General features: G+C 43.1%; 1 long non-coding RNA gene and 1 pseudogene across 1 annotated transcript; one reads left to right on the top strand and one right to left on the bottom strand.

Annotated features, from left to right (window-relative positions):
* The first annotated feature begins 14,995 nt into the window (after positions 1 to 14,995).
* Positions 14,996 to 20,418, top strand: LOC122215183. The gene is made up of 3 exons (XR_006200294.1): positions 14,996 to 15,297; positions 18,800 to 18,942; positions 20,371 to 20,418. It is a non-coding gene; the product is annotated as an uncharacterized LOC122215183 (long non-coding RNA).
* Positions 20,419 to 66,157: 45,739 nt separating this feature from the next.
* Positions 66,158 to 66,933, bottom strand: LOC122215279 (annotated as a pseudogene).
* Between the last annotated feature and the right edge of the window lie 5,156 nt (positions 66,934 to 72,089).

The following is a 72,089-nucleotide window of genomic DNA, read 5'->3' as shown; positions in this document are numbered from 1 at the left end:
TTCACCCTCAGAGAGAGAACGGTTTGCATACGTGTGTTATCATCTCTCTTTTTTTTTTTTGGCAACTCTCTTACTCCCGGCTGCAGACATTTGTCTGGGATTATCTTCTCTTGTCCTTAAAAGGAGGAAAATACCTCACTCTTTTCATACCCTTGGAGCAGTGCGTGGCACCTAATAAGTCTTCAGAAGTCTTGTTAGGTCAGTGAATAAGTTGTTATTAAAATATAATGCAGCATGGAAATCGGAAATGGCCTCAAATTCTAAAAGATGGAAAATAATGCAGTTTAACGGACATGTGAAGTCCTGAGGGGGAAATGCAATACATAACACATTCTAGGGTTTCTACAGCAGATGAGACACTGCTTAAGTCAGTGTGTGGGTTGGTCAAGTCCCTCCGGGCCAGAACTCAGGACCCACTTTTGTTACTTTGCATACGGTGCAGTCTCACAGTGAAAACTGGTGTCTCAGATACTTTTGATAAGACATTTGGTTCTTACCAGGAAGGGACGGTTTCCTTCACATTTAAGTTTGTTCTCATACAGTTACATGAAAACACGAGGTAGCAACTTACTTGTCTTGCTTGCCGATTACAAACCAACTGGGGGCTGGGATCTCACCAAGACAATCGCTCTTATGAAGGTGTTCGTTTTGATTGAGTTAAATATTGGCCTGGAGAGTGCATGACCCCCACTCAATTTTAGAGCAAGCGTTTCTGTTAGTTTTTCAGGTTCATGCGTAGCCCCCACTGATAACCGGGTAAGATTTTATTCACACTGTGTTCTCAAGAACCAGCCCTCGGGGAACACAGCTCTGTACCTCCATGCATAAGGAAGGCCATGTAGACGAGGAAAGGGCCATTCCACAGGTAAGTACACACTTGAAAAGGCAATATTTATATGGATATTCGGAAAAATGAGAGCAACATGCTCACTTAATGAAAACCAGCCAACAGTTAGGGAAAAATCCGTCTAACGCTGTTCTGCTACACTGTTGGTGCGTACGCACGAACGTGTGCTCCCTGCGGTGAATGGTTACACGGAGTCCCACAGTCCCTTTTTTTGTTGCATTGAGATTACGTTGAGTGAGAAATAGAAGGGAGGGACACAAATGGACCCCAGGTGTCACCCTGACCCCAGGCATTTGAATTATAATGTCTTCAACTCCTCATCCATTTGTCCTCACTATTTGCCTTCCATCAACAAGTAGTCTTTCTTTAGCGAGACCGCAAGAACAGAGAAAGGTCTGTCTCCGACCACATTCCTTCAACCTGAAGTGACACTGTCAATGTAAAGGACAATTATATGTATTTAAAGGTTTAAACGGGCTGAGATGTTTTTTGAAAGCTGAAACACTGAATGTTTTATGTCGGTGTACTTGATCTAACCTATAATTCTTTGTAAAGCAGCATTCCGTTGTGAAAGCATGTAGCAAGGTTGTCAATAAATCAAATGAAGATTATATGGATTTAACAGGCTTCATGGACACACAGAAAAACAACTGACTGTGTTAGAAGTTTAGACCAAATGATAGTGTGTGTTTTGCTTACACTCTCTACAAATGAATTAAATTTTGATTTGTATTTATTTTTCCAAATTAGTGGAATCTGCTAGAACTGTGAAGGATTATGAAGGTTTTGCCAGAGTTCGGGCTGAGAAGAACTTATCTGGATTCTGAGACTATGTTCCCGCAAGGACTTTTATTCCACACTTTGTTCTACGGAACTTAAACGGAAACAACAGCACAATTTGGCTACGTATCTTTATCCTAAGTTCCCTCTTGTCTCTCTTGGTACTATGTTTCAATCGCTTCTGCCCTTTGCATAAAATGTTCCAACTTTTATATGGTAAATTGTAGTTATCATTGAGTGAATACATTCGTGTGGGCACTAGAGACAAGGACTAACTTTTTGTACGGAAACTTACAGTTGACCCTTGAACAGGGGTTTGAACTGCATGGGTCCACTTCTATGCAGACATTTCCCCATAAATACAGTCTAGTCCTGCAAGTGTATTTTTCCTTCCTTATGACTTTTTCTAGTAACATCTTTTCTCTACCTTACTTTATTGTAAGAATACAGCCAATCCATACAACATTCAAGATATGTGTTGGCCACCTCTTTGTGTTATCATTAAGGTTCCCAGTCCACAGTAGGCTACGAGGAGTTAAGTTTTGGGGGAACCAAAGTTACATGTGGATTTGTGACTAACCCCGAGCCCCCACACTGTTCAAGGGTCAACGCACGTGGTACCGTTCTTACAAAAATACTCCTAAATTGGCGTTTCGCGTTAGGGAAGCCCTTTAATGGCTACGAAGGACATTCACGTCACTTCATCTGCTTCAGTAGGAGCTGGAAGGCATTCTCAAAACTTGAGTGACATTTTGACTAATACCACTGTTCTTTGCCCTGAGTCCTTGTGAGTAATTGGTGTCTCGTTACCCTCTCTACCCTTTCAAAACTACAGTTGTACCAGGAGTGACACAGCCGTGAGTTCCGTGGGTTTTCTATGTGCCTCATGTACCCCAGAAGAGGTGCTGAGAAAGCCAGCAACCCAGGAACACCAAGGGGCTGAGGCCACCCCCCCAAATAAAAAAAATTGAAAGAGCCCCACAAAAACCCTGCTCTCTATAGACAAAGGACGAGGAGAGGGGCAGACTAGCAAGGCAGAAAACTTTTAGACAATAACCACCCTATTCTAGACCAACACCCCAGGAAACACGCAGCCCTATCTGCACCCCCGTAGTAAAGGTTAAATGGGGATCCTAGACCTGCCACCCTCACCTGGCCATTATGACACAGCTCCTCTGTGCTGGGGTCCTACCAGAGAAGCCTGAGTCGGGGGCCGGACTCCCTTCCATCTGTAGCAGCTGGTAAGGTGCCACCTCCACAGGACTAGTGGAGACCACGAGGGGAGTGGTACTGAGGTGCCCCTCGCCCCCAGGTGGCCACCTTGGTGGGGAACGTGGACTCCCCCACCGTGGCGGTATTGAGGCACCACATCTCCTTCCCCTGCCACAGAGTGTCACGGGACACCTGCCGAGACAGAGATGTAAACACGATCCAGAATCTCCTTACTTAACACCCCAAACGTCCAGGATTTAAGTGAACCTCACTCATCATACTGCGAACCAGGGAAATGCCAACATGAGTGAGAAAAGACACCAACAGATGTCAATAATGGGACGACACAGGTGTCGGGATTACCTGAAAAGGATTTAAAACCAGCTCGGGACATCAGAAAGTGCCAGCAAAGAAACGGAAGGTACGAAGGAGAACCAAACGGAAATTTCAGAATTGAGAAGTGTGATACATAGAGTAAGAGACTTACGGGACACACATTCCCACGGCAAAGCCTGCTTCTACGCCCTCGTTTCTTCAGCTAAGGAGTACAACGCAACATTCTGAGTTTGAGAGGCGTTCGGTCATTTCAGTATCCAACTGTAATCTTTAGTAATTTATTGTCAGTTACTTTTTGTATGCCCAAGACCTGAACTGTCTGCCTGTGTCACCACCACGGAGCCCTATTACCGAGATTCCGTCTCGCTCCCACCTGCTCCCACCCTCTCCCGGTGCCCGCACCTTTGCTAATCAGGTTCGACGATTCACCAACCGGTGGAGGGGTGCGGAGGGGCCAGCCCCACCCTGGCTGTGGCACCCCCACCTTACCAGCATCCAAACGCCCCGAGCTCGGGAAAAACACACCTTTGCGATGTCCTTCTGAGTGTATTTTTCTGGGACTCCATAAAGTTTTTATGTAAACATGAGCAAAAGAACTATTACATCGTAATCAGTCCAGAAGGCCAAGGATAATACAAAAACAACCACCACCAGCAAGGATGGAAACAGGATGGAAACAACCATCGAGTGGGGGCGCAGGAAGCAACGAATGTACAGCAGGCAGCTATATTGACCTACTGGAAAAGAAATGCCTGGGACGTTTTCTCCCTGTAAACTTGGGTTTTGATGAAAAGTTTGGAGGGAGAGTAGGGTGTGTCCTCTACGGCAGGAGAAAAGACTGATACTCTGTGTCTTTACGAAACTGCCACAATGTGTGTTATTCTGATCCTACCAGATTTGAAGAGCTCCATGAGTTAGGCAGGAATATGTCATGAAAATGCACAGCTTTTTTTTTTTTTTAAGTTTATTTATTTATTTTGAAAGAAAGAGAGCGCTCCAGTGGGGGAGGGACAGCGAGAGAGGGAGCGAGAATCCCAAGCAGGCCCCTCACTGTCAGCACAACCGGCACCTGGCTGGCTCAGTCAGTTAGGCCTCCGACTTTTGACTTCGGCTCAGGGCACGATCTCTCAGTCGGTGAGTTTGAGCCCCGGGTCGGGCTCTGTGCTGACAGCTTGGAGCCTGGAGCTGCTTCAGATTCTGTGTCTCCCTCTCTCTCTCTCTGCCCTCCCCGGCTCATGCTCTCTCTCTCTCTCAAAAATAAATAAACATTAAAAAAAGTTAAGATTTTGTTAGCTTAGGTCTGTAAATAAGAATAATTTATTTCCCTGTTCCGTTACATTGAAGCTTTACTGGTACCATGGATATACAGTGAATATTAAGTTCAGCAAAATGATACGAGCCTTACCCTTCTTGGCGAAGTTCGATAGCAAAGTGTGGACTCTGGGAATATGACATCGAAGGGTATGCATTTACAATTTACGGAAAAGACAACTTCAGGAAGGATTATTCTTCAAGTGCCTGTTCTCTCATGCCATACGTTCCTTATATGCGGTTGGAGGAGGTCATGGAGAGGGCACGATCAGAGCTGGCCCCTGACCCCGGGAGGCTCCTACCCCCCAGCCCTGCCCCTGGAATGTGCACCCTGCCCACCCTTCCCAAAGCCGGGGGCCGCTTTCAAGGACACAGCCTTGAGAGAGCCACACGGTGGGAGACCATCCAGATGGTACGCATGCCTGGGACCGGTTAAGGCCTCCGTATACACCGTTATGATTCTGGCAGGTGCAGGCATCAGGACAGGTCCGCAGGGCAGTTCCCTTGCTTAGGACACCTGCCCCCATCTGGAGCACCTCCCTCTTTCTCTGGTGTCTCCCTGACCTCTGTGTCCAGGCTGGTTTCAGATGCTCCCCGGGGACCTGGAGGTTGGACACCAGCGTAGCTAAGCCCCTTATTTTAGGCACCTTCCTTTGCACGGAATTACAAAGATATGTGCTATTGTACATCCGGAATAACCACAGGAGAGTTATTTATGAGATGTCGGAGTTTCTGGATCATTTAAGACACATTTTTCTTTTTTTTTTCTTTTTTAGCGTTGTGTGGAAACCAAAGCTGCTTTTAAAGACAGCCTCTGAGGGAGGGGGTTTCTGGGGAACAGTGCTTCTTCTTTTTCATTGACAGGGTTTGGTTACTTTATGTCTTTCTGTTTGCTCACGTCGACCTTGTTATTTTTAGTTTCCAAGAAAACAAACAGCAGCAAATCCTTGTGCAGGTGAGTCAGTGCGTCCTGTGCTTTCAGACGCATTCAGGAGGAGAGGGCCAGTGGGGCAGGGGTGTGGGGTGTGGGGGCTGGTGCAGGAGTAGGGGGGGATGCTGGGGGCTGGGACCATGGGGCAGGGACGGTGGAGGAGGGCCGTGGGGGCAGGGGTAGGTGGGGGGCACGGGTAGGTGGAGGGTGGTGCCCGCGGGCGGGGACAGTGGGGCAGGGGCAGTGGGGGGTAGGGGGCAGGGTTTGGTGGGGCGGGACGGTGGGGAGCGCGGGGCCTGGTGCAGGGGTGGGTGGGGGTAGTGGGGGCCGGGGCCATGGGACAGGGGCAGTGGGCGGTGGGGGAGGGCCGTGGGGGCAGGGGTAGGTGGCCTGGCCGCTGAGGCAGCTCCCCGAGCCTAGGAGCCTGGCCTCCGAGGGCCCAGATTCAGCAGGTGGCAGCCCGAGGGCATGGTACTCTTAACCTGTCTTAGTCCTAGTGTGATGGGGACTGTAGGGCCGAGGCGAGCGGGGAGCTCGGCTCAGGAAAGCCACCCACAGGTCTGCCCCTTGTGTCCCAGACTGCCCAGCGTGCACCCTGCGGCTTCGGGGAGGGCGGGCGCCCCGCACGCACCCCTCCCGCGGGCGGCCCTTCCCGGGGCTCCGCTGGGACTCCCAGAGGGACGGGGCGGGGGGGGGGCGCTGCACCCTCCTTGCACGGGCGGCACACACCTGTCTCTCCCGGGCTTGCACTCGCACTCTGACAGGTGACTGCCCTTCCTCACGTTCAGAGAGGCCGCGGCAACTCCACAGCCCCCGCGGGTGCGGACCCCAGCCCGGCGCTGCCAGCGGCAGCCCGTGCGCACGGGGGCGCGCTCCAGGAGTACGGGCGTTTCTCCCCTCTGGCTCCACGCGGCCCTGCCCCTCGGCTTCAGTCCTGTTCTGCTCCCTCCGGTCCTCCTTTCCACCGCCCCCCCCCCCCCCCCGCCCCGGTTGTCTCTCCCCCCCCCTCCCCTCCCAGCGGCCCCCTGTGCCGGCCCGTGCCAGCCTCAGCCCTGGCGTGGCGGCCAGCGGGGACCCCCTCGCTGGCACCGCTGGGGGGTGGGGTGCAGGAGGCGTCCTCAGGCCTCCCCGCTCTGACGTTTGTCTTCCTCTCAGTGGTGGGCGGGGACAGCAGGTGCACCGTGGCGACCCCAGTCCGGGCTTCACGGGGAGGGCCCGCTCTCGGTCCTGGGACGCTTTCATGGGCACAGGGTCACAAAGATGGCAGACATTTGTTCCCCTTTCCTAGGGAATGACACATCACGCCCCGCGCACCGAGCTCGCAGCGCCCCTTAGGGTAGGTTCTGTGTCCGCGTCCCCGGGGCTGGGGCATCTGACCGCTGGCTTCGTGGCCCAGGAGCCCACCTGCCGCGTGGGTCTGAACGGAGCTCTGAGCCCCAGGTTGGCCTGGCCCCGCTCCCGCTCTTTCCTCTTTCCTGAGCCAGCGAAGCAGCCAGGCGCCCAGGGGCGCTGCTTCTGCAGGTGGACCCCGAGGCCAAGGCCCTGGGCCAACGCGGTCTGCAGCCAACCCGCCGCGACCCCCGGGGCCCCGCAGAACGAGAACGAAAGGAGCCATCGATAAGCCATGGAGGTTTGGGCTTGGCAAAACCCAACTTGGGTGAGGCTGCAAAGCCAGTTACAATGCCGTGTTCTTGATGAATTTGTACTGACTTGTGCCTTGGACTTGATTCGCGGGCGCGCGCGCACACACACAGGGAGAGAGAGAGAGACAGAAATTTTCTGGATATTAGGAAGTACATATTCAAAAATTTTCTAGAAACGACAAACTATTACCTAAAATAACTGCAGCTAATTCACGATCCCAGGAGCAGTGTGAGAATTCTGGATACTCTGCCTTCTTGTCCACATGTGTTGGTCTTTTAAATCTTATCCGTTGATGTGGGTACAAAGTGAGGAGTCAGAATTAGCAGATTGCATGTGCTTTTTGGTAATTTGGCATTTGGATATCCTGTATTGTAAAGTGTCATTTAAATCATATGTACATTTTTATAAGGGATTACCTTAAATTTTTTTTAATGTTTATTTATTTTTGAGAAAGAGCGAGATAGAGGGCTGGCGGGGGAGGGGCAGAGAGAGAGGGAGACACAGAATCGGAAGCAGGCTCCAGGCTCCGAGCTGACAGAGCCCAATGTGGGGCTCGAACCCACGAACTGCGAGATCATGACCTGAGCCAAAGTCAGATGCCACCCAGGATCCCCTGTCTTTTTTAAAAAATATTGACACATAACCTTATTTCTTTATCACAGATGCCATTTCTTCTGTTGGTTACGTGAGTGGCAAATAAAATTTACTACCTCTAATAAAATAATTTTTAAAATTTAAAGGAAGTAGAAACCCAGAATTCAAATGTCAGGAGTTATAAAAAAGAAGAGAGTATCTCTTCTATGCTACAGACACTGCAAAGACAATAAGACATTATTATGGACAGTTGATGCAGGTAATTTTTAAAAATTTAATGGGGCACCTGGGTGGCTCAGTCGGTTAAGCACCGACTCTTGGTTTTGGCTCAGGTCACGATCTCTTGGTTGTGAGATCGTGCCCCATGTCGGGATCTACGCTGGGTGTGGACCCTGCTTGGGATTCTCTCTCTCCCTCTCTGTCTGCCCCTCCCCTGCTCGCATGTGCTCTCTCACTCGCTCAAAACAAATAAAGAAACTTTAAAAAAATTTTAATGACATAGAGAAATTTCTAGGAAAATATAACATTCAAAACAGGTTCAAGAAAAGAATTGAAAATCTGAAAAACTATATAAAAATTAACAAAACTGAATCAGAAGTCAAAACCTGCATCCCCAAAACTTACTTCCGGATCTGGATAGTTAGTTCCATTTGTGACTTCTCCTGAATGGTCAGGGAAGAAATCATTCCAAGTTATACGAGATATTTGAGATAGTAAGAAAAATGAGGAAAAATCCTCAATTTTATGCAGCTGCAGTGACAATGATACCAAAATTACTTAAGGACAATACGAGAAGGTAAAATTAAAGAATAAATGAACAGATATATCTATGCAACAATGCTAAGGAAAATGCTGACTAAATCCAGAATATAGAAAAAAAAAGTAATATATCATGACCAAATTATGTTTATCCTAAAATTCAAAATTAATGTAACATTAAATAACCAATTGCTATAACCCACCCTATCAACAGAGGCATATATATATATATATATACACATTATATATATATAATGTGTATATACATATATACAGTATTACGTATATATATACATTATATATAATGTATATATACATATATACATTGTATATATACATTATATACATTATATATACATTATATACATTATATATACACATATATACATATATTATGTGCATATATATAAAGCCTTGTAAAATGTTGTGAATTCTGAATTTGTTTGATTGCTTCCTTCTGGTGAGATGTATCTTGTTGCTTCGACTTGTGTTTTCTGTATATGAGAGTCAGGTGTAATGGCTTTGTTAGATTCATTTTCACTGCCTTGACACAGACTTTGTCTGTGATGTCGGACACTTAACATTGCATTACACCAGGAGACTCCCAAATGCACATTAGCTTATGTTTGATCATTTGGTTAACGGTGTGGGGAGAAGACATTTGCCGCTCACAAGATCGTGACTCACTGCAAGATCGTGACCTGAAAACCGAGACCAAGGGTCGGACGCTTAACCGACTGAGCCACCCACGCACCCCAAATTTAAAGCTATTTTATCTCCTTTGTGAATATTCCTGTCATTCTCGAGTTACCCTTGCCAGTTAGTATTAATAGTTTTCTCTTTAAAGTCTGTTTTTTATGTTAAAATAGCCACATAAACTGTATTTGATAGTGTTTGCTTTATAAGTTTATTTGCCTATCTTTTAAGTTTCAATCTTTCCACATTCTTCTTTTTCGGTAATGTTTTTGTAAATGGAATATTGCTGGATAGGTGTATCAATTCTGGCAATCTTTTTTTTTTAATGTTTACTTATTTTGGGGGAGAGTGTGTGAGTGTGGGAGGGGCAGAGAGAGAGAGCGAGAGAGCGAGAGAGCGAGAATCCCAAGCAGACTCCATGCTGTCAGCCCAGAGCCCGAGGCGGGGCTCGAACTCACAAACTGAGATCATGACCTGAGCCAAAGTCGGATGCTCGACTCTGCGCTCTAGCTCATGAACCGTGAGATCATGACCCGAGACGAAACCAAGAGTCGGACGCTTAACCCCCGGAGCTGCTCAGGCGCCCCACTTGTTTTCTTTTTCATGTAGCATTTTATCTACTGACACCTAATCGTTTGTTCCGCTTTAACCTGTCACTCGAGTTGTGCTTCTGTTTGTCCTACTGGGTCTAGGATTTCTAAATTTCCCTTCTGTTTTGTCAACTCCTAGAGAATTCCTAATCTCATTTTTTCCCTTCCTTAGTTTAGATGCCTATGTTATGTTTCTCTTCTTCTGGTGAGTAATCCAGAAATTATAACACATTTACTTAACTGATGAAAATAGAAGGTTATTCAGTCTTTTCCACCCTCCCTTCCTTCCGAGAACTGGGGAACGTTCGGACGGCACAGGGTCATTGGTGTCAGTCACCCTTGCCCTGTCCCCTGTACTTCCTCCCCTCCCTCACCATCCACCCCTGCCCCCCAGGACCCACTCTGAGAACCTGGGTCCAAGAAGCCACTGCCAGCGAAGTGAAATGAAGTGAAATGGAAGATCCCATTTCACTGCCCGTGGCTTCTCCGATCGAAGTTGAGAAGCTGTCTGTCAACTGCTTTCTCACCCTTTTGAAGGTAATCGTTTTCTTTTGGCTATCTGAAGATTTTCTCTTTGTGTGTGCTCGTCTGTAATGTTACAAACATCGGTCTAGCAGGAGATATATTTTCATTGGCGTGATATTTGATGTACGTTTCCCTCTTGCGCACACGTGCGGCTCGTGTCTTTCGTCGCGCCTTTTCAAGTGCTGCCACCGTCCATTCTTTCCTTGTCTTTTTCTCGGATGCTGAGGACGTGTGTTAACTTTCCATTCTCCGAGTTGTTCACTGGTATCTCTCTCATCGGCTTAAGAAATTCCTCCTGTGCAACAATCTGGACCATTTCTTTTGACCTTTCAGCTTATTTATATTCTCCTCAGGTATTTCTTCCTGGCTGTTAAAAGACATTCATCGATTTCTTTATTTTGGTCATTGCTATTTTCATTTCAAGAAGGTTTATTTGGTTCTTTTATCACACTTTCTATAGTTTCTGAACACCTGGAGGTATTTTCAATCTTGCATTTCTTTGAAACCAGGAAACATAATTGTTTTTTTAAATTTTTTTTAACGTTTATTTATTTTTTGAGAGACAGAGACAGAGCATGAGCGGGAGAGGGGCAGAGAGGGAGACACAGAATCGGAAGCAGGCTCCAGGCTCCGAGCTGTCAGCCCAGAGCCCGACCCGGGGCTCGAACTCACTGACCGTGAGGTCATGACCCGAGCCGAAGACGGACGCTCAACCGACTGAGCCGCCTAGGCGCCCCCATCATTGTTTTTAAATGTGTGTATATTGATACTTACAGTATCTGAAGTTTTCTCATGGTACGGTTCTGCATGTGTACTCATTTTTAGCTATTTTATAACTTATGGTCTTAAGAATTATTTATTTATTTACTTTGAGAGAAAGAGAGCAAGAGAGCAGGGGAGGGGCAGAGAGACAGGGAGAGAGAGAGAATCTTAAGCAGGCTCCATGCCGTCAGTACAGAACCCAGTGCGGGCCCCAAACCCACGAACGGTGAGATCATGACCTGAGCTGAAGCTAAGTCAGACACTGAACCGACTGAGCCACCCAGGCGCCCCTGGCGTGTGGTCTTTGAAAACTGTCTGTGAGTGTTCGTTGAGGCGAGGATAAGTGTGTTTCTCCAGAGAAGATTCGCATTAATCTCTGCCAAGGGCTTTGGCGGTGACATTTCAGAACCTCAAATCCAACGAGGTCTCAGCCTGAAATTCTCTCTGCAGAATCCCTCTGCCAAGCCACACCTTAGTGGCCGGGTTTTGTCTTGTTTCTTCTCCTTTTCTTTCCGCCCTGGTCCTCTTGATGCCAAAGCACCTTTCCTGGGATCCCCTGGGGTGATAAGAATTGCTGTGGGTTTTCATTTGCCTCAAGGGTTTCCCTTATGGCCCCCCCCCCCCGTCGTGGAGCAGGGTCTGTCAGTAAGGCCCCTGCCCTGGGCAGGCCCTGAGCCTTGACTTGCGCAGTCCCTGCTCTAACACGGTGTCAGAGTGAATGCCACACAGCCACCACCATCTGCAAATGATCCCCGGGTACAAGCACGTGTTCCTGTGCTGGGCTTTCCCTTGGATCGTCTCTTACCGTCTTTCCGACTGTTTCGTATTTTGCGGGCCTTTCAGAAGTACTGTGTCCAAGGGCACCTGGGTGGCTCAGTTAGTTAAGTGTCTGACTCCTGGTTGCAGTTCAGGTCTTGCTCTCGTGGTCTTGTGAGTTCAAGCCCCGCTTTGGACCCCACGCTGACAGCGTGCAGCCTGCTTGGGATCCTCTCACCCTCTCTCTTGTCCCTCCCCCACTTGTGCTCTCTCTCGGTCTCTGTCTCTCTCAAAATAAATAAATAAACTTGAAAAGACAGTCTTTTGTCTGGCATGGTTACTTCTTTTTTTTTTTTTTTAAAGTTTTCATTTATTTTTGAGACAGAGAGAGAGACAGAGCATGAGCAGGGGAGGGGCAGAGAGAGAGGGAGACACAGAATCGGAAGCAAGCTCCAGGCTCTGAGCTGTCAACACAGAGCCCGATGCGGGGCTTGAACTCACAGACTGTGAGATCATGACCTGAGCTGAAGTCGGACGCTTAACCGACTGAGCCACCCAGGCGCCCCATGGCATGGTTACTTCTTACGAGAAGGAATGACCGAGCTCATCAGAGCCGGAAACGGAGTCTCCCCTTCTGCCTTGCAGAAAAGGAAAACCTTGCCCACACGCGCATTTATCAGATACTCTCTCCACGTGAAAAATACAGAAGGGACGTCAGAACGTGGGACACGACCTTCAGAAACAGTCATTAACGACCGCCTGTTGTAAAAGCCATTGTACCAGATGGAACGCGCAACTGCGATCTGTTCTGCCACCAGGAATGCCTGGGACACCTCCTGGCGCTTCTGAGCGTGTCCCTCCCGTGGAACTGACCGCACACTGAATCACTGTGGGGTGCCCGCTCTTCTTTGCTGTCTAGCATTTTCGAAGTCTCAGGGCCTTCCAGCCATGATCTAGCTGTATATTCCTCAGAACCCCTAGGCTGTTTATTATGTGTGTTACTGAAATAAAAGTGGGATTTGCTCATATCTATCATCTATCTATCTATTTTTACACGTTCAACATGTGTGTTGGTTTAAACTCTATAAAGGACATGATGGGGCTCCTGGGTGGCTCAGACTTCAGCTCAGGCCATGATGTCCCGGTCCGTGAGTTCAAGCCCCGCATGGGACTCTGTGCTGACGGCTCGGAGCCCGGAGCCTGCTTCGGATTCTGTGCCTCCCTCTCTCTCTGCCCCTCCCCCACTCCTGCTCTCACTCTCTCTCTCTTTCAAAAATAAATAAAACATTAAAAAATTAAAATAAAACAAACTCTATGAGACATGATATATTCAATTTTTCTTTCTGGGACTTAGGGAGACATCGCTTCCTAATCGGACTGTGTCCCCCAGGGTGACGTTCACACGGAGGGTGGGCCTCTCTTGCTCTGTGGGTGGGAGATCTACAGATTTGTTCTTGGGAGCCTGACCCTATCACAGACTCCCTTCACCTCATAACCGTGGCTTCAAGATGCACAAATATAGGCAGCGAGGCTCACAGCCAGGAGTTCTGCCCTAGTATTGGGGTACATTGTAGTCGAAGCCATAAATGTTCGGCACCTTACGGACACATAGTAAATATCAAATTATAATGATGATAATAAAGTAACATTTTCCTACTGAATTAAACTTTCTAGCTTAGTCACAATTTTGATACCCAATGAAAACTCTGTCTAAGGGTGGAGTCCGCCTTCCTGCCCTCGTAATCGCACTAAATTGAATAGAATTGGATTTTTGTGCAAACTGAGGCTACTAGGGGCTTCGTGTCTCAATTAAATCATATTCCATCCAAAGGAGATACATACGTGAGCCTGTTTCCTTACGATGCATCCTTTGGGTTAAGAGCCACAGCGGGTTCGTGTCAACTCGAGATCTTCCGGGGGCGCTGTTTCCTCGAGTTCGGAGACTTGTAGCTCTGGGACAGAACTCGTCACTTCCTTTTCTAACGTTTTGTGTGGCGGAAATCCTGTTTTCTCCTGACTTTGTTCCTCCACCCCTTCTCTTGGTTGACACAGTCCTCATCCATCAAGACACTGTGCGCATGAGTTAACCTCAGTAGCACGTGTCGGGGGGGGGCGGGGTTTCAAGAGGGTGGGGCCCATCGTCTCCAGGACTCCGAGATGTGTGAACGCCTCGATGGGCCTAACCATCACACCTTAAACTATGGTCTTCCGATTTTGAAATGTATTGAAGCATACTAAAAACTACAAATGGATTTTCTGTGGGGGAAATAATCATCTATGAAATGACTGTAGAAGGAGAAACGTGGAACACGGAAAAGGCCCTTTGTGACATCACTGCACTCTGACACTCCCATACGGTGACGTTTGAATCGCCTTTCTAAAGGTCACATAAGGAGAAGACTCCAAAAACACACAGGTGCTTGGGACTTTGAAACCGAAAACTTCTGGCAAACACAAGCCTGTCTGCGGGTGTGGCCTGAAAGCAGATATAAAAATACGTTGCTGGGAGATAATTCTCCATAGACCTGGTGTTTCTGCGTATCTCCTAAGTATTGAGAGCTTTGTTCAAGAACGTTCTCACAACAGGCAGCCTTGGGAAGGTGAAAATAGTGTCTCTCTAGAGACATCGCTGCGGGCAGACATTCCAGGGCAACGAAGCCAGACACATCGGCTGCCCTCCCCGGAGAAGCCTTGGCGGCAAAGGACACGTGTCTCTCTGGAGGCGGGAGGGGCCGGGGCGGAGGCAGCGCCCCCAAGGTCAGGGTCTCCTCATCACAACTTTCTCGGCTACGACACGGCGTACCCACCTGAACTGCTTCTGCTTCCCCCCGGGGGCCCTGGGAGGGGGCAGGAGGAACCGCTGTGGACACGAAGCTCATGTGGTCCACGTGGCCGCCGAGGCCCTTTGTCTCCCGATCAGCCACGTGTGCGGAGGTGAGACTCGCCACGTAGCGGCCGCCTGCTCGGAGGGGCCGCCTGACCCCCCGGCATGTCCCCAATTCATCTTAAAAGAAAGAGGTCATAAATATTTGAACAGACATTCCCGCAACTTTCTCATTTAGCTGTGGACTAAAATGTTCAGGTGCTTGTAAAAGTCAGAAAACACCTTATTTTGCAATAAGACACATGATAATAGGCGCCTACTGCCTGTTTTCATCTCTAACGACCATAGAAAATGTAATTATCCCCAGCACTTCCTTGAAACCAGACTCCAAAGTGCATTTTGAGAACCTGCTGTGTTTTGACAGGTCCCGGACCATCTCACCGTCTGAATAAAAGGAGAGGCGTCGGGTGGGAGGCCCGAAAGTGTTCTGGACGGAGCGGTGTGGACACGGGCAACCCGCTGCCAGATTGATCGATACCGTCGCCACAGGCGTGGCCGGGTCACCTTGGTCAGGTCGCTACACCCGAGAGCGTCACATTCAACTGTCATTGCACTTTACCAAACTTCGGCCTCAAGACGTCCACCCTCCTTGTGACCTCCTCCACCGTTTCTAGGCATGAGCATTCGGGGCTCCTAAAATGGACCCGGGCAGCAGGATTCTGGGGCGTTGGTGGGTCTCCCTTTATTAGACGTTAATTGGGACTCTAATCACTACCCAACTGGAGCTTCGTTCATTTGGCCGCAAAGGTGTAAAAACAAATCAGGGAAGGGAATTATAGTCTTGAGCAGTGAGCTGTCTGAAAACAGTTGTGTGTAACGTAGCGGCCATCACATGACTGAACTTGAATGTGCTGCTTCCAAGGAAAGCCGTGTTTAGGCAAACTGTCACTAACTAGTTACCTTTTCTCCTGAAAGTCAACAAGTAGATAGCTGGTGTTTTTAAAGTGCTCTGTGCTGTGATACAATGGGGTCCATTTTTTCTTGTCATGTGGAACTCAACAGCTGTATTTTATATTTTAATTTATTTTTTTACACTTTTTAAATGTTTATTTATGTTTGAGACACAGAGAGACAGAGCCCAAGCAGGGAAGGGACAGAGAGAGAGGGAGACACAGAATCCGAAGCAGGCTCCAGACTCTGACCTGTCAGCACGGAGCCGGACGTGGGGCTCGAACTCACGAACCACGAGATCGTGACCTGAGTTGAAGTCGAAAGCTTAACCAACTGAGCCCCCCAGGTGCTCCATATTTTATTCTATTTTTAATGTTTTATTTATTTATTTTGAGAGAGAGAGAGAGAGAGAGAGAGAGAATCCCAAGCAGGCTCTGCACTGTCAGCACAGAGCCTGAAGTAGGGCTTGATCCCATGACCATGAGATCATGACCTGAGTTGAAACCAAGAGTCGGATGCTTAACGACTAAGCCACCCAAGTGCCCCAAGAACAGCAGTATTTGAATAACTCAGTTTCCAATTTTCAGAGACACAAGTTCCAATTTGCACGTTTCTAAATTTATTCCTGGCTTCACGAATGCTGGCCAATTTGTGAACATTTCACAATAATTGTGGTTGATTTCCCCGCTTCCCTCTGAAGACTTCACATTTGCCTGTACAATGAAGGGGACTGGAAATGATTTTCTGCTAAAGAAAAATGCTGTCAACGGAGTTTGCCATAAGCAATCGTTTTTTTCTTCTTTAAAGGTGTTCTGAAACAGGTAATTGGATTGAAATTTTATTTTCTTTTTAAAAAGCAAAATATATTGATCTGTAAAAGGTTGTGTTTTACTTAAAACATGTTCTTTAAAATCAGCACAATTCATGCTGTCTTACTATAAAAGGTAATTGAGCTCTTGGGAATTGCAAACCCAGAGACACAGTCTATTAGGGGACATTTGGAAATTGTATACTTTTCCTGGAAATGACAATATTTCTGAAAACATGCAGGGGTACTGGGCCATCAGAAGTTCTAGAACTGCCCGCAGCTGTCCTTTCTGCGTTCTTCCTGGTAGCAATCTCCTTGATTAGGAAGGTTGGTAGAAATGTCTGGGGAGAGAGTGGAGGGGGCAGACATGTGAAGGCAGAAAGAATCCAGCTTCCTGCCTCCAGCTGAGCTCCTTGTAGCTCAGAAGCCATCACGGTTAAAAGGCTGGTGTTATAGGCCTCCTCACCTCCACTCCTGACTTCTGCATGGTAATTTCTGAATTAAGATTTAACAAGGTGGGGTGCCTGGGGGCCTCAGTTGAGTAAGCGTCCGACTTCGGCCCGGGTCATGATCTCACGGTTCGTGGGATTGAGCCCTGCGTCAGGCTCTGTGCTCAGAGCCTAGAGCCTGCTTCGGATTCTGTGTGTGTGTCTTTCTCTCTGCCCTTCCCCCCTCACGCTCTATCTCTGTCTCTCAAAATAAATAAGTGTTTTTTTTAAAAAAAAAAGATTTAACAAGGCACTCCCAGGTTGTTCTTTGCTTGTGTAGACCGGGTTGGATTAAATGACTATTTAATGAATTTTAAAGCTAGGAGTTCAGAACAAACGAATACGAATAAAATAAGTCCTCCTCCACAAAAAGAAGACAAAAAATTTGACTCACATCTAATGTATTGAATTCAAACAATTTTTTTTAATGTTTACTTATTTTTGAGAGAGAGAGAGGCAGAGGATGAGTGGAGGAGGGGCAGAGACAGAGAGGGAGACCCAGAATCCGAAGCAGGCTCCAGGCTCCGAGCTGTCAGCACAGAGCCCGACGTGGGGCTCGAACCCATGAACCACGAGGTCATGACCTGAGCTTGAAGTCGGATGCTCAACTGACTGAGCCACCCAGGTGCCCCTCTAATGTATTGAACTTAAAGCTTGTAGGATTCGTTTTTAAAAACCAGGGTCGAGAGAGGGAATTCAGTTAAGTTGGTACATAACACGTGGAAGCTGGAAGTTGGAGCATGTGTCTCAAGACTGGAGAGCCCAGGTCGTTCCCCCAAAACAGGGTCCAGCATGCTTCCCTCGTGCTCGAATTCCTGCCCGGTGTGCGAGCCCGTGGGCCTCGGAGCCATTGCTGATGTGACATCCGCTCTGCCAGCCGAGGGGCTGCTGGGCCCTGGCCTTGTGCTCATTCTGACGGCGTTCTTAGTGTTTTCGGTCAGGTCTGCTCCAGGGGTGACCCGTGGCTGCTCAGCCAGACCGGCCTCAGGCGGGCAGAAGTCTCGAATTGCCTAATGGGCGAGAAATTACCCATCAGTAGAGCATGATGGAGAAAGGACCCAAGAGTTCGGCTCATTTGTGTTTAGATCATGTCTCTATTACATTTCCCAGTTGTGAGACCTTAGGCAAATTACCTACTGTAGCTGAGGCCCCATTGCGGCGATCGCCGGGCAATGTGCTCTAACACCCCCACCCTGATCCTGGCCACATCACACAGACTATTTGGGACTCCTGGGATTTTAAGAGATGCGACGTTTTCTCTCTGACAGTTGGAAGCTGTTGGGAGTCTGGCCCGTTGGCTGTCGCTGTCTCTGGGTTGCAGGCCCGACTTCTACAGAGCACTCGTTAGTTTCAACAGTGTTGACCAAGCACCGCCTGTGGGGAGGGTACTGAGCACCGCTCTCAGTTCCAGGAGACGGGAGCAGGGTTACAAAAGAGTCAGGATCCTTGCTTCTGTTCTAGAGGGAGAGAGTCAGCAAACAGAAGTAGCAGCCTGCCAACCTACCGCCAGAACCCCGTGGTTGCGACGTCAGGACTTTGTCCCATCTTCGGACAGCAGGCTGGGTCTGCACCCTGGGGATTTCTCTTCCTGGGGGCTTACGGCAGCACGTGGCACGAAGAGAGGCCTCAAAGTCGTATCGTCCCCCTTTCAAAGACCTGTAGGCGAGCTTACCCTCTCGTTGCAAAACCCAGGACAGTGAGCCTGTCATGAACACTTCATACATTCTTACGTCATGGGTTCTGTGAACGTCTTTCTTGGTTCCGCACTTCACTTTGTTTCGGTGGTCGGGAGGCTCAGAGCTGCCTCTGCGTGGCCCATTTTGCCCTATTACGAAGCGCCACGGGTCACTGGTTTCCCAGAACCTACCGGGGCAGCTTCGCCACCTTTTCTACTCCGAGTTCCCTAGCACTTTGCTCTCCTCATTCATGTTCTTTATGTTACACGTATTACGACGTACCGTGAATCTCTCTTTTCCCGTCAACAGGGGCTATTGTGTCAGCTAGATATCGAGTGCGCGTGGGAACATCAGCGAATCCAAAAGCGATGGTTTCAAGAGGCTAATGCAATTGATTACGTTAATCTGATTTCATCCATCATCATCTGATGATTGCGAAGGGGACGCTGGAGGTTGGTCCAGGGGCCCGCGAACGCCGGGGTTGAGTTTCCTGCACTTTTCCCGGTCTCTCCTCCTTGGGCATCTATGGTTACAGCCACAGGGAGCATTGAACCTGCTTCCAGACACGAAGGAGGAGAACAGACAGGACAGAAAGAATCACCGGTTGAGTCACGAGCCTGAGTGTTTTTAACGGGATTTGTCAGAGGCCCCAGCCAATGACTCACTCCCAGGGGACTGGCAAGAACTGTTACAGGACCATTTCTAGAGGACTTTCTGTCGGTAGGTTTGTTTTACGGTGGACACATGGCCACCCAAATAAAATCAGTCTTCCGTTAGTTAAGAAGGAGGAAAGAAGGGATATGGAGAAGAGAAACCGCCGTCTCTGACACGGGTATGAATAAATAAACCAGCCCGGCTTTCCTCGTGCCATCTCAATGCTTCGTAATAAAAAATTTAGCATTTACATAGCACTTGAAACCTTTTCAAGTGATTTCATATCTGTTTCCATAGTTTTATATTAGTTTGCTACATTTTTCTACTAAATCACTGGGAATATTTGTCACTTCCTATAAGAACCGGCATTTTCATTCCAATGATTAATGATGTGGTTTTATGTATTTCTCCTTGTTATTCATATGATTTCTTTAACCCAATTTCCTTCTGATAGTTTTTGCATTGCTAGGCTAGATATTAATTTGACAAAATTTGCTAAAGCCTCTTACAAACGCCACAGATCCCATTAGGAAGTCATTATTCAAGATACAAAACAGAATGCATCGTATAGAGCTTTTAACAGAGTCGGTGAGCCGGAGGTGATGGCTGGGGGTTTTTGCTCTAAATGGGGGGTGGGCCACGATTACCTTGGCTGCCCACCACTTCGGGCAAGGGCCGGCACAATTTATTGCCAGGTAGAGAAGTATCTGTCACGGGAAACGGGCACCAAGTGAAAAAGGCAGGAGGGCACCCTTTTCCTTGATTTCTTTGGAACGAAGCCCTCGAGGCGGTGTTTCTATTTCTTTCTCCGTGTCCTCTTGTCTCCCGCGCTTCTAACAGAACCGTCAGCAGGTGACGACTGCGGGAGAAACGGGAACACGGATCAGGCAGTTCCACTGCGTGTCCGTAGCTCTCACCCTCCCTGGGCGCCCGGTATCGGCCGCGCCTCCCGGCGCGCTGTCCCCGTACTGTCCCCATGGCTCGTCTGTGCAGGGGCTGTGTGTCCCCAGTCCGTGTGCCATATGTGACCTTCTTCAGAGGAGACGGCCACGGCAGACGCATCACCAGTGCCTGCCACTCCCACGACCTAAGTCCACGCTTCTCTCAACCTTAGACTCTCTTTCCAAGTCTGAAATACAACTGGTTGTTGTAGTTCTGTTGCATTTTTATGGGCTGTCTCTTTTACGTAAAATGACTGGAGTCTTGATCCCCTACTTTCCTTGCAGCTCTACTTTGCGTGCTTTTTCCTCCCTCGGAAATGCTGCCTCGAAGATAATTCTTGTTTCCGTAAGTTTTGTGTATTTATTAAAACCCTTAATGAAGTGTATTTTGTGGGTGGTTTCACTTTTAGTACTGTATTTCACACACTAGGATATCGACTTCGCTTTTACGGCAAAATTCACATTAAGAAAAGAGGGCCGGGAGTAGGTGGACCCTGTAGGGCAAGTGGGTGGGCCGTGGACCCAACCGACTGCCTAACGGGGCAACTGGCCTGGCTCTAGTCGGTCCCCAGAACTGGGTCAACACAGCATTTAAAAAACAAAACACAGGGGCGCCTGGGTGGCTCAGCTGGTTAAGCCTCCGACTTCAGCTCGGGTCATGATCTCACGGTTCATGAGTTCGAGCCCCGAGCCGGGCTCTGTGCTGACAGCCCAGAGCCTGGAGCCTGCTTCAGATTCTGTGTCTCCCTACCTCTCTTTGCGCCGCTCTCCCGCTCCCCCGGGCTCCCTCACCCACCATGCTCTGTCTCTCCCCAAAATAAAGAAATATTAAAAATATTTAAAACACAAGACCAAAACAAACCCATACCGCACCACGTGACTTTTCTCTCCTTCCAGATTAGAAACAACACACGTGCAACTGCAGGGTTGGTCTATTTCCAACGACTGGTCTCGTTCCTTCCCTTGGGAACGAGGCCCCAGCTGGGAGTCTTGCCCGCCTTTGCTGCACCAGCCTGGGAGACACAGAAACGAAGAACTCTTCCCAGTGCAATGGAACCGGCAGTCCTAGAGCAAAGCTGCAGATCTTGTCTATTCTACGACCTTAGACTTAGTGCACGTGACTTGGCTTTTCTTCCTCCCCACCCCCACCCCCGGTCTCAAGCAGACACAAGGGGCACTTGCCAGACGATCTCTGGTTTCCTGGGTCTCTGCCCCTCAGGCTAACCAGAGTCCGCCCGGATCGGAGTGAGCCTGGCAGGGGATTAAGAAGCGGGTGCCGGCCAACGACCCTGGCCAAGCTGAGGACCCTGGCTGTCCAAACCTTCGCCCAGGCAGGAAGTCCCCACCTTCTCCTTTGTACCCCACATTACCCTGTTCATTTTTTCACAACACTCCGGTAATTCATCACATCTACCTGATTATGTTTGTCTGGGTTTATTGTGTTGCAACGATTTTGGGGTCAGGAACTGTATTTTATTTTCCACATCACTTGGGCACGGTATTGGGCCAACAATAATAGTCATTAATTGAACTAATCGGTGGTATTTACTTGTTAATATGATATTTGTTATTTGTGGTTATTTGTTAATATCATACTCCAGTGAGAACCAGAGATTGTAAAATGAATGGGATTCCACATAACAGAGGCCCCTTTCCTTTGTTCCGTGTTATTAGATGATGAACTTTGCTTGGTAAGATACACGTTTTTCCCTGAAGTCTTCCTTTTCTCCTCAAATTACATTTGAGAGGAGGGTAGAATTGGAAATGCAATTTTTTTCTAATAACACGCTTCGTAACTTACGGGATTCGTGCGATCTCAGTAATGCCCCTCTTTTCCTCTATGGTGTGGGATGAGTTAAAAGACAGTCAAAAGAGTCAGTTAGTTAGAATTCAGCTGTCACCTTCATGCCTGGGGGTCTGCATTGGAGGCGGTCTATTCGAGGCACAGTCATCCTGGGCTTGCAGCCACATGAGGCCAGCGTCAGAGGGCCGTCTACACAGACGATGGCAGGAGCCGGACAGAACCCTGGTGGTCTGCAGACATGCTGGGGGGCTGCTCTCAGAGGGGGTGCCGTCAACTCACCTACTGTCAGGTGATCTTCTGACTCTTCACGCTCAACTCCTTCCTCCGCGCCAAACACAGTCATGTCCCCCATCAGACGTGTTAAGTTGACATCCGACATTTTTCACTGAAATTTTAAATAGCTACAAAACACGTAACTTCGGGCATATTGGAACTGGTGACATCGTCATAATAAAGTCGATACTGAACTTTTTAACATCCATCCAGGAGCTTCTAACCGCAGCGACTTCATGTTCACCATTATCTATTTAAAAATACATGAGCCATTACGAGTCTCGGGGTACAGTGAAGCATCAGGCGTGTATGTTAGCACACACGTGAGTGTTCTTATATGTACCTTTGCAGGTGTGTGTATATGTGTCTGAGCGAATTCTGCTTTGACACGGGGACGTTTTTATATACTTTCATTTTTCCCTTGACTTAACACTTCAGTTCCACAGAATTTCATCCTAAGCTATGTTTCTGTTTGAAATGATCAATTACTACATAATATACACGTTTGTCCATATAGAAATTCAGTGATTTCCTGTGACCATAGGACTTTAAGTAGCAATACTTGTCTTCGAACCCATGTATTTATTGATTTATTATTAATACGCAATTCATCAAAATATAAATACATTAGAAGTTTGATGAACCTATGACAAAATATAAAGTGTTACTGGAAAACAGTCTTTTCATGAAACAGATGGAACTCTTTGCCAGTTAGTTTTATACATCTACTTTCTGTTGTCCTTAGCCAAGGTTCATATAAAGTCTATTCAATATTTTTGTCAATTTTCACAGATGCAAGACCTCGGATTCATTGCTCTCAACTCATGAATAAGAAGACAGAGTTGGGAGGAGTCCAGGATGGTGATGTTGCTTTTTTCTCAGAACTTTCAAAGATTCCAACATATTGTATTATCATCAGAATGTGTTGTTAATGATGCAAATCAGCTGACAGATGCATTACAATTTGGATTTATCGAAAACAAAGACTGAAATCTGGCCGTGACTTAGTGAAAAGAGGTATCACTCATTCATAACGGTTCTTCCCTTTTTCAAAATCTGAAAGGTGTAGTTACGAAAAAGATTTTTTTCCCCAAGATTAATCAAACAACTGTTGTTGTATGATGGTTAAAGGCACCTCATTTAATCCAAAAGTGTCTGCAGGGCTTGCAAACATCTAAATATTGGCCTGGCGGGCTGTTGTCCTGAGGGTGTCAATTCCTGCATCACTCTTATAATCCAAGCCCTTGGGTCACCGCCTCCTCTATGCCGACCGTGAGCTTGGCACGTGACTTGTCTTGGCCAACAGGACCATAGCAAATGGGACACAAGAGAGACTTGAAATGTCCTTCTCATGGGGACGTGCTCGCCCTGGTACTCAAGGAACCCCCCTGCCAGGTGATCGGAGGCTAGTCTCCCCCGTTGGGTGCCCGTGACCCGGCGGCCAGCAAAGCAATCACCAGGCCAGAGAGCGCGCCTCTCAGAGCCCCGCCGGCACGGCCAGCCAGATGCGGATGCATCGACCAGGGCAGACCAGATAGACCCGTCCCGGCTGGGGTCGGCAGAGCCATCCAGCTGCCAGTTGACTGGTGAGCAGCTGTAAATGGGTGTTGATTTGACCCTGGCATCTGGGCTGGTTTGTCACACACAACAGCCTGTAACTGATAAAAACTATGAGTGATAAAAGTGTTAATTTCAACACATTTTGCCACTACTTCTTAACATGTCCTCACGGACTGTTCTTATTGGCTACTTCCATTAGCTGCCCACCTTCCTTTTAGTCAAGCCTGTTCCCGTTTCCATCTCAATCAGCAAAGTGAGTGTCATGTTCTGTGAATCAAAGTCCGAGTCTCATTTTTCAATTTAGGAAAATGTCTTCAGTACGCATCACCAACTACAGCTTGTTAGATAAATTACAAAATAAGCCAGTATTTAAATTTTCTACATGTAACATGATTGATTTATGTTTTAAAGAAGTCCTTCAAAGAAGAGTACATGCAGTTATTCTTTGCTTAATTTTTAATTGTGAAATATACTCTGTAGCTATAATTTTAACTGTTAATAAAAGGAAAGAATGAGATAAATGCGCGATATTCTTTGATAAAGGTGCATGTGTGTGTACGAAGTAACGGTGTTCAGATTTTGGATATTGTTAAATGACCTTAAATTTTGAAAATTCATAACTAAGTCTACGGATTTCATGAGGCAACATGATGAAACTTTTCTTGCACCTTTAATGTAAAAGAGAGATGAAAGATAGTAAAACCTTAATTGGTCCACCACCTAGCATGTGATTTTATCTTTTAATACGAGGTAGAAAATTACACATTTTATGGATGAAATAAGATGCAGACTGACTGAATTAGAATGCGTGTTTGATGATACGATTTGCTAAAATAGATTCTAACTCCTTGTTTTGAAGAAACATACTTATTCTGAAAGAAATCATCTAAAATTTTTATCCATGGATTTTTTTTTTCTGTGTAATTGGAAGAGGAAAATCAAAGAGAAATGAAAACCCAGAATAGTATTTCCAGTCATTGAAAAGAATGACTATTACTAACCAATATTGAATGGATGTTTGAGGATGCATATTGAGAGTAGATGGAAAAAATTCCTTACATTAAAGTATAGGAAAAAAAAAGGCATTTGAATATAGGATTTGTATAACACTTCCCAATAAAATACTCTCGGGAGTTTGAGTGAGAAATTTGAGCTTGTTTCCACGAACATAATATTTCATATCCTATTTTATGTTTGAAGTGGGTACATCCAATTTCCTAAGACTTCCAATCATCTCTTCTTATTTTTGGTAGTCACATCAATGTGAAGATTTGCTCACATAGGTAGTAAAAAAACAAACAAATCAAAAAACCCAAAAACAAACAAACAGAAAACACACCTCTAAGAAATGTTTGCAACAATTCAAATTTTACAGTTTTTAGCTGACAAATGAAATGTTGAATTTTCTTACATATTCATTCTGCAAACTACTAAAATACTTTTATACTGCTAGCACGCACTGCATATCATCTTTTTTTTTTCAATATATGAAATTTATTGTCAAAATGGTTTCCATACAACACCCAGTGCTCATCCCAAAAGGTGCCCTCCTCAATACCCATCACCCACCCTCCCCTCCCTCCCACCCCCCATCAACCCTCAGTTTGTTCTCAGTTTTTAAGAGACTCTTATGCTTTGGCTCTCTCTCACTTTAACCTCTTTTTTTTTTTTTCCTTCCCCTCCCCCATGGGTTTCTGTTAAGTTTCTCAGGATCCACCTAAGAGTGAAACCATATGGTATCTGTCTTTCTCTGTATGGCTTATTTCACTTGGCATCACACTCTCCAGTTCCATCCACGTTGCTACAAAGGGCCATATTTCGTTCTTTCTCATTGCCACATAGTACTCCATTGTGTATATAAACCACAATTTCTTTATCCATTCATCAGTTGATGGACAATATGTGTTTTCTAATAGACATTAAAGACAAATCAATTAGAATCTTCCCTAGATTCTCTAGAAAGAGAGACATATACTAAAAACAAAACTATAATTTAAGATGATATCTTCTTTAGAAAACATGAATAGACACTTCTCTAAAGAAGATATCATCTTAAATTATAGTTTTGTTTTTAGTATATGTCTCTCTTTCTAGAGAATCTAGGGAAGATTCTAATTGATTTGTCTTTAATGTCTATTAGAAAATACATATCCATTAGCTAATCATTGCATATAGGTTAAATTGTTATAAAACCATAAGCCAGCAAATTTGAGTATTTAAAATTTTTTTTAACATTTATTTATTTTTGAGAGACAGAGAGAGGCAGAGCGTGAGCAGGGGAGGGGCAGAGAGAGAGCAAGACACAGAATCCGAAGCAGGCTCCAGGCTCTGAACCATTAGCACAGAGCCCAAGGCGGGGCTCGAACTCACGAACTGTGAGACCATGACCTGAGCTGAAGTCGGACGCTTAACCGACTGAGCCACCCAGGTGCCCCAAATTTGAGTATTTTAAAACATTTATTTTTGGTTCTATATGTCAATTTATATCCCACGTTGCATTTTTTGGAACCCCTTGGGAAATAAGACAGGATATCCTCATCGACACACATGCGCATCATGGTTATTGTACCTGTACCGTGTTTTTCTTCAAAAGCATCTATCAAGGCTCAAGTTTTGATCTTGGTAACATATCAAGTGCAAGAGACATCTTCATACTTCATGAGTATTCGCCATATTCTGTGGGCACTATTTATAGAAAATCTATTCCCCTCAAATGAGAAAATCTCTCCCAGAAGCTTATACACAATTACAACATAAAGGACACTAGTCCGTGTGGCAGGAGCAGGGCTGTTCTCAGCAGAAATGGTTTAAATCGTGCCTCAACTACTTACTAAGTGTCTAAACCTCCCATGCTGTATGACTTCTCTGAGTGTCCGTTTCTTCACTCATAATCGTTAATCATAACATAAGCCCTACAGGACAGGCAGTGTCATTTTAACTTAGAAATAAAGTTGAGGATTTTTGCATTCGATGTTACAGAGTACTTGTGAGAATTAACTAAGAAAAAAAGTGGAGAGAGTAGTCTTGATAAAAAGGTGATTGGGCACCTTGTATGAGCAGGACCAGAGATGTGCTGCTCCCCCCGGCAGACCCGGGTATAAGGAGCAGCTTTACAGGAGGGGCCAACTCTACTCCCAGAACGGGATACCATCGGTCACTTCTGCCGGATTGGGGAAAGGTACCAGGGTCTGGGAAATTCTGGAGAACAATGGGCTGGGTCAAACCGTCCACCAAAGTGAGCGACTTTATGGAAAGGAAATCAAACAGCAAAAGCACTTACGCTCGACGTGGGCCTGTCATTCCTGCAGGTCTTTGAGGGTCTGTTTCAACATGCATCATTAATAGAATCTTAACAATTTAGGATGGTCTCCGATCAACTTTACATCAGGCTGAGCTATATCATAAAACACTTTCAGGGGAGATTACCTTAATGTTTTCTCTACCACTGCCTGGCATTTAAGCCAGCAAATACAGCTGAAGAGTGGGTGAGGCGGTGATGATGCAGCGGCAGGAAGCCTCCCCCATGCCACCTGGACTGGGCAGTGGGGTGCAGCACCTGAAGTCCCCTTCTGCTCACGGCTCTCGTTAGCCCTGTGGTATCCAGCTCAACTATCCCCCTCCATGAGGCATCCTGCCATCCCGCTGCACGGCACCACTCGGCGTTCCTGCCCAGAGCCTCTCCCCAGGAACCGACACTTGGTGCCATGGACGACCGACTGCAATGCCAATTCTCAAATGTGGTCGGGGGTTTTCTCATGGATGTGGCACAGAAAATGGTGGTGCCCGCTGAGAAGGTGCTGGGGTGTGGACTCCGACCAGTGGCGCTCAGTGGACCCGCTGTTCTATCACTTCTCTCTCCGTGGCCTGTCTCTGCTCTTCTGAGGTCCTCACAACATAGACAATCTGTGGCTTCTTCCTTCTTCTGTCTCTACCTCTCTCCACACCTTCTCCAACACGCATTTGTCTCTTGGATTTTCTTCTCAGTGTCTTTATCTCCATTTGGCTTCTCTTCCTTGTAAAACAGATCTCCTCAGCCACATTATTGCTCCGTGATATGTCATATCAATGTATGTCCATTATATATTGATACTTTGTACAAGCTCCCCACTATATATTTTAAATGGCCTATTTACACGTAAGTATGTCTTCAGCTCTCCAGGCAAACGTCTTGTATCATGTTAAAGGTAGTGATTCTTTTTTTTTTTTTTAATATTTTTTGATGTTTATTTATTTTTGAGAGGGAGAGACAGAGTGTGAGCGGCAGAGGAACAGAGAGAGAGAGGGAGACACAGAATCGGAAGCAGGCTCCAGTCTCTGAGCTGTCAGTGCAGAGCCTGATGCCGGACTTGAACTCACAAACCGCAAGATCATGACCTGAGTGGTAGTTGGACGTTTAACCGACTGAGCCACCCAGGCGCCCCAAAGGTAGTGATTCTTGAAATAAACTAAGCTTGATGAATGCTTGCTGAATGAATGCCAGATTGTGTATGTTAAGTTTTTGGTTCTTTTCCATGTCAAATCTTAAGTAGTCCAGTCTGGTACAAACTATTTTCTTTGCAACTCTCTGCAAAATTATTCTTCGTTACATAATAATCGTAAACAATATTAAATACATTACTAGATAGAATGCCCTGTTTATTTGGTCTAGATTTTGAAATTCTCTCATTAATGATTCTGCACTGCCCCCAAGGACACATTTTTCCTTTGCTGTATCATTCATTCGGTTATTTCCCCTTTTAACTTCTTCTAATACCATTTTCTACTCAATATTTGTTATCGCAACAATTTATTATTTCTTTACTGTCTACAAGTCATGTCCGGTTCTGTGGAGACCTTTGTTGTCCATCTTGAGTAGAAACTTCTAGAAAAGTGCCGTCCAGTAGGACTTTCTGCAGCGAGGAACGTGTGTAGCTATGCTGTCCAGTCCAGCAGCCACATGTGCTTATGGAACACCCAAGATGTGGCCAGTGTGGCTGAAAAACTGCATTTTAATGTTTATTTTTAATTGAAGCCAAAATACAAATTCAGAAAGCCAAGCATGACAGGCGCTGACCATATTGGACAGCACGGTTCTAAAATTTTTTTTTTTAACGTTTATTTATTTTTGAGACAGAGAGAGAGACAGAGCATGAACAGGGGAGGAGCAGAGAGAGAGGGAGACACAGAATCGGAAGCAGGCTCCAAGCTCTGAGCCATCAGCCCAGAGCCCGAAGCGGGGCTTGAACTCACGGGCCGCGAGATCGTGAGATCGTGACCTGACCTGAAGTCGGACGCTTAACCGACTGAGCCACCCAGACACCCTAGACAGTGTGGTTCTAGAAAGAAGTAAATTCCCATCACTCACGTCCAGGGCAAAATGTCGGCATCAATACCATCACTGCTTTGTATCTTTTTCTCAGATGTGTTTTTATTTATCCTCCCCAAACCAGGGCTTTGTGTAGAAATGGCTTTAATTTTTTTTGATTAAGCAAAGGTCACTTATTTTTTTATTTCCAACAACTTTTCAGGCATTCTTGTATACTGATGACAAAGGAAGTGATGGGAAAAATCCATAGCCTGAAGACAAAGTAATTTTATTTGAATTTGTTTAAATTAGAAAACAGATTAAAAATTAACTAGTCGTTCTTCTATGTTTCAATTATAACTTGATTTCTTATCTGCACATTTTCCATATTTATCAACAAGATCATCAGAAAGGGCTTTTATATGGGTTCCAAAGTCAGTAAGGATTTTTTTATTGTTTTATTTCTCTGTCTGGTTCTCCGGATAATTTTTTTTTTTGTAACTAAAATAAAAACTTATTTAATTTTCCCCGACCTGACCTCTCTCCCGGAAGCCATCTATACAGGAAGACAAAGCAGAGTGGAGTGGGGGTGGGGGGCACAGTACAAAACAAGGAAAACATGGTGTATCTTTGTGCTCTCTCTGTTATAAAAGCGAGAATAAATTACAGAAGGGCAACACGCTTTTATTATCATGTTAAAAACCCAAATGGATAATGCTAGGTTGCTCTACAGTCAAGGATCACTATCTGTCTCATTTTTAACACAGACATTTCGCTTTTAATAATGTGTTAATGGGAGGAAACATGAACACCATTTGTGTAATTCTTTGTTCTTGCTGAGGAATAACTGATATTATCTAATGAATATGCAAATAACTCAAGGCTCCTTATTAATTGTGTCTAACCATCTGTTCCTGTAAAGAGCACTTGAATATTTGCCACATCACACTGTATGAATGTGTGCACAGAACTGGGAATGAAACTTGGAACAGCCAGTCTATATATTTTAACAAATCTGTGGTTTTATTACCATCAATAAACGAGGCAACTTCCCTAAACTGAAATTAATTGTTCAAATGAGATTATTTAGGGCTGATATTAAAAAAAAATTTAATGTTTATTTTAGTTTTGAGAGAGAGAGAGAGAGAGAGAGAGACAGAGAGTGGCAGGGGAGGGGCAGAGAGAGAAGCAGACACAGAGTTTGAAGCAGGTTCCAGGCTCTAAGCTGTCAGCACAGAGCCCGACGCGGGGCTCCAACTCACCGACAGTGAGATCGTGACCTGAGCCGAAGTCGGACACTTAACTGTCTGAGCCACCCAGGCACTCCAGAGCTGATATTTTAAAAATAAAATGTTAAGAAGTATATTTGTGTTTTAAATTACTTAACCCATGAATTTTAGGATCCTAAGATTTTGAATAGAACCCAATTTATATGGGCTAAATCTACCCAGTTCCGTTCTGAAATAGACTTGCTTTGCTCAAGTATGTGTACGAGAACGTAACACACTCACATTTATTCGCGAAATTTACCATAGAAATATTTGCTGCCGTATCTTCTAAAAGGTAAACGATAGTTTTGATTTTTTTTTTAACGGAAGGAGATAAAATATAAACCAGATGCTGGGTATAAGGCATTTCTATACTGAAATGTCAAACAATAAAAGTGAATTGAAAATGTTTACTTCCAGTTTTTACTTCCCTTCTCCTCCAGCTGAAAATTCTTATTTCCATTATGAATGGTGGTCGCCTATTTTCCATCAGTTATGCCTCGCAACCTGAGCTGACTGCATAGCTACTGTAATTAACTGTAGTATTTTTATCTTTTGTCCACGGGTGAACATTAAAACAAACTGTTTGACTTTATATTTATCTCTGTGTAAGACACATGTTTCCCATCTTTTTAGATTACGGTTCTTTATAAATCAAATGCAATTTTATTGCATAGCTGGTGTTCATTTATGGTTAAGCTAGTGAGCAAGTGAATGCATTCCTAGCAGAAGTAAAAATTCTTCTTTACGTAAGTGAACAGATCATTGGACTTGTGACTTGTGCTTGGTGACCTGACTAACTCCATTTTGTCCCAGCCTTATTGAAACATAATTGACAAATAAATTACTCCATTTGCAACATCTTGGGACCAGGAAGAATAGATAAATAATTTCAAATATGACCCAATTTTCCTTTTACCTTTCTACTGTGAAGTTGGACTTTCTTATGGGTATAGAAGTGGAATTTTCCTCTCCAGAAGTATGTAAAGTTATTTCCTTTAGGATAAAATTTATTGGTCAATTTTTTAAGATAGCAAGTCATGACAATATTGTGACTTTTTTTGTTTTTCCAGAAATACCAAAGTTGGGCTGTCTCTGATCCTAATGTTCGTGCTTTATGGTCCCCTTGCTTCATTTATATTCCATTTTTGATAGCCTCTCGAAGTTTCCATATTGTTCGGTTAGTTAATACAGAAACAAATCTGGTTCTTCATTATTTTCTTGCTAATGACTCCCATTACACCAATCCTTTGGCTTCTCAATTATATGGTGAAATTGGTTTTTTTGAAAGTTGTTTTAGGTATTCATTGTATTTTCCATTATTGAATTTCTCCAAATAGTATTATAAATGTTGGCCATTACATCTTAACAAGTCCCTCATGTGTTCTGTCTTTTTTTGTTCTTAACTCTACAGTCTGTGTTCATGATTTCGTTTCCTCTTGCCAGTAAGTATTTCCACAACGCTTTCTTATTATATCTCTCGGCCTCTATTCCGTACTTTCTTCAGTCTCTCCTGAACAGTACAAATCTTTCTCCATAAATCGGTATTATTCTCATGCATTTTTGTCTTTAAGAATCTTCCAGAAATTCCCATTGCAGCTAGACTTTTTCAACACGGCGCTTGGTATCTTCCGTTCTATGACTCCTACCTGCCCGAGGAAAGAGGAGGCTAAAAGTCAGACTCTCTGGCATCCTTCGGATCCCTGGTCACTCTTCATTTTCTCTCCTCCTCTGTGACTCCGGTGTTAGTTTCTCTTACATGCTGTCTGCTCCCTCTCTGCAATTTGAGGCAGTAACAAAGTATTAACCTATTTATACATTTCCAAGTTCTTTCATTTGCCTGTATTTTCATCGCTTATTTCCCTCTTGTGATCGTGAGTCTCCGAACGTCAGGAACGGCGTCTTGTCCATTACTTGCTGATGGCACTCCTCAGGCCACTTTACATTTGTCTTGCACGAGCTGGGTTCTAGGAAAACTTTGAATTGAATTAGTTGCCCACGGTTTTCAAATGTTTATTTCTTTATTTTGAGGCAGAGACAGAGAGTGAGCAGGGGAGAGGGGCACAGAGAGAGGAAAAGAGAGAATCCCAAGGAGGCTCCGCAGTGTCAGGGCAGAGCCTGACACGGGGCTCGATCCCAGGACCTGAGCCCAAATCAAGACTTGGGTGCTCAACCAACTGAGCCACCCAGGGGCCCCAGTTGCCCGCTGTTTTATAAATAGAAGAAAGTGAAGGAATAACTAATACGTTTCCAGTCCTTCAATTGTGACCACTGCTTTTACGTATGTACGTTTTCAATTCAGAAGTATACATAAAAATATTATCTTTTCGCTAAGTAAAAGCATCACTTCCAGTTTTATGAGGCAGTGTCTTCAAGAAAAAAATACAGTGCAGCCTTCTGAAATGCCTTCAGATGTACATGGGAAGCAGGTCACCTTGGCTCTACGGCATTGGTGATCATCAAGCTGATTCACGTGTCAGGAGGCACGCCAAGGGCTCTTCGTTCATCAGTTCTGCTCCTCACGGCTTCCGCACAAGGTAGCCTTATTGCCCCTGTTTTCACGAGCAAGGATTTTGGGACTCACGAAAGTTGAGTGGATTCCAAGAAGCTGTAGAAACTGCAGGTCAATGGCAGAACATCTAGTTTGCTTGTGCTATCTGTGGTTCTTTCTTGGCTGTGGAATGCTGACTCTTGGGAAGGCATCCAAGTACTGACTGTCTCCTGGTGTGTGTTGGTAGGCTCCTCACCGATCTCTGCTAGGACCTCCTTGCTAAATCTTTGATTCAGGTGATGTCTGCTCTGGCTGACCTCTCACAAACTCCCACCAGCTCCCGCCCCTGGCAATATATCCCTGTCTGGAATCCCCCCATCTTGGAAGGCCTCCTTCTTGGAAATGTCTCCTTTACTGCTACTAAAATTTAGCCCTCTTTCACGGTATAGCATCAGGTCTTGGAAAGCTCACATGTCTTCTGAGAATCACGAGTTCTTCTCACTGCTCCTTTCTCTCCTCACGCGGACATTGTGGGTTGCTCTGGAAAGTCACTGGTGCTCCCGAACTTCAAAGGACAGACGCCACGCTCTCCTGAGAAGTCCCTTCTATAGCGCTGGGTGCAACTATACATTTTCACAGCTCTGCCACGGATCCATGTGACTAGAAGACATTGTATAACATCTGTGAGTCTCAATTTACCCAGCTTTCAAATGGGGAAGATAAGCAAATCCACTTCATAAAGTTGTGAAGATTGAATCAATTCAGGTACAGCACTTAGAAGAGCATCAAGAACATGGTAAATATTTAAAATTGAAGATGATGATGTGTTGTATGGTTTCTTCAGGTTTCCTTATTTGGGTCCAAGGAACACACTCCTCCTCCTCTCCCCTCCTACAACATAGCATCCTCTATCCTCATAAATTCCTTCAAGCAAATGTCTCCAGTATCATCCTAGAATTCATTATATGACATAGACTCTGGAGTATTGTTTCCTATTTCAGTCTCGCTACCTTAGAGAATATCCGCTAGGATTGTACCAGTTCTTCTCTTTAAAACATGAGGCACTTAGGACCCGTTGCTCTCAGCTCTAAGGCCTTAGCCGAAATTCCAAGACATTGGGAAAGATTCCCTTCACATTGTTTTATGAGGAAAAACACAAGTTCTTTGACTTAGCCATCACAGTGGCGATGATGTGGACTGAACGGCACTGGCATCTGGTGGGACTTTCTAGTAAAAGGCTAAGTGGAGCGAAAATGCCCAACCTCTTCCATTTGGGATTACCGCCATTGCTTGTCTTCATGACGATCTGTACATGCGTGGAAATATGCAGGAATTATCCCACTCTCTAAATGACTGATATTGACCACGGTTCTCAAGGACAGTGAGATGTCTGTGAAAATTTGCTATCCCCCAACAAAACAGAATATCAAATCAAGGGACGGAGGGAGGGTGTTCACCAATCAGAAGACAATCGTTAGGTAATTTTAAGCGTTATGGAAGCGGTACAAGATGGATCCCACTTTGGACACCTGTAGTCAGGGCACTGCTGTGACAGATGCCTGGAATTGGGGCAGAAGCCCTGCAACTGGCCAGTGAACAGGCTGGAAGAATTTTGAGGAGAATGATAGAAGATGGCTACAATGCCTTGAGCAGACTGTGAATAGAAACATGGCCTTTAAAGATCTTGATGGAGAGGACCGAGAAGGGAGTGAGGAGCATGTGGAGAAAATCGTACTGTTGTAGGGATACCTACATTGTCGTGGACAGATTATCGGTAGAAATAAAGATTGTGGGGATACCGTCAGTGAAGGCTTACTTCTTTTTTTTAATGTTTATTTATTTTTGAGAGACAGAGTGTGAGCGGGGGAGAGGCAGAGAGAGAGGGAGACACAGAATCCAAAGCAGGCTCCAGGCTCTGAGCTGTCAGCACAGACCCATCGTGAGGCTCGAACTCACGAGCCATGAGATCATGACCTGAGCCGAAGTCAAAGTCGGACACTCAGCCGACTGAGCCACCCAGGCGCCCCGAAGGCTTACTTCTTATATTTTAATATTGGTTGCTACTCACACAAAGATTTACAATTTTTTTTATCCTCCCGATGATCTGACTCCTTTTTTATTAGGAAATAATGTCCCTTGTCATATTCTGCTCTGAAATCCACCTCATCTGATATTAGTAGAGTTAGTGAAGTTTTCTTTTGTATGGTGTTTGTACGGTGTATCTTTTCTCGTCCCAGCAGTAAACTGTGGCAATCCTATGGTTTCCCTTGTGGTTTTCCTTCTCTCTGGGACCACTGTGCTCCACTGCCTGATGTCTCACTTCTTGAAGACAATCGTTTCATACATTTTGTCCGACTTTTTAATTGTTTCAGGCATAAGAAGAGATCGAATCCTTATCGTTACCTTCTAACCAGGAGTTGACGCTTTGTAGCCTCTTTAGGTAAGAGTTTGACGGTTTCTTTTATTTATTTTTTATTTTTTATTAAAAAAAATTTTTTTAACCTTTATTTATTTTTGAGACAGAGAGAGACAGAGCATGAACGGGGGAGGGTCAGAGAGAGGGAGACACAGAATCTGAAACAGGCTCCAGGCTCTGAGCTGTCAGCACAGAGCCTGACGCGGGGCTCGAACTCACAGATTGTGAGATCATGACCTGAGCCGAAGTCGGACGCTTAACCGACTGAGCCACCCAGGCGCCCCAACGGTTTCTTTTAAAGATAAACCTACAATTATCAAATGACTCATCACTCCTGCTCCTGGACATTTAACGGAAATAAAAACCTGTGTTCACGGATAGACCGATATGCAAATATTCGTCACAGCTTCTTCGTTAACTTCAACATTTGGAAATGACCTAATTTTTTTTTAACCAGGGGACTGATAAATAAACTAAGGTACATTAGTGCAACAACCTACTATTCAGTAGTAAGGGAACAACATGAGTGAATCTTGCATGCATTACACTAAGGAAAAGAAGCCAGAATCGTGCAAAAGTTTGCATTCTGTATGGTTTTCTTTATATAGCATTCTGGAAAAGGAAAAACTAGGAATGAAAAGTGTATCTCTTGTCTAGGGGTAAAGAAAGAGGTTCACTGTAGAAGGGCACTGGGTATTTTTTTTGGTGCACTAGAACAGATCTGTATTCAGATTATGATGGTTATGTTACTATATTCATTTGTTGAAATTCACGGAACAATATGCTAAACATCACGGCATGATTTAAAAGAATGGAAAAGTAGCATTACAATACATATATTACAAAATAGAATATAAATAGTGAAATTCTAGGCAAGACAAATTAAAAAACCCAACCTGCATTGTATTAGAGGTCAAGAAGTAAGCGAGCCAGCCCCCAAAAGAATTTGAAGTATTATCAGATATATGTGACCTTAAATGTCTGGCTCCCAAATGAAAAAGTACCTATGAGTTTACCCACACTTATTGGTGATTTATTTCACACTTGCGTGAAACAGTTATTCAAATTATATTTTTGATGTTAGAGAATAATAATTAACATGTTTGTAGCATTAAAGTGGTATATATTCCAAGTATCCCAGGTACTGTCATGTGCTTTACGCTTGGACTATAGAATAATCCTATTAGGTAGGGATTCAGAAATTATAATTATAAACGTCTTGCGGATGAAGAGACGGTAAACTAAGATACCCTAACTGGGTTACTCCATCTAATAAACGGGTAGAAAAAAAATCGGAAAATAACTCCATTTCTTCCAGAAAGAAAACAAATAGATGGCCCTGAGAGCACGTAAGAAGAAAAACATGGCACAAAAAGGAAATAAGAGACAAATTTCACTTATGAATATAAATCAATATTAAAACATTACCAAATACGATTCAAGAGTACACTCACAGATGCAGTCACTAAGGCCATCAATACGTCGAATAAGAACAGTTGAACGCTCGTTTCAAAACATATTGAAAAGAATTTCCACAAAGTTTAAAACTCACCGTCTATCATCTTAGTAAAAGAAAATGCGCTTCTTTAGTGTAATAAAATATATCGACCTCTAACTGTAGTGTCCATTCTACTTAACTGCAGTGCAACCTAGACCCGGCTGGCAAGAATGGACTCAAAATCAGGGTGTTTATTACCACCATGTTTTAATTCATGTCGATCTGGAGATGCTGACTAATTTGTTAAAAAAAAAAAACCAACAACAAACTTAAAAAATTGTCTCACCCATTGGTTTACTCACCACATTTCCAGAAGGAACTTTATTCAAAGGAAATTACCTCAAACTTAGAAACAAAGCTTAGCAAACAAAAGATATTGGGGTCTGGGGCCCCTTTGATCCAAGGTCATTTGGCCCATTGTATTCAAATGACTCGTCTGAGTATTTGTCTCCCGAGGGCGGGCTCGGTGAGGATAACTGCGTGTGTATTACAAGTGGTGAGCGCTCATATATCACACCTTCCAGCTCTATGTGTTGAGTAAAATTATAAATCCTAAATAATGCAATTTTATTTACCATTGTGAAAAACCGCACGGTGCATGTCCTTCTTGAGATACGGAGGCCCCATTAAGATTACGCTGAAGACAAAATGCTCATCGATAACATATCGTCCTAAGCAGGCGGGCCATATGTTTATAACTGAAACTGGAAGAACAAGCATTGAAATGTGAAAAGTGGTCGTAATTAGTTGTTTTCATACAGGCAGCTTGTTTTTTCTGATTCCCTATGCTTTCCAGCTATACTTTGATGAGTAAGTTTGCACTGTTTAGATAGGGAAAGAATAGGCATTTAAAAAGAAAAACAGCTATTTCTGTCTTTTTCCTATTTACTCTGTAAATACTGCATATGACAAACAGATTAAAGAAATGGCCTCTGTAATTAAAACACAACATTGTTGGTAGATGTGAACGTCTAAGATGTGGGTAATTTGCTACATTAACTAAGAGGAATTTAACTTGTGTAATTTTGTGCCAGTCACAAAAATAAAATGTGAAATTTTTGTGCATTGTAATGAAGGGACTGGTTATATACATATAAGAAAGTCAGTGGCCACACAAATGTCAATTTACAAAATGAACGTGAGCTTCCTGTGAAGCTTTAAGAATTGAATATGTAGGTGGGAAACAGTGAGGTCTAGGTTGTAGTTTTATTTTGATATAATCTAAACTCTCATGGAGTCTTGGGAAAATCCAGAGGATTTATTTATAAGTTATGCTCTTAAAATGCAGGACATGTAAATTTTGTGGAATCATTTTCTGCAGAGTTTCTGTAAAGCAGATTTCTAGTTTTGAAATCCCGAGGTCACGTGCGGCTTTCATAAGAATTTGAAATATGCTCGTCTAGAAAGAATTTTGACCCTAAGACATTATGATATTTTAAAATCAACTTCCAAAATGATCTTCTTGGAAGAACAAAATAGGATTTTCTTCATGTTACCAACTCCAAATACTCTTGCAAGATACAAGGTTATTTAATATTTAATATAGTAGCTTTTGAGAATCGAAAGCCCCCAAATCTAACAATTTAAGTGGATCTCGGCTTATGGGAAAAAAAATGGACTTTTATTAGTTTCTCTTTCCTTCATGGATTTCTCTGAAAAGTTCTGGTTTTGCAACAGGGATGCATTTTTATAAATTGAAGGGAAAGGAGCTTTCTGGAAAAATAGCTCAGGCTACCATCCAAAATATGAGAATTAATGATGTGCATGGTGCAAACGTGTAGTTGCCTATGTTGTATGCGGTCTCCCCGTTTAGGAAATGAGTCCCTAGAATAATGAGGCAGCTCTGCCCCCATTTTCTTCCTGTCTCTAGAACACCTGCGTGCAGGAGAGCACCTGCACACCGGCCCTGGGTCTCGGACACACGGACTGTGTTCAGTGAGAGAGAAACGTCCATGGAATGTCATCAGAGATAGAGAATTTGGTACTAGGAAATATATGGAACCTAAGATGTGACAGTCTGCATAGGGGAGGACGTAGGGCTTTGTTACTCATCATGTAATTGAAAGCAAATGAATTGGAAACTTACCAGATTTTGGGAAAAATCTGCAGCCAGGTAAAATCGAAGTCTGGTCTTCAATAGCCTGTGGAAGGTGGAGTCCTTAGAGTCCAAAAACTACCTGGACACGAGCCGCTCAGAGGCGCCCCCTGGAGGGCCGGCCTGTGGTTGCACGTCCACGTCCGCGGAGAACCTTGGGCTTTCAGAGGAGCATCGTGGGGTGGGGGTTCTCTGGTTCTCTCCCCACCGCCCCCCCCCCCCCCCCCCGGCCTTTGCTCATTGCTAAGGACCGGTGAGCGCTGGTTTCAACGCCCTCTCCCAAACGCCAGTTTTAATGTCCCTAACCTTCCTGCTCCTTCTCCGCCATGGCACCTTGGATGCACAGGGCGCAGATTTGTCTTTGGGTTTGGGTATCACACAGCTGCAAGGAGCTGCAGCTCAACTTAGCCCTCCACAATATGCTAGCAATCATCTTCCCATAAGATACAGCACATCAGAAATGTCCTAACAACTCTGCAAAGTGGTGTTTTAGGAAATGAACAGCAAGGCTCACTTTACTTTCGAAGTGAAACATTTAACCGCTTATTTGGAAAAGGTGTATATAATAATAGTAAACTATCCAAGCGTGTTCCTTGCTGTGCTAGTTATTCTTAGTATCGTCAGCCCCAGTATGTAGTGACAAGAGCCATATGCTGAGAGCCAACCACGTACCTGGGACTTAAAGCATCACTTAAGCTTATCCTATAGATGTCCTTACGAGATGGAAGGTAGGATACCCTGTCCAAGATTTTCGAGCTATTAAAGGGGCTTAAAAGAAATCCAGCTCCTATCTCCTTGGCTCAGAACCCTCTGCGCTGTGCACACAACTTTTCACTTCCTAAATATAGGCACGTGCCTGACATCAATCTTAGCTGATCTCAGGGTGCTTCGAAATGTCTAGAATAGGGAAAAGTGTTTCATTTTCCCTAGCTGTAATGGCACCAGATATCCGCCGTATCCGTGAGCATGTTGAATCTTGGCTGGATTGGAATCACCTTGTTTTGTCTGATCACTGACTGTGTTAGATGTTTTAACAGAATACAGCATGCACAAAGGCTGTGTCTTTTTATGAGCTTATATTGTTTTGGAAAGAACACAAACCTAGCTCATTAACTCCTAATGGCTGCTTTAACACACAGCTCTCCTCCTAATTGTCCAGTAATAGGTAGTTGGTTACATGAATTATGTATATTTTACAATATGTAGCCATTAAAAAGGACATTTCACGAGAATATTCACTAACATTAAAATTCGCGTATGATCATTTGTAAGATGAAACAATGAAGTCGTTACAAATAGGTATATCATTTTTCTCTTTTTATTTAAAAACATGTATATAAATATGTAGACGGATAAGCAAAAGAAAGAGGCGATCTCTCAGGATGGTAAGATTTAGTGATTTCTAATTTTTCTTCCCTGAGCTTGCTTCATTTTCTAAAATTTCTACTAAGAATATATGTTCCCAGTGAGAAAAATGTTATTTATTTTATGATTGCTTTTTGTTTTGGAAACGTAATATGTGCTCTTTGAAAATGTAAAATAAGAAAATATGAGGAAAGGAAAAAACATCTAAAATCACAAAATCATCTAGAGAAAACTTCTGTAACATTCCGATGACCAAACCTTGAACTGCTTCCCTGCGCATTCTCACTAACGTTTTATAAGCGGGTCGTGTAATGATTGCTTTTCCATAACTCTTACTTTTCACCTGACAACAAGCTGTGGAACTCTGCATTTGTCGGTAAAATAATCACCAATTTTATTAGAACCTAGGGCATATTATATGAAGGTATCTCAGTTTTCTATGCTAATTCCTTATTAATGGAAATTCATTTTTCCCTGTTTTTCTCACTTTTTTTAGAGAGAGAGAGAGAGAAAGAGAGAGAGAGGGAGGGAGGGAGAGACCATGCAAGTAGGGGAGGGGCAGAGAGAAAATCTTAAGCAGCCTATGCACTCAGCACAAAGCCTGACACAGGGCTCCATCCTATCGTGAGATCATGACCTGAGCTGAAATCCAGATTTGGATGCTCAATTGACTGAGCGCCCTTGTGTATACATTTAAAACATTGTATCGCACACTTTACATTTAGAATTGTAAAATTGTGGGGGCGGCTGGGGGGCTGGGTCGGTTAAGCGTCTGACTCCGGCTCAGGTCAGGATCTCACCGCTTGTGAGTTCGAGCCCTGCGTCGGGCTCTGTGCTGACAGCTAGGAGCCTGGAGCTGCTTCGGATGCTGTGTCTCCCTGTCTCCGTCCCTCCCCTGCTCTCTCTCTCTCTCTCTCTCAAAATAAATAAATGTTTTTTTAAAAAAGAGGCAGGTAGCTCATTCTCATGCTCTCTCTCCTTCCGCCGTGGCTGTGTTGCAGCTGTGAGCCTGGTGAAATGTTCTATGTGACCGCGCACCTGAGATGGAAAATGAGAACGATTCCCCAAACGGGCTTCAGAGCTGCTCCAAATCTCTTCTGGCCCAGAGCCTGCCCCTCTACCTGTGTGCGGAAACGGGGACTCCCCGTGAGGGCAAATTGAAAACTCGGTGTCCCTGACCCGCGGGCTGTCTCTTGGGTCTGGGCTGTCACCGAGATGAAATGGAATGCTTACGTGAATATGTGTTTTTTTTTTTTTACCTAACTTGCTATTTGGATAAATAAGGCGAAATTCGGACGTTAAGTTTTCTTCGCATTCCTTGGTGTCCGCATTGGTCTATCGTTGTTTCGTGTCTGAAATTCACACGGCCAGAGCTGCTTTCTCTTGGTTACGGTTAGCATGGCATAGCTTTCTCCGTCCGGTTACCCTAAATCTGTGTGTGTCTCTGTATTTACAGTGGGTTTCTTGTAGGCAACATATGCTGGTTCTTGTTTTCTATCCACCCTGACCATCTTCGTCTTTTAATCGGGGCGTTTAGACCACTGACATTCAAGGTGGTTATTGACATAGTCAGATTAATAATTACCGTATTTGTCACCATTTTCTCTTCATTTCCCTTGTTCTTTGTTCCAATTTTTTTTCGTCTTCTACTCTTCTGCTATCTTTTGTGGTTTTGAACTGAGCATTTCATATGATTCTGTTTCTTTCTCGCTTAGTGTACCAACTAACTGGTTTTTTAACCTTTTTTAACTGGCCGCCCTAGAATTTGCAATGTCTATTTCCATCTAATCCAAGTTCACTGTTAAATATCTCTGACCGCTTCATGGGTGGTGTGAATATCTAATAATGACAAAACAATCGTGATCCTCCTGTCTCTGTGTCATTGCTGCCATTTCTCTCATGTACATGTAAGCCTGCATCCGCACGTATATGTACTTATCTATCACACACCTAAGATATATATATGTAAGCATTTGTAATCAAATACATTGTAGTCCTTATTGTTTTGAACAAACTGTTATATGCTAGGTCAAGTAAGAATAAAAAAGTAAAACTTTATTTATCTTACTTGCTCCTTCTTTGATGCTCTTCCTTCCTTCCTTTCTTTTTTTTTTTGTAATGTTTATGTATTTTGAGAGAGAATGAGAGAGAGAGAGAGAGAGAGAGAGAGAGAGGGAATCCCAAGCAGGCTCCATGCTGTCAGCACAGGGCCAGCCCGATGTGGGGCTCCAACGCATGAACTGTGAGATATGACCTGAGCCAAAATCAAGAGTCAGATGCTCAACCCACTGAGCCACCCAGGTGCCCCGGGCTGATCTTCCTTTCTTTATGTAGATCTAAGTTTCAGACATATATTATTTCCCTTCTCTTCAGAAAACTTCTCTTAACATTTTTTTGCAAGGCAGGGCTACTGGAACAGATTCCCTCAGGACTGTTTGAGAAAGTCTTCTCTTTCACTTTTGAACGATAATTGAGAAGAATTCTAGGTTGGTGATTTTTTTTCCCCTCACACTGGAAATATTTCAGTCCATTGTCTTCCTGTTTGTGTGGTTTCCGAGGAGAAGTTGAATATGATTCTTACCTTTGTTCCTCCATAAGTAAAGCGTTTTTTTCCCTCCTGTCTTCTTTTAGGATTTTGTTATTTTTTTTCCCCCCTGCACTTTGAAAATGGTATATCGAGGTGCAGTTTTGTTTCGTTTGCACTGAACCTGTTTGATGTTCTCCTTGCTTTTTGGATATGTGGTTTGGTGTCTGACATTCATTTGGGGGACGTTCTCAGTCCTTGTTGTTTCAAATATTCCTTCTGCTGCTTTCTCTCTTCCTTCTCCTTTCCCATTCCCATTCCACACATGTCTACGTATAGTTGTCCCACAGGCCTTGGATCTCCTTTTCTATTTTATTTGGCCTTTGTTCTCTTTGCTTGTCAGCAATGAGGGTTTCTAACGAGACGTTCTCAGAGATTCCTGAGCTCTGTCCAGCCTACTGATGACTGATGCTTCTGTCAAGGGCGTTCTCCATTTCTGTTACCGTGTGTCTGCCGTTGTCTTTTCTCAGAACTTCCAGTCTCTGCTCACGTTGTCCATCTGCTGTCGCGTGCTGTCCACCTCGTCGATTACAGTCCTCAGCTTGCTCATCGTGGTTGTTCTAAATTCCTGGTCTGGCGGTTCCAGCATCCCTGCCGTGTCTGGGTCTGATGCTCTGTCTTTCCAAATTGCATTTTTTGTCTGCTAGTATACCTTGTAGTTTTTTTCTTGACAGCCAAACAGGATGTTCCGGTAAAGGACGTGCTGTCAACAGGCCTTTGATGATGTGGTGGTGAGACATGGGGATGGGACAGTGTTCTACGGTCCTGAGATCAGGCCTCAGTCCTCCAGGGAGGCTGTGCCTCTGGCCTGTGGGCTTCACAAATGCTTCTCTGGTTTTTCTTTCCCCCATAGGTGCAACAAGATGGCTGGCTGGAGGGGCTGGAGTTGGGTGTTTCCCTCCTTCAGGCCAGTTGGGCTTTGATCATCACCTCACTCTGTCAGGGGAGGTTCTGCTTAGGTGGATTCCCCCGAGGGCAGGCTTTGCTAAGGACAGAGCGCTGGGGGTGGGGGGTATTTTGGAATGGTTTCTCTCCCCCTTCCCCCACCAGAAGCACAAGAGGTTTTTCTTCAGTATGTACCGTGAGCACCTGGGGAGCTCCTAGGGGTGAATTTTACAGTGTTATGGAACCACCGTGACTGGGTCCTCTCGGAGTTTTCAACTCTCAGAGTCGTCCACACTGACACTCCAGAAATTCTGCAACTTCACTTTCCCTCCCTGGCACTGGCCGTGGTGCCTGCTGGCAGGTCAGCTCTGGGAAGCCACAGGTCTCTGTATTGACATGTGTCTCTCCAGTCTTGGGGGCAGGAGGACCCGTCTCCTATGGGTCTGACCGGAGTTGTTGATTTTTGGTCTGTTCAGCGTTGTACTTCGATGTGAGGACAGAGTGGTGATTCCCAAGCTCCCGACACGTGGAAACAGACGTTTTGTAAGAAACGAAGCAAAACACTGGTGCAGCGGCTGCTGGACTAAATCACGACAAGCGGAGCAGGGACTTTCGTATGGACACTGAGTGAAACACGTTTCGCATTGACACAGATGTGGAGAGATGTGCAGTGCCCCTTTGTAGAATCAGCCCAACACAGAGGTGGACTCGTGTGGTACAACGTGATTTCAACCCACATTTGTTAGTTTGATTTGTCTCTGTTCAAGAAGAAAAAGTTCTCCACATTGGAGTTCACTTTTTGAGTTTGTGAGAATTGAGGCAGAGTGTTGTGATTCGTGGGTATCGCAGAGCTAATGAAGTGAGGACTACATTTTCTGCCTTTTAACTGAATTACGCTATTTTTTATGTCTCCCGGTATCTTTGATTTTAGGAGCCGTGATGGTGTAGACCCTGTTTCTGTAGATTTTTTTGTGTCTTCCACATCATTTAGCACAGTCCAAAACATACTGAGTGTATTTGATAAATGCTTGTTGAATTAATGAGTGAATGAGAATCACATTTCCTTTGGTTTGGGAACCTCAAATAGCAAGCTTTAGTAGGGATAACTAAAGGGACTTTGAGTGTGATTAATGAAGATTTCTTATTTCAGAAAGGTACATTTGTATGTGAAAACAACTTTCGTACGAAGTTTAAAAATATTCCTGGGAACATGTTAAGGAACGCGTAGGGGTAATGGATCAGCCTGAAACACTCTGAATGATCCTATTATCTCTGTACAATTCTATAAATTTTGCTTTGATGCTCAAGAATGATACCAAAGGCTGTATGATTCTGAAGGAAGTGGTCACTGATTGTGGGACAAAACCAGAGTTCGTTGATATCAATTCCAAAAAGCGCGTATGGCTTCGGATGTACCTTGAGTCTTTCCTCAGTAAAAAGATTGTGGTCTACTTCATTTCACTGAAGAAAAGGATGAGAACAGATTGATCATAAACTTCTAGAGACAAAATGATTTTTCAAGCTAAGGGGAATTGACCTTTACATTGGCAGAGATGGAGGGTGTGTCCACGGCCTCAGGTTGTTTCTGTGGCACATTGACTTGACAGGCACGATTTCTTTCTTTCATTTAGTAGAAATTTTTGTCTCCTTTTGTCTGGTTCATGACTCTGAAACCACGCACCTGTGAGTGTGCATGAAAATGTGTTTCCACAGTATTTTACGTACCTGCGTCCCTGTCTGCGGCTCTGTACTCTTGGGGTCGAGACCAACGTCCCAAGAGTGCCGTATCTGCACGCCTCCACGTTCCCTTCTCGCCACCAACCTCACGCCTCTCCTGACGTTCCCTAGCACCCCTTTGCAAAGGGAAGAATCTTATCCTCAGTCCTGCAGAAACTGCAGACGGAAAGAGCAGGGACTGGGAAATTGCACTGGAGGCCATCTAAGAGTCCTACCTGCGGTTGGCTCCTGCTCTGTTCTGGTCCTGTCCTGTCCCGAGACTGTGAGGTGTTACAACAACGGGACCTCAGTTCTGAGAATTACTATAGGTTCCTTTGTGTCTCCACCGCAGCTGCTATAAACAGAATAGCATGGACTGACAGCTTAAATAGCAAAACGCTAATTTCTCAGTTTCTGGAGGCTATAGGTCTGAGACGAAGGTGCCATTTTGGGGAGGTTCTGGGGAAGGCCCTTTTCCTGGTTTCTTCAAATGGCAGAAAGCAGAGAAAGCAAGCTCTCTCATGTCTCGTAAGAAGATCACTGAGCTCCAGCCTCGGGACCTAATCCCCTCCCGGACACCCCAGCTCCAAATCACCATGACATTGGGGGTTAGGGTTTCAACGCAGGAATTTGGCACACAAACATTCAGTCCACGGCAGCTTATCCTCCTTAATCCACAATGAAGCCAATCCATTGAAACAAAGAGTCACAAAGATTGAGTACCTGATACGTTTCAGGCACCACAGTAGGTGCCTTACATACATTATTTAAATGTCAAAAAAGCTGTATAAATTATTATTGCCATCACATGAGAGAAAAGGAAAGTGAATTTTTAGCAAAGAAACGGACTCAGCTTTAAGCTTATTCTAGTCGACAAAATATCTAGCGAAGTCCACATAGACACTATCTATGGTATGCACGGGCTTTTTATGGACCAGGGACCAGAGACGTAATTAAATGTTTTGGAAGATTTACTCTTCAGAAACTGCACTGAATCTCATCCCAGGACTTCCGCGTATGTATGCAGAGCAGCATCCAGGACAGGGTTCACTCTCAGCCTTCGCAGGAAACAGAGCTAATTCGTTGTAGGTCTAGTTTCTTGTGTCGGGTCCTCAGTTTGATCCTAAAATTTCCACCTGTCAGAGGTGATTCCTTACAGAGGCGTCTGTGGACGTTTTTTCGGAGCCGGAATGTACCCCACAGAGCCTCTCTCACTGGGGGTAGCAGATGAGGAAACCGCTCATTGCTGCTGACGATCGGTCTTAGTCATTTTCTGGCAGAACCACAACCACGGTGGCCACAGCCAGGGCAGCAATGCGGTCCTGGCTTTTCTTTCTTTAAGAATAAGGACGCAACTTCACAGTTGCTTTCATGTGTCCTTGAAGAAAACGCAAAGCCCTGATGGCGGTTTTACCTTATACATGAATGACCCTCCGCGTCAAGCCAGCCTCCAACGTCACCTAGAAACGCTCGCGGACTCCTGAGTCCATTCGACCTGTCACTCTCCTGATTCAGAAGGCCGTTTCAACCTCTCTTGTCTCTCCAGAAACCTCTCCCTCCTCTGCTTCTACCCTCAGTCTCAGCAGACGATTTGCTCCCCGACTCACAGAGAAGATGGAAGCAATAGAAAAAAGGTGCACACTTTCCCCCGGGGTTGCTGCTTCCCAGCGGCCACCTCCCTTCCAGTTGCAGAGCCGCCCCCCTCTTCCCTGGCCCAGCCCCTCCCTTCGTGCGTGGAATCCACCTTTTCTACCCTCCTTGAGAACGGTGCACTGCAAAGGAGTGTTCTGTCTTCTCTGCTTCTCTTCCCCCCTCCTTCCTGCATGACTCCCGTTATCAGCACGGCTGTAACCTTCCGGCTTGAACAAAACAGCAACCATAACAAAGCCAAACCCTCTTCCCATCGGCTTCTGGTGACTGTCCATTTCTCTGTTCTCCTTCCCGACAATCCAAGGGGACAACCGTCTCCATAAATGACTTCTCCCCTGCTAAATTCAACGGTTGATTACCCTTATCTGACTTGGTCCACGAGCAGCATTTGGCACAGTCAACACCAGCTTTCCCTCGTGATTTTTCACTCCAATTCCGGGGCACCCCAGACTCCAGGGTTTCCGGTCATCTCACGGGCACCTTACAGCCATTGTTTTACTAGCTGCTGCGGCTCAGTTTCTGTTTCTTGTTTCTCCTCAAGAGTGACACGTGGCTGGGTGCTGAATTCTCATCTGTTCTACACTCATTTTCTTAGCGATTTACTTCTCCTCACTTCAAAGGTCATAGATGTATAATTAAAAAAAAAATCATTCGGGGCACGTGGCGGCTCAGTTGGTTAAGTGTCTGACTTCGGCTCAGGTCATGATCTCGTGGTTTGTGAGTTCAAGCCCCGAGTCGGGCTCTGAGCTGACAGCTCGGAGCCTGGATCCTGCTTCGGATTCTGTGTCTCCCTCTCTCTCAGTTGCTCTCTGACCCTCCCCCGCTAGTGCCCTCTCTCTCTCTCTCTCTTGCTCAAAAATAAATAAAAAGATCTAAATATTAAAGAAAGTCATTTTAATTTTAGACTAATCTTAGTCCTAACCTAATAATCTAGCCTTTTGTTTCAGAAACCTCATTTCAGGGAGCGTCATCTTGCTGGCTCTTGGAGGTTTCTTCCCATCAGCCACCGTGTTTAGGTAACTAATACTCCACCGATGTTTGAGGCTTCTGGCTCCACACGCTGCATCGTGAGGGAAGCCCCGGGGTGCCCAGCTCAGTGGCCGTCTACGCAGTCTTTGCTCGTCTCGGGAGGTCAGTGTCACTATATCCATGTCTTTGTGTGTTTCCGATTCTCAGGTTACATGGCTTCTTGTAGCTTTCTCTTACATAGACAATGTAAAGCCTGTTGTGTACCGTCTGTTTTCCCTGTACACATCTTGTAAGTTTCCGAAGCTGGGACAAAATATTGCCCTTTCTCTTCCAGAGATACTTTCAGAAAAAGACCTTTACTTGAATGTGATGAGGGATTGTGGCTTTTGTATGTAGACCTGGTGGTCAGTCTTACCTGACATTTTACCAATCCTTACTGCTCTTCCCCTCGATAGCCCACACTGCCCAATACTACAAGCCAGACGCGTGTGCTAACTCTTTCCAGGATCCACCAATACCACTTTTGTGGCAAAATCTGGAGGTCTCTGAAGCACCAAAAACCTTTCGTGTGAACAAAGTCGTCCTCAGAACAAAGCTCCAGGCACGATGAAACGTGTCTGCGTGTTTATTCCAACAGCAGACAGGTTGCACAAACGATCTGGCTTTCCTAACACATCATAATACACGTTGGGCATCTCCATTAAGGGTGGTCGGCTACTTCCTTAATTATATTACCACGTTGTCTCTTCAGACTCCTTTTTACTCAATACATAGGACTAAACATTTGCTTCGATACCTGGGAAGATTATACTGAGTCCGGATAGCCTGGGCTCTTCACCACTGCTAATCCCTGATCGTGAAGACTCCTGTCCCAGAGACACATCATGAACTTAGCTGGAAAAGTACACACATTGGGTGATGGATGTGGAGAGAAAAAGTGACAGTTTCTCCAAATGGTACGGGTTACATTGTCTTAGTCTTTCCGCTTTCGGCATATACAGAAACTGTTCAAGTGAAGTAACCCTGAACTTTCATCTGGCTTACAATAGGGCATCTTTTAGAACATTTCAAATAATGAACATAGCAAGATTCAACAATTTACTTTCTAGGGGACAAAGGGACCGAGAATCTTTGGTTAAGGATTTGCGTAGATTGCTTTTGTAAGGGCAAATCTGGGGGCATAATTTTTATTGTAATGCATTCACCCAAATAAAATTAAATAGTCCTACATCCGTCTCCAAATCAGAGTTCAGCCACAGTTACTTGCCACTTAGGTTGTCAAATGTCATTTCTTCTGACCACAAGCTTCCACTGTTTCATTCAGATGTAAGTGATTTAGGAACATCACATCTAATACGTCACCACCCTAAAGCAGATGGGCTAACGTGACAGTACGAAGCTCTAAGTGTGCCCCGAAGCAAATTGTTGCTGGACAGTGTGAAATGCTTAGCAAGTCCCTCCATGCCCAGAACGCCACTGAAGGCTCAATATCAGAATTCTTTCTTGATGCATTAATAAGGGATGTGGATACCACAAACATGTCTGAACTGTCCCCACCCAGGCTCAGACGAAGACTTTCTTTTCAAAAATAAATGCCAGGCTTCGTTCCGTAAGAGGTTTGATGTGGCTTAGATCATGACTTAGCAGACAAAGAAGAAGATTCCCTGGATGCTATTTTCTTTGCACCAAAAGGTCACTTGCAAGAGAGACCCTGCCAGGGACTGTGAAGTGAAATCAGATAGACTCACTGCAATTATGGCCCTACAGCCCACGTTTCAACCGGATTACAGAGCATGCACATCGTAGTAGACGCTTCCTAAGAAGTAACTACAGCCGCTAAGTACAGAAAATAAAGTAGTTTCCTACAAGGACTCTCTGTTTGTAATATCTTGAAACAAACGAACAAACGAACGGATAGTCCTCTTAATAGGATTGTCGATATGTAGGTTCAGTGCCCAGAAATTATGATTCTGTGGATTTGAAGTAAGCCCAATCCCTCGGAGATCTGAATTAAAAAAAAAAAAAATTAATGTTTATTTTATTTTTGGAGAGAAAGAGAGACAGAGTGCAAGTGGGGGAGGGACAGAGAGACAGGGAGACAGAATCCGAAGCAGGCTTCAGGCTCTGAGCGGTCAACCCAGAGCCCGATGCGGGGCTCGAACCCACAAAGCGAACCGTGAGATCATGACCTGAGTCGAAGTCGGACGCTCAACCGATTGAGCCACACAGGCGTCCCTCAGAGATCTGAATTTTTAACACTCCTAAAAAAACTGAAGGAGACTTTTGCTTGTTTTGTTTTGTCGCTGCTTTGTTCTTAAGATTCTTACCGTTCTTCTTTCAGTCTGCTGTAATTTCTTATGCGTTAGACGTCACTGTTCAATACTGTGAGATATCCAATTTAATGTTACATATAACGACATCTTGACTGTCTTTCCAAATTTTCCATAAAAGTCTATGCATGCCTGATTGGTTGCTCAGAAGCAGAAAATTTAATATAATTTACAACCATGGTTCTGACATCTTTTCTTCCGTTAAGTATTATCATTAAAATAAAAATTAGCAAAATTGAAAGGAAGAAAATTCTACCCCATTTTTACCATTAACCTTGTTTTCTTCAATAGCGAAATTGGACATTTAACATATTTTCCAATTTTCTATTTTTTCTTCTATATCTTACTTGTTAATATATTTTGTCCATTTTTTGATTGGTTTATTTTTCTATTGACTTATTATTTCTATTGATTTTTCTCATTAAACTATATGGACACTTTAGATACCTACAACTTTTTTCTAGTTTGCTTGCATGCTAAGTTTGTTTCTAATGTTTGCAATTCCCAAATATTTAAAAATTTTATATAGTCAAATCTGTCTAACTTCTATCAAATCTAACCCTGTGAGTTAGCTCAGGTTTAGGAAATAGCTCTCCATCTACAGATCAATTAAATATACACATACATTGCCCTTGAACATTTCCTGGTTTGATTTTTTTTACTTATTTTTATTTTTTTAGTAACATTTTTGATTTTATTTTTGAAAGACAGGGAGAGACAGAGTGCTAGCGGGGGAGGGGCACAAAGATAGGGAGACACAGAATCCAAAGCAGGCTCCAGGCGCTGAACTGTCAGCCCAGAGCCCGATACGGAGCTAGACGAGCCATGAGATTATGGCCTGAGCCAAAGTCGCAGGTTTATCCGAGACACCCAGGTGCCTCCCCCATCCCCCGGTTCATTTTTTAAAATAACTTTTATGTGTTACTAGTTTGGAAATACCTAGGTTTGTTCGTTCTCTGAAAGTTACTTACCTTTTGTTACATTACATAAACACAAGACTTCACTTCCTAGAATAGTGTCTTTGAAAGGACGATTTGGGAGCACCTGGGTGGCTCAATCTGTTAAGAGTCCGACTTTGGCTCAGATCATGATCTCGCAGGTTCGTGAGCTCGAGCCCTGCGTAGGGCTCTGTGCTGACAGCTCAGAGCCTGGAGCCTGCTTCGGATTCTGTGTCTCCCTCTCTCTCTGACCCTTTCCCTTTCGTGCTCTGTCTCTCTCTGTCTCAAAAATAAATGAAACATTGAAAGGATGATCTGGAAAACCATGAATATCAAAATACTGAGATGTTTCTTAAAAATGTGCAGTTCTTGTCCTTTCCCATAACTATGGAATTCAGAATTCCATAAATAGGGTCTTGGCATATGCATGTTACTACATGCTGTAAGTGACTGTTAAGTGCAGTAAACATGTGAGCGTGTCCGTGGCGGGTGAGTAGGTGGGTGAGTAGTGTTGCTTGGTTGTAAAAGCTCCCTAAGTGAGATGAACTCCTTTGCCGCCAAGAACCGATGAACCACAGGAAAACGCATGATTACCTGGCTGTTTAAAACATAGCCTTATATCATTCTTACACTTACGGTTCTGTCTCAGATGGTGTTGATTTAAATTAATTTTACTATCATGTTTTCCCTTTTAGTTCTTATAATATTTAGATGGTTGTTTCTATCATTACATTAATCTAATCATACTGGCCTACTGAAGGAATAAAGAAATTTAATATTCCTTAGACCCGTGTAACCATTATTCTAGGCGCTAATCAAGAATGTCATTGTTGAAGTGACAGTAAGTTTAAATAGGCTATACGGCATTCCATATGCTCCCACAGCTTTAATTAACTTGGATTCTGTTGTCTTGGAGATGTGCATTGATTTAATTCCATGAACACATAATTAATTTGACTTTTTCAAGCATATGATGATAAAAAGCTGAAAAAAATTGATGTACTGACTTTTCACTTCTTTCTAATCATACATTCACAACCTTGGTTCAAGACCCAATTAGCTGACGCCTAGATTACAGCCACAGGCTCTGAACTGGTTTGTCACGATTTTTCCCAATTCACCAATACTTCCAGAATAATATCTCTATCTAATTATGTCACTGTCTGAAATCCTTAACTGATAGCTATAGCAGTCGGACCGTAGTCCCAACTCCCCGCCATGACATAAAAAACTCCCCACAGTCTGATTCAGGCTCATTCTTAACCTTCCCTTTTGTACTCTGAGTTTCCATACCATTTGCACATCTCTCAAAATGATCTATGCTTTCTCTCACATCCAGTGTTTTGCAAATGCTACTTCTATCGTTTGGAAGTCCCTCGTGTACAAACCCACAGGCTTAAGCCTCGCTGCCAAACTCATACATACCCTTACCTGACTACGAATTAAACTTTAGAATTTATTTCAATGCCACTTCCTCCAGGAAGCCCTCTTCGGTGGCTAGGTCCATTCCTTCTGGTCACCACAGCAACTTGTTCACCCATTTGTAATGCTAATGTGCTTCCTTCAATAAATTTTAGACTCCTTAAGGTTGAGTTTATTTCCTATTTATCTTAGAGTTTCTGGAGAATTCAAAACCTGGCACACAATTGGCACTCAAAAAAAAAAGATTTTTATTGTATTTATTTTATTTTTATTTTATGGTTGTTTCAGAAAAAGATTTTTAAAATAAATATTTTATATGTAAATTCAAATGAACATATAATTATTGAGTAAAAGCATCAAATCTTTATATACGGGAATTTATTACAGAAGTTTCAGAAACATGCATATTTGCTGGAAGATTATGATGTAATTTATTAAAAGCTATCTATTTTTCCCTCAGTGCAAAATCAAATAATGGGAGAAGCAGGCTTTCTCTTCTGTCCATTACACAGTGGCTTGTATTTATCTAATCTTCCTGCCTAGGTTAGATGAAATACATATAGTTATTTTGAAATACTAAAGTACAAAGAAAGAAGAGTGGGCACAAGGGATCAAATGTCAGAGAGAAATAAACATCCTATAAAATTGCCCACACTCTGTATTTTGTTTTTGTTTTTGTTTTTTTTGTTTGTTTGTTTTCACTTGTTAGGACCAGAGACAATTTGCCTTACATGGAATAGAAACAAACTAAAACCATCATCCAGGAGTTGACAGAAGTCTTGCTCAGCTAGGGAGAGTTTTATTCTGGGTTTGTCTAAGAGTTGGAAAATCGAGGTATTGGTTAAAGAAACAAAGATAAGTGAAGTCAGGTGTGATCTAGATGTACTGATGACTTCAAATCTAGCTATGTACAGAGTAAAACTCATTTAATAAATAACAATAATTGTAACAGTAAAAGCAATATCTGGGGGCATAAGATCATAAACAAAGATTTACAGTCTCTCAATGCTAAGTAGTAAAGTTTGGACTTCAAGGAATGTTATAATGGAGAGGTCTCAATAAATGCTCTAGTCAATCGACTGAAAACCTGAAAATCCTACCGGGGAGAAAGGTATAGCATGGGAGTAAGAGTTCTGCAGAAAACAAACAAACAAACAAACAAATAAACAAAAAAGACAGTAAACCTGAAGTTCCACCTGTACTGAATCAACGTGATCTGCAAGTTATTTGTCTGTAAAGGATTTTTTTTCAGAAAAAAGAGCAGTATTCAGTGCCTATACAATTTTTCATATAAGGCATCTGAAACTCAGAAAATTAATTACCAGACCCACAAAAAGACAAGACCAAATAACTGAAAACAAAGAGCAAGAACAAGAAAATCAACTAAACAAAAACAGATCCAAGAGTTCTTTAGAAAAAGACTTCAAAGTATAATGGTCGATATATTAAAAAGAGAAAAAATGAAAAATGTCACCTGGAAGCTTGAATCTATTGTAAAGAATCAAATGAAAATTCTAGAACTGAAAACTGCATGACCAAAACGAAGAAAACAAAAATTAAGGGACATAAATATCAGCCAGAAGAAATGTCCAGATTGAAGCATACAAGGGGAAAAGTGGTTTTGAAATGCAACAGAATAGGGTAGTGGACCCATGGGGCATGGTGAAAGTCATAATTTGTGTGTAATTCAAGTTCAGGAAGGAAAGAAGAAGAGGAATAGGGAAGAAGCAATATTTTATAAACTGAAAAAAATGCATTACGCCATAGATTCAAAAAGCTATAGGAACAAAACCAGAATGAATATATTTACATTTGAAAGGCAAAATAATCAAGCTAATAAAAGACAAAAATATTTTCATGACATTGGAATAGGCAAAATTTTTTAAACATAACACAAGGAGTACTAATGAGAATTATTGAAATAATGTATTTCATAAAAATGAAAACCTTTTTTAATCAAAAGATTAAATGAGAAGAAGGAAAAGGCAAGTCAGCGAATAGAAGCTATGCAAAATATAATTCCTCAACAAAAGCTTTATTCAAATTATAAGAACATCTAATATCATCCAGAAAATGATAGCCAACCTAGTAATGATGGACAAAAAACAAATAGGCAAAAGTATGTTTATATAAACAAAATTGCATATGTCAATATTTATTACATCATTAATCATCAGAGACAAACCAAATAACAACATGAGATCCTAATATACCCACCACCCAGTAGATGAATACATTAAAAATGAAGAAAGATACCAAAGAAAGAAAAGCACAAAGAAACAGGAAATCTGAAGATAGCACATGTGGATCTGGAACAGTTAGAACACTCCTACGTTGCTGATGATAGACTAAATTGGTACAAGCATCCCAGAAAACATTTTTTGGTCTTTATTAAGCTGAACACATCCTACCTCCATAATCTGGCAATTCAGTTGGGCATATACTTAACTGCAATGACTAAAAACGCGTAAACCAGCAATGTATGCGAATGTTTGCAGCAGCTTTATAAAAGGCCACACTGAAAACAGCCAACGTGTCTATCACCATCAAAATGTATAAATAAATTATGGGATCTTTAAAAATTTTTTTATTTTTTTATTTTTATTTTTTAAATGTTTTTATTTATTTTTGAGAGAGAGACAGAGAGAGTGTAAGCATGGGAGGGGCAGAGAGAGAGGGAGACACGGAATCTGAAGCAGGCTTCGAGCTGTCAGCACAGAGCCTGACGCGGGGCTTGAACTCACGGACCGCGAGATCATGCCCTGAGCCGAAGTCGGACACTCAACCGACTGAGCCACCCAGGCGCCCCATGGGATTTTTTTTAAATAAAAAGAACAAACTTCCACATGAACAACATACATGAACTTCACAGTAATAGATTTGAAAGAGCAAACCCAGACATACAAGAATATATGGGATATGATTTCTTTCATGTAAAATTCAAAAGCTAGTAAAATTAATCAGTGGTGATAAAGTTCAGAATAGTAGTTACCTTTGGGAAAGGGATTTGGACTGATAAAAGAAACTTCTGGATTGCTGTAATAGGCTATCTCTTGGTCTCAGTGGTTGGACATGTTTATACAATCATAAAGTATCACCAAATCCAGGCTGCTCTTCAGAAACACACTCCAAAAGTATCCATGCTCTGGAAGGGTCTACAGATACCCATGCGATCTCTTGTCATTGTTCAGAAATGCAACGAGGCTTCGGTCTGGCAGCCACCTCTGCCACAGCCCTCCTTGTCCCTACATGACTCACCCAGGTTAGATAACACGGGTGGTCATAGCTAGAATACAGTATGCGTGCACACACACGCACACACACACACACACACACACGCTTTCTGTAACATTGAGTAACCTTCCCAAATGGAGCAGTGTGTTAACTCCTCAGATCTTTCTGTTTGGATTGATCTTTCTTCTATCAGAGAGAAAGTCTTTCACACTTGAGCCGCTCAAGAGAACTCAGTGTGTTCTTCGTCAGCTGGCTTTGGTTCCTGAAAGGGGCATTGAGAAGCTTGCTCTCACTCCAGAGCTTTAAAGCCATGCGGAGGCTGTTGTACAAGGCTTGTGTGAGCCCGGGAAAAGGAGAGAATGCCTCAAGAACAGAAATAGGAGTGTCAGGCTATCTTCCCACTTCTGCTTTTTTCTCTCATCTCCTTCTTTTCTTCCTTGTTCTTTAATAGACTTCCTGCTTCCCCGTAATGCTTCGGTGTTGAAAGAGATGGTCGCCACAGTTCACGTGCCGCCCAGAAGTGAGGCAGACATTTGGGACCAAAGTCTGCCTTATAGACGACCCTAGGGGCTTTGGGCTTTTACCTGGTGTGTGGTGGTAAGACACAGGAGAGTTCTGGAAATGGGAGTGGAGTGATCTGACTTGTGTTTTATCGAGATCACTCCAGCGGCTGTCACTTTAGGGAAAGAAGGGAAGCCAGAGGAGGAAGCAGCAGCATAATCAGAGCTTTCAGTCATCCGGGGGAGAGACGATGGGGTTTTGGACCAGAATATGGTGATGGTCCAATAACCAATGAAGAAAGGTTGGATTACAGATGAATTTTAAAGGCGGAGGCCAAAATACTTGCTGACGTGTTGGCTAAAAGTGAGTTTTCGATGTGAGCAATTGTTAGAATAGACATTCTGACATAGAAAATTCAAATGGGGAAATAGTTTGAAGGAAGGGATCAAAAGGGCAGCTTATTATTATTATTTTTATTTTTTCAATGTTTATTTTTGAGAGGGACAGAGAGAGCGAGCAGGGGAGGGGCACAGAGAGAGGGAGACACAGAATCCGAGGCAGGCTCCAGGCCCCACGCTGTCAGCACAGAGCCCGACTTGGGGCTTGAACTCACCAACTGTGAGATCATGAGCTGAGCTGATGTCAGATGCTTAACCGACTGAGCCACTCGGGTGCCCCAGGGCAAGTTATTATTTTTTAAAATTTATTTCTTTTTAAAAACTTTCTAGAGGACCGGAAGGAGGATCTGGAAAATATGGAGATAAAGTGGAAGTGACTGTCAACTGCTGTAGGCAGACCGGGTGCCATGTTTTTCCAAATAGGTCATCACATTCTCATGAAAGACACGAGCTCTAGACGCTGTCACTCCAGAGTCACAATATGCCCAACGATAGTGGCGGTTTCTGATGAGACATGGTTCCTTAATTCCTCCTGATGTCATCACATGTTGTTTGCTGCAACCCTCGCAGGACACTGCCCTCCTCCCACGGCACACGTGAGTTCACAACATCAGAGAAGCAACAATTCTCTGCAATTCCTTTAATCAGTGAATCTTTTCACGAGATTCCTTCACGCTGGTCACGCTCGCATTATTGATTTAAACTGAGTGCAGCTTTTTTTCAACAAAAAGAAATGGCGCTGGCTTTCACGTGAATCTGGCCGATCCGCACGAGAAGCAATCGATGACAAAGGTCAAGGGTCTCTGCGTCTGCCTGCAAGGTCAATGCTGCAGTGAGACCGTTGGGGCAGTGTCCAGAGTGGAGAAGTCAAATATTTATTAACATCGAAATAAAGATGGAGCTGATTACACATTGGTCAATTGGGCTCTGGAAACCTCATTGCAATAAAACACAATCGATGCCATCCATCAGCAGCGTTTTCTATTTATTACATTTTTCTCACGAGCTGCACAATTTGTCTTCTTGCTTTCCCTTAGCAGGTGCCAAAGCAACGCTATTAGGAGCTGATCTTGCGCTGTTTATAATAGGTAACCAGAAGCTGTCTTTTTCTTCCTCCAAAATAATTTCTAACATAAAACTAACAAATATTCAGTGGCGTATATCTTGAACGCTCAAAATATATGGAGAACTTATGTTTTATTCACCCATGTTTCCATCATGATGAGGGAATTCCTGTTATTTTCTCAGAGCTCTTTCTAGCATTTTTTTTTTGTAGACTTTTAAAATTTTATAACTGAATTCAAACTGTTTGGAGCTCCTGGGTGGCTCAGTTGGTTAGGTGTCTGACCCTCCACCTCAGCTCGGGTCATAACCTCATGGGTCATGAGTTCGAGCCCCACATCAGGCTCAGCACTGACAGTGTGGAGCCTGCTTGGGATTCTCTCTCTCTGCCCCTTCCCCACCCCTCCAAATAAATAAATAAACTTTAAAAAGCACGTAAAAACTGTTTACACATAAGATTTTTATGTAATTTTATATTATCACCATTTCCTCTGAATATTACGGATGCTTATAAATACGATTTTAAACGATTGCACATGATTCCACCGCATGGCTATGCCATTATTTTTAGTTGTTCTACTTTTAGATGGCATGACATTTTTTTCTTCTTTCCCACTGTGAATAAACTGAGGCGCAATAATTTTTCCTGATCGGTGTTTACGTATCACCTTGTGGAGTTACTTTGCTTTAGAAAACCCAAAGAGTTCTCCACATTATCTGTAAGCTACAAACTCCGAAGTGTATGGGTTTAACCCAAACCTTTTCCCTGAGTCCTAGATTCTCGTGTGTAATTGCTTACCTACTATCTCCGTTTGGAATCCACTAGGGATGCCTAATGGGAATCTGAAACAATATGTCCAAGTCAGAGCATCTTCGAAGACATTCCCAGTTCATACCTGTTCATCTCTCAGTCTTTCCCATCAGTAAATGGTTCCATCATTCAATCATCTAGTTGCTTCTTTTTTTTTCAAGATGATTTATTTTGAGAGAAACAGAGACGGCATGAGTTGGGGAGGGGGAGACAGAGAGGGGGAGAGAGAATCCCAAGCAGGTTCCACACTCGTCAGCACAGAGCCTGATGCAGGGTTTGAACTCATGAAACTGTGAGAACATGACCTCAGCCCAAACCAAGAGTTGGATGCTTCACAAGGCATCCCGACCATCTAGTTGTTTCATCCAAAATTCTGGGTTCCATGCATTTTAATCGACTCAATTTATTCAGCCAACATTTAGTCACTGAAAATTTGTAAGTAGAAGGAATATTGGAATATGTTCTAATTATATGTTCTAATTCTGTAATCTAATTATGTATCGTATTGAATTAGAGCCAATTCCATCCATTTCTGTACCAGAGAGAGACTGGGTGATTTGATACGGAAGCACGACAACACGGTGTCAGACCCAGGACCTTCACGGGACAACAGCCAGAAGCAGAGACTGTGAGCGTTGCTCACAGCTTTCATGACATCTGATCCGTCATTCAAAAAAAATGTTTTTAATGTTTATTTATTTTTGAGAGAGAGAGAGAGAGAGAGAGAGAGAGAACGTGAGTGGGGGAGAGGCATAGAGAGAGGGAGACACAGAATCCGAAGCAGGCTCCAGGCTCTCAGCCATCAGCACAGAGCCCGACGCGGGGCTCAAACTCACGAACCACAAGATCATGACCTGAGCCAAAGTCGTCCGCTTAACCGACTGAGCCACCCAGCTGCCTCTGATCCGTCATTCAGTTCTTTCTCTTTCCTTTAAAATATACACCATAGCTTCATACCTTTTGTAACAGACAAGCCACTTCTTTGGACTCCCACGGTGGGTTCCAAACTTGCCGGCTTCCCGTCCGCTCCTGCTGCCATTCATAAGGCGTGTTAGTTCGCCTTTCTGCTGGAGCTTTTCCAGCGGCTTCCTAGGCACTAAGAATGAAGCAAAAGGAAAGTCCTTCTCATGTCCTGTAAGATCCTTGAGGACCTCAGTCTTTCCCTGGAATTACCTCAAGGACTTCGCCCTTGAGGCTCTGTGTTCCATCTCTCCCTTGTCGTCCTGGTGGGGTTTTATCCCAGATGCATCCGACCCTCGTTACCAGTTTCTCCGATGAACCAAGAACTACCGCTGGGAGTCTCTACAGCTGGAGCTCCAGGGGGCAGATGGGCATGTGGGTAACTTGTTCTGAACTTGACAGTCTCCACAGGTTGGGCTCGAAAGGCAAGTGACAGTCCTCAAGGCAGGGAAAGAGCGCCACCCAGTCTGACACAAATGCTTACAGTAATGGTCAGCGACACATATGAGAGGGTTCACGGGACGAAGCTTCTGCTAGGAGCAACATGAGCGTCTGAGTAAGGGCATCGAGCCAGTGTGGACAGCTGATCTCAGTCTGAATAGGACGATCCACCTTCAACGGCTTGAACACAAAGCTTGTAGCAGATGCTACAGTTTTATTTATCGTTTACCTGCATATGAACGATGAGGTGTGTTCTTGGAGAATTAATTCAAATTCCTTAAGTTGGAAGGCCCATTTTGGAAACAGGGCCAATTCCCGAGTCTCCGGAAGTTACCAAAGCGTTTCAATTAGTAACTTGTACCAGGCGAGAGCAACTTTTTGAGAGCAAGGGGACCATGCAGAAATCAAGTCAGAAAGCTGTTATGCTGACCATCCGCAGCTCACTGATGGCTGGTGTTCTTGGTGAGCGCTGAGGTGGGATTTTACTCCTTTATCCTTGTGCATGGGGTTCCTCCTCTGAACTCAGAGGCTTAAGTGTCGGATCATAGGCATCTCGATTTTTATCCGGCTCTGGAAGGGAGACGCCTCACGGACTGAGGGAAAGAAATCACTATTTGAAGCAATTTTCTCTTTCTGATTCTCCCCCAAGAAGGGAAAAGAAGTGCCCCCCACCCGCCTGCCCAGCACTTGACTGAGCCCTCACCGAAGGCAGCCCTGTGGCAATGGCGAGCCGTCTATAACCTGGGCCAACTTGACCACAGCCTGGGACAGCTCTCAGACGCACCAGGTGAGACCCCCTGCTCAGAGTCATTGCACTTCATCTGGATTCTTGTTACTCTCAAGTCCCCTGGGACCAGACTTTCAGCGAAGGTCTCCTTAGCCACCCTTGCCACCTTTTCCTTAGCCCCCTTCTCCTTCACCATTTTGAAGTGTGTATTATTCATCCACATGCGAGGTTCATGGGTTGAGTTTTTTTCAGAATATTTTCTGCTCATTTGTGCATAGAGAGGCATAAATTACAAACCTGGGTTTCTCAAGAGGGAATCAATAACATCATCTACATAAAATACTTATAGTCCCTGACAGAAATGTAAACATTTAATAAATACTAGTGGTTATCCATTGGCATATTAAATAACAGATGGTGAAGAAATTGGGGCTATCTGAAATATCACTGTAAATCCTCTCTCCTGTAAATTTTAATACCATAGATATGCAAAAGTATGGAGTGAGATAATGGACAGTAGGTTTAAATATATGTCATGTTGCTTTAGATCACGCTTTAAAGAAATAAAATGACACAGATACAAATAAAAGATACCTCCATTCCATTTCCCGCCTACCTGAGGTAGTAAATGGAAATATAGTGGAGGTTTTAACACACATTTCTGTACTTCCGCATCACAAGTATGTCTTCGCAAATGATATCTAAGATCGCTTTGTGTTTAAATTTTTTAATGTTTATTTATTTTTGAGACAGAGAGAGACAGAGCATGAGCCGGGGAGGTGCAGAGAGAGACAGGGAGACACAGAATCCGAAGCAGGCTCCAGGCTCTGAGCTGTCGGCACAGAGCCTGACGTGGGGCTCGAACTCGTGAACCAGAGATCATGACCTGAGCCAAAGTCGGTCACTCAACCAACTGAGCCACCCAGGTGCTCGAGATTGTTTTACGTTTAAAATTTTATATAAATGGTGCTGTTTTTACTTTTAAGTCATTGGGGCTATCTTCTTTTTTACTCAACATAATTTTTAGATTCACCAAATTAACACAAGTAGTTATGGAGTATTTGTTTTAACTGCAGTAGAGTCTGTGGTTATATGAACATATTATAATTAGCAATGGGCACATTGGGTGAGTCCATATGAACCTTTCTTGTTTTTAGTGTTTTTCATATATATATATCTGTGTTCTCATGAGGAGATTTTCTCTAAAGAATATATTTGAAATAGCTAATCGTTGTCAAAGGCTATGCACATTTTCAAATGTACTAGATGCGACCTTGCTCTCCAAGCTTTGTAGCTTCTTTCCCTCATCATTGTGTTGATGTGACCCATGCTGCAGGTGGCACTGGGTCATTCATTTTCATGTTGTATGCAACTCCACCATTGAACTACAACATAAAGTATGTATCCATTCTAACGCTAATAAAATATTTGATTTATTTTCCATTTTGCTGCTGTTACAGGTAGTTCTTTTATAAATGTTGGACATGACTTATGTTATATATACATATTTATCTTGGGTGTATATACCTAGGAGTGGGATTGTTCTATCAGAGTGTGTTTTGTTTTATCTTTCGTCAATATTTCCAGCTTTCCAAATAATTCCAGTTCAATCAAATTCAACTATTATATTTTTAATTCTGTAATTTCTACTTCTTATAATCTATTTTATGGAACACATTAATCAGAGTTATTTTCAAGCCATATCTGCAAATTCCAGAATCTGGTTCATCTGTATATCTGTTTTTCATTGACTTTTTCATTCTTTTGATTCTTTGGTCCTATATCTTGGCATGCTGGCAATTTGTGATTGAATGCTAGACATTGTTATGATATTATCTTTCTTCAATGTGGGTTTACTTTGTCTCTCTCAGAGAGTCAAAGAAGAAGCAGATTCCATTTATCTGACTAGGAACCCAAATTATTCGAAACCAGATTTTAGATTTTATTAGATCTGGCCTCAACTGGAGGATCATAACATTTACCATGGTCCATGATCTTTGGTAGATAATTCTAATTTTTGACTCTCCATTACTACAAAATAGCTAAATGTTCTGCTTTGTATTTTTGCCTATTGGGTGCCTGCCACACACATACGAGCTGCTTTGGTTCTTAAGGCCTTGAGCATAACTGAGCCTTGAGGGGAAAAAACAAGTACATGAGTTCACATTCAGTTCTCTTGATTTAATTTTTTCTTGGAAACTTTTCCGTTCATACTTTGACTGCCTTACTAGCTATGATATCCAGTTTTTGTCTCTTCAGTCCTGTGAATCTACCCCAGTCTCTGAGGTTAATTTTCTCTCAACTTCTCAGTCTGTTGTTAGCACTCAGCAAGTGCCTACAGGGGAAAATGATGGACTTCCTACTGTGTGTTTTTCTTTTCTCTGGGAATCTTTTTGTCTCTATATTTCATATCTATATCATGTCATTTAAAAATTATTTACTAATAAAATTAAATTTTAATGTTATTTTAAGTACAATTATTTTTAAATTTTGTTCTAAAATATCACTTTAAAAGCTTTAAACTTTAACCAGAAAATTTAGTGCATTTATATATATTGGAATTATTGATATAGTTGGATCTTTTTCTGTTTTCCGATTTTGTGTTTCTTTGGTCATTTTCCTTTAGCAATATTTTTGTAGTTTGAATTGAATATACATTTTTTATTTTTGCTTTTCTCATTCCATTTTGTGACATTACTCGTTTCGATGTCATGCCTTTTTTCTTTCACTGGTACCCTTGAAATATGGCAAGTGTATTCAACCTTAAAAAAATCTGAAATTTATTAATATGTCATGTTCTCCTGACTTTTGTACTGTTAATTCTGTTGTTAGTATTTTAACAATGTTAAAAAACTTGCACATCATAATTGTGATAATTATTATTTTATTCAAAACATATTTGTTTACACATTTCTTTGTTCACTATTCTTTTCATACCTCAGACTTCCTCTAAAGTGCATCTTTTAGAAATTCCTTCAGGGAAAGTCTACTGAAGAGTAAATACAATCAGCTTTTATTTATCTGAAAATTATTCTATTTCATCTTGATTCTTGAAAGAGACTTTTGCCATGCGCCTTTACCAGATAGACTAGGTTGCACTTTGAGATCAAGCAACCCTCAAATCTGTGTGGCTTAAAAGCACAAAGGTTTAGGGGCACCTGAGTGGCTCAGTCAGTTTAGCATCTGACTCTTGATTTCGGCTCAGGTCACGATCTCACTCCTGCTCTTTCTCTCTAAATAAATAAATAAGCATTAAAAAAAAATCCAACAAAAGTTTACTTTCTACTCCTGGGTCACATCCATGTGGTTTAGCAAGAGGACTCCGACTCAGCAAAGGCACCCAGGGACCAGCCCCCAAAACCAGTCTCCACCTTTGGAATGTTGACGGCTTTGCCAGAAGTAAAGATAAATGTAGCAAAATATGCAACAAGCTTCTAATGCTTCTGCTCATAACTGGACCAAACCAGTAATACGTCCATACTTAAATTCATTAGGTCTGGAAGTGCAACCTTGTCATGTGTCCTAAGGGGGAGAGAGAGCTGGAATGTTTCTTTCCAGAATCATCTCTGTGACAGTCTTTGAATTTCCTATATCTCTTCAGCTTCTCTTGCATTCAGCCATTTATTATCTTCTGTTCAGAGTCCTCAGGTACTTTTTTATTGTGCAAGAATGTTAGTTCAAATCTTAGGGTGTTTTGTCTCTTCAGCAATAGAAGATTTGGTAGGTAGCCTAGAGTCTGTTTACCCATAATCAAATGCTTGTGTCGTTAAAATATTGTAGGGTTAGCCTCTGGTCCATTATTGGGAAAGGGGGCGGGTGGATTTATACTATGATTTTACTCTGTGATATTGTATGAATGTTGATTTGAACCTTAACTGCTCGCTTGTGCTTGTGTATAAAGACCACGAGGCTGAAGATTCATGCTTCCCAGATAAGTTTCATTGAATGATTTAATCACCACCATCTAAACTTGGGCCAATTTTCATTCCTTATGTACTGGTGATAATTTTAACATGCCAGTCATTATAGGCTGATTCATCAAAACAGATTCTTTGGTTTCACCAAGCAGCATGCTTTTTAGAAATCTTTATCAATCTGATCTGGTTAAAATAAAGTGTGATGCCCTGACCTATTTTTGTTTCTCAGTCTGAACTCGTTCTGCTGTTATTTGTACCTTCTTACCTGTAAATTCTCAAACATAAATAATATAAATCCATCATCAGATTTAATGACAATGTGCACATATAACAATTTTTTTGCAGTAAAAGTAATCCTTTAATTTGAAAAGCATTAGCATCTTGTAAGTTATATAAATATATATATATATATATATATATATATATATATATATATTCACTCATACCTTCTCCCTGAGTTGTTTCTTTATTGAAATTTAGTCTTCAGTGTTGCATATCACTTATTATTAAGTTATGTCACCCCCTAAAGCCTTGACATTTGTGCTGAAACAAAGCCCTCTCTCTTGAAGTTGTGGAGTAACAGAAAATATATTGAGCTAAAACTCAAAAGAGCAGGGTGATTGTAAAACTCTGTCTGAGGAATCCTCGAAGGTCACTGGGGATGTAGCTCATAAAAGGATATGGTGGGTCGAGCTTACGCCCTCAAATTCTCAACTCGAAGTCCTTTATTGGTTTCACACATGATTTAGTGGTTCAGCCTCAGGAATAATTCTCATTTTTTTCCCATCTATTTGAAATATTTTTTCTTGAATTTATTCATGCCTTTAATAGCTGATTTTGTAAAATAAAAACCATTATCAATAAGTTAGGTTGACTGAGCAGTCTCAGTATGCTATGATTTGTTAAATCGTACTTATCATGTGGCTGTGGCTTAAAGGAAGAGTAGCTACAATTATGCGTGGTGATCAATGTAAAATGTCAGAGTGGAGCTCCATTTCCTCTTTGAGGGCAAACATATTGGATACGGGATGAACTGTAGACACCGAGTATTGCCCTGCATCTCTATTTACCATAGCAATGAACCACCATGGTTTATGATGTGGTTTAGTGAGTGCTGGTGCTTGGCTTTGTTTCCATGTGTTTGCTCATATTCTCCTTTCTTCCTGTTCTTTAGTAAGACTTGAGTGCTGGTATCCATCAGAAATGCATTTTTAAGGAGTCCCTTACCGTCCTGGGGTCACCTCATGGTGATGTGCTCACCAGGGACTCCATATCCATCGTTGCCTTCAGGTAAAGACTTTCCTCCTTGCTGCTGGCTTGGGTTCTTAGCCCCTTTTCTCACCATTTCTCTTGAAGGTCCCGGCCCAATGTTCACACATTGGCTCTTCTGTAAGATCAGGCAGATCTTCATGATCTTATCCTGTCCTCTCTGATGTTCTTGTTTGGTTCACGTTTTTACTGAGCCATACACAGTTACCTGTCCTCCGGTTTGGTGAAGCAGTAGGTCAGACGTTTGCCACAGTAATGTCTGTCTAAGGGTCTGGCCATTAAACTCCACATTCATCTGAAGACCACTCCCAACAGACATGATTAATTTTGCCATTCTTAGAGTACTTCAGGACAGCCCCTTAACCTTTCTTCTTGAATGTTCATCTTCTTGGGGAGTGCAATAAGATTTCTTCCTTTTCTGGGGCACCTGGGTGGCACAGTTGATTAAGTGTCGGAGTCTCGATTTCAGCTCAGGTCATGATCTCACAGTCTGAGAGATTGATCCCCGCCTCAGGCTCTGCACTGATAGCGTGGAGCCTACTTGGCATTCTCTCTCTCCCTCTCTCTCTGCCCCTCCCAGCTTGCATGGGCTCTCTCTCTCTCTCTCTCTCTCTCTGTCAAAAATAATAAACTTTAAAATAAAATAAAATAAAATAAGATAAGATAAGATTTCTTCCTTTTCTTAGCTTCATCACAGAGTCTCAACACGGGATGAGTGGAGGGCTTCTCTGGAATGCCGTAGACAGACCAAGTACCACGAACTCCCAGTTGCTTGCCAGCAAAGATCACTCTTTGCTGATGAGCAGAAATTCCTTCCTTACCCTGGAGCTTGGCCTTTACACATTTTTTGTTGCATCTGATGTTTCAGCCTCAAGGATAGTGGTCTTCCCCTGAGGGATTTTAGGAAAGCTTGCATGTCGGAGGTGGTTCCAGGGCAGATGGTGGGTTGGGAAAGTTTCTCCTTGATTTTTAAGATCCATAGAGCAAAATTCAGTGTCAATGAGAGAATTCCATACAAAAAAAATAAATGGCAAAATAAATACCTTGGTGAGGTTATTTGCAACCCTAAACGGTTTGAGGCATGTAGGTTCCTTTAATGCATGAACGTGTACCAGGGTTCCAGCCAAATGTCTGGCCTGAGCAAGAGTCCAACACGGGATCTGAAGTCTCACATTCTCCTTTGATTTGTCCTTACTGTGACAATCCACAAGAGAGGTTTGAACTGGTGTCATGGTGTTAGACAAATACACATTCAAAATTCTGATATTGCCAAAGATTGGTCTGTGACTCTGGGCAAGTGATTAACCCTTGCTTGGCATGCTTAATTTTGCATTTCTACCATGGGCGATAATTACAGGATTATTGGGAGAAGTAAATGGATAAAATATGTCTAACATAGTGGTTGGCCTAATGCAAACCTGGGATGATTATTAATTATTGACTTAAAATGTTTCCCTCAAAGTCTCCCCAAACCCGTGTCGTTCTCCTTTATATTTGGTCCTGCCATAACTAACAAAGCATTATTTAGAAAGTAAACTTGGTTCTCCATATTTAATGGAGCCCCACATCTTTATCTCCCGATGGTGACGAAGACATTTAGAATAATTGATACTTAGAGAAACATTTCCTGTGTTCATCTTCTCCCCACATTAACTTTCATGCATGTTTCTGGCGAATGTTGTTTTTGAACACATAGGTTTAAATTTTCTCCAATTTGGGGGCGCCTGGGTGGCTCAGTCAGTTGAGCGTCCGACTTCGGCTCAGGTCACGATCTCGTGGTCTGTGAGTTCGAGCCCTGTGTCGGGCTCTGTGCTGACAGCTCAGAGCCTGGAGCCTGTTTCAGATTCTGTGTCTCCCTCTCTCTGACCCTCTCCCGTTCATGCTCTGTCTCTCTCTGTCTCAAAAATAAAGAAATGTTAAAAATTTTTTTTTTTAAATTTTCTCCAGTTTGTACCATCCATTATAAAAGCTCTAGGTCTTTGAAAATTAGGAGAAAAACTGTAGAAACTTTTACAAACTTCAAATTTCCCATATCATTAAATGTGTTTGGCATGTAGAAAAGGTGGATAATTGACTGTAAAATATTAAAATGTTCAACGTAATGACCTGCACAAAAAGTTGGCTGAATTGTTGGAACAGTAGCTAAGTTAATTAATTCTAGAGTACATTGTCAGCTCTACAGAAGGCTTCAGATCAAGAGACATAAATTAGTTTGCTATGATGAATAAGGTTCTTCTGCATATCAAAGGAATTAAGGCTGATTAGATTAGCATTTCTAAGGGTTATCCAAATTTGATACATTATATAAATCAACATAATAAAACTGGCAAGAAAAAGAATCAGAAATAGGTGGAGGAACGTAGAAAGCAGAGGATTATCATTCTTCTAGTCTGTGCTGTGCTTTAAAAGTAGCACCTTGGATTTCATCGTTTTTGTTCCAATTATCGCGAATGCTGATATTTTATAAATGTGGGGGCAAGGTCTTATTTTCTCCGAATATTATATTTTTCATCAAAAGCCCACATTTGATATCCTCAGAGATAGGCTCACATGCCTACCAGCAATTTTTATGTGACGAAGGGCTTGGATTAGTACAGATTTGGGTCTATATTCACTTGCATAAATAGCGTTCCATGAGGTAAATAGATGATTTTAAAAATGGAAGTTAGGAAAATATAAATCTAAGAGTAGGATCTTTACTTACCAGGGGTTGTTATTTTCACGCCAGGAACTGCCCGGTTTCGCCAAATTTAACAAGGAAGGTATTATTGGAACTGCTCGACTCCCGAGAGGACCAGAGCCAGCACCCGACGGCCTGAGGATAAACTTGGCTCACCACCTGCGTTTGCACATAAAGTTTTATTGGAAGGCGGCAATGCCTGCTCATTTCGGCATGGTGCCTGGCTGTGTTCCTACTTGATCGCAGCGTCGCGTGCTTGCAGTGGAGACCGTATGTCCTGCAAAGCCTAGAACATTGATTAATTGATGCTGACCAAACCCTCGTTGTAGCTCACCAGACTGCTCTCGGCTCTTAGAACGGACCGTCGATTTGGAAGCAGGCACGAGTTGCTCATGCAGTTATCTCAGCTTAAACTTTTCTCGAGTTCTCCTTGATAATCTGTCCTCCATTCCCAAGCACGAATGTCTGACAGGTGGTCTTTGTCACTCCGAAGCACGGAGACTCCCCGCCTCCTTGGTGCTGGAGTCACACTTTGACCCGGCTTCACACAAAAACACGTTGGTTGTGCTCCTGCCTGTTTCCTTATTCGTCCTTCGAGCAGGAGACTTGGTGTAATTCATGTTTCTGTCTCCTAGAAACAAACAAACTGACAAAATCTTGTCTATGTTTAGCAGAAAGCCTAGAAAACAGAAGGTGCTCAGAGATTTTTGTTTTAGAAAATGGAAGGAAGAAGGAGGGAAGGAAGGAGAAAACAGTGGAGGGAGAGAGAGAGGAAGGATGGAAGAAACAAAAGATTTGAGGTAAATGATTGAAATAATTTACTGACACAGGCTAGAGAATGTTGTCCCAATAGAATGAGCCGGAGTCCTATTACCTAGGGCATCAGCGTTCAAGTTGGGGTGTTCACAATTACATATTGAGAAAAATAGCAAGAAATACATGTACATATGAAAAAAGCCATACCTATAGTACTTACAATATAATGTATATTAAAATATATATATTTTAAGTATATAAAGTATAAGTATATATATAATATATATAATATATTTATTATATATAATAAAGTATATATACTTATATTATATATAATATATAATATATTATACGTATATTGGATAGAGAGAGCAGGGAGGGGCAGAGAGAGAGGGAGACAAAGGATCCGATGCGGGGCTCAAACTCACAAACTGCAACATCATGACCTGAGCTGAAGTTGGACCCTTAACTGACTGAGCCACCCAGGCACCCCACCTTTTTCTTTTCTTTGTGTGTGTGTGTGTGTGTGTGTGTGTAATCGCGTCTACAGCAGAGAAGACAAATTCGGGGCGGTGTTATAAAATGATCTTGTAGTTGCTCTCCCTCATGGAATTTACAGGTGACCAACTGCCAAATGAGCAACTGGCTTTTCATTCATTGCCACAAGATAAATTTCCAAAAAAAGCTTTTTTATTCAGGGCCTGAATTTAATTTAATAATTAAAGAGTAATCATAGCTCTCAAAAATAATTTTGTTTCCTATTATGACTGCTAGCATTCAAAGCAATTCTACAAAGAGTAAAATATCGTATAACTTAATATCTATTATTATGCTTTGGAATCATATTTTTAACTCGTAAACATTTCCTGGCTCAAAAGAGATAATAATTTTACTAAGTTTTATATACTATCACATACACTCTTTAATATATATATATGACCTGCCACTCTGTTTTCCTATTTCATTACTCATCCGAACATTTTCAGTGATTGTTTTCTATTGGAAAATTGGCAGCTTTGACTACAGGGGATAAATACTTGGCTCCTCAATAACATATGTATAAAAAAATGCATATATACACGTATATATAGAGAGAGATTTTAATGTAGAGAGCAAGCAGGGATTTTCACTATAGTTACATCTAAACTGTCTATTTAAACTTTCTCATGCATGTTTTTTAATGTACACACAACATAAATCACTCTTTTGGGTACACGGTGCTCGTTCTGGCCAATGCATGTAGTCACGTGACCAGAACCACACTCAAGGTACAGAACGGGTCTGTCAACACCCCAATTTTCTTGGTGTCTTCCTTTTCACCTCCAACAGTCGTCGACATGCATGTTTTCGTGCAGCTAATGTTGCTTTTCCAGAATGTCCTATCAGCGGAATCCTAGATTATTCAGCCTTTTGAGTTCAGCTTCCTTCACTTAGCGGGACTCCTGTGAGAGTCGGCCGTGGCACTGCGTGTGCCGACAATTTGCCGAGCAGCGGGCCACGGACAAATGTGCCCCTGTGGCTCATCTACTGGGGGGATGAAGGACGATCAGGTTGTTTCGAGCTCTTGGAAATTAGAAATAAAGCTGCAATAAACACCCACGTACAGACTTTCGCACAAGTATCCACGACTCTCTGGTTTGCCTTTCCTGCTTTTTAAGAGTGTCTTCATAGAACGAATTTAAAAATTGTGATGACATTCAATTTATACTTTTTTAAAAAATGAACTTAAGAATTGTACTTTGGGTATTGAACCTTCAAACTCCTTGCCTAATCCAACGACACAAATATATTCTTATGTTCCTTCTGTAGTTTGACATTTTATATGAATTTCTGTAGCTGGACATTTTATATCAGGTGTCTGATACCTTTTGAGCCTATTTTTGTCTTTTACTTACTTGCCTTCACGCTTTTGTCCAAAATCAATGGAACACAGGCGTGGAGCTATTTCTTGGCTTTCTGTTCACACAAGGCCAGATTACTGATCCCTCCGGTCACTACGTGTGTGGTGCTGTGCCCTGCGGTAATGAAAACCTGTAACAGAAATTGGTGAGAATATACTTACCGAAAGTTGTGTGAGACCTTTCCAGGGAAAAATTGTCAAACTCACTGTTATCAAGATAAGGATTTTCACCAAACCTATATACAGTCCAATGCTATGCCAATCAAAATATGAGCACGTTATTTTTGGAACTTGAAAATAACATTTTAATATTTATGTGGGAGGTCAAAGTGTGAAGCTAGCCATGTTGATTTTAGAGTGAAAGGGGATAGTTCACTTTCATTCTGTTGGTGAGAGTATAAATTGAGGGAATATGTCTAGAAACTCCAAGTCTAATGAGCATTTAGGTTAACCAAAAACTAAGTTTTGAAATATAGCATTCCATTAACACATACACATACTATTGCATAAAAACAATTCCTTATAGATTTTTAAGACAATAATATATAATATAATATAATATAATATAATATAATATAATATAATTATATATTATTACACACAATATATGTAGTTTATATTGTGTATGTTATATATTATTTTAAGACAATAATATATTTTAAGACAATATATTAAAAACAATTGGGGCGCCTGGGTGGCGCAGTCGGTTAAGCGTCCGACTTCAGCCAGGTCACGATCTCGCGGTCCGTGAGTTCGAGCCCCGCATCAGGCTCTGGGCTGATGGCTCGGAGCCTGGAGCC

Source organism: Panthera leo, chromosome A3, assembly GCF_018350215.1.
Source record: "Panthera leo isolate Ple1 chromosome A3, P.leo_Ple1_pat1.1, whole genome shotgun sequence".
Classification (NCBI taxonomy): Eukaryota; Metazoa; Chordata; class Mammalia; order Carnivora; family Felidae; genus Panthera; species Panthera leo.
The sequence above is the reverse complement of the archived record's forward strand: the minus strand, read 5'-3'. Positions and strand labels throughout refer to the sequence as shown.